The sequence below is a fragment of the Channa argus genome, chromosome 9 (genome assembly GCF_033026475.1).
Source record: "Channa argus isolate prfri chromosome 9, Channa argus male v1.0, whole genome shotgun sequence".
In the NCBI taxonomy this organism is placed as follows: Eukaryota; Metazoa; Chordata; class Actinopteri; order Anabantiformes; family Channidae; genus Channa; species Channa argus.
In genome coordinates, this window is record NC_090205.1 from 5,260,865 (window position 1) to 5,332,120 (window position 71,256).

The 71,256-nt window shown below is 37.4% G+C and overlaps 9 protein-coding genes across 9 annotated transcripts; 5 read left to right on the plus strand and 4 right to left on the minus strand.

Moving 5' to 3' along the window:
• The first annotated feature begins 6,586 nt into the window (after window positions 1–6,586).
• LOC137133398 (olfactory receptor 10A3-like) lies at window positions 6,587–7,519 on the plus strand. The gene has a single exon (XM_067516976.1). The coding sequence runs from the start codon at window positions 6,587–6,589 to the stop codon at window positions 7,517–7,519; it is 933 nt and encodes a 310-aa protein (XP_067373077.1).
• Window positions 7,520–10,095: 2,576 nt separating this feature from the next.
• LOC137132970 (olfactory receptor 10A3-like) lies at window positions 10,096–14,503 on the plus strand. The gene is made up of 2 exons (XM_067516012.1): window positions 10,096–11,004; window positions 14,465–14,503. Exons 1-2 carry the CDS (start codon window positions 10,096–10,098, stop codon window positions 14,501–14,503), a joined length of 948 nt encoding a protein of 315 aa, XP_067372113.1.
• On the plus strand, window positions 13,175–14,281 carry LOC137132801 (trace amine-associated receptor 1-like). The gene is made up of 2 exons (XM_067515789.1): window positions 13,175–13,341; window positions 13,459–14,281. The coding sequence occupies exons 1-2, from the start codon at window positions 13,175–13,177 to the stop codon at window positions 14,279–14,281; spliced, it is 990 nt and encodes a 329-aa protein (XP_067371890.1).
• Window positions 14,504–20,699: 6,196 nt separating the features above from the next.
• Window positions 20,700–22,454, plus strand: LOC137133249 (trace amine-associated receptor 13c-like). Its single transcript, XM_067516687.1, has one exon. It carries the CDS (start codon window positions 21,126–21,128, stop codon window positions 21,870–21,872), a length of 747 nt encoding a protein of 248 aa, XP_067372788.1. The 5' UTR covers window positions 20,700–21,125; the 3' UTR covers window positions 21,873–22,454.
• A 1,737-nt stretch (window positions 22,455–24,191) lies between these two features.
• LOC137132971 (olfactory receptor 4K15-like) lies at window positions 24,192–24,979 on the minus strand. The gene is made up of 2 exons (XM_067516014.1): window positions 24,314–24,979; window positions 24,192–24,212 (listed from the first exon to the last, which is right to left on the minus strand). The coding sequence occupies exons 1-2, from the start codon at window positions 24,977–24,979 to the stop codon at window positions 24,192–24,194; spliced, it is 687 nt and encodes a 228-aa protein (XP_067372115.1).
• A 2,600-nt stretch (window positions 24,980–27,579) lies between these two features.
• LOC137133603 (uncharacterized protein KIAA2012 homolog) lies at window positions 27,580–42,164 on the plus strand. The gene is made up of 25 exons (XM_067517378.1): window positions 27,580–27,807; window positions 28,031–28,162; window positions 28,955–29,101; window positions 29,286–29,475; window positions 29,825–29,976; window positions 30,064–30,196; window positions 30,340–30,399; window positions 30,481–30,551; window positions 31,630–31,783; window positions 31,940–32,077; window positions 32,483–32,641; window positions 33,473–33,595; window positions 33,677–33,751; window positions 33,965–34,023; window positions 34,392–34,466; window positions 34,847–34,904; window positions 34,985–35,207; window positions 36,443–36,544; window positions 36,648–36,825; window positions 37,256–37,415; window positions 38,098–38,477; window positions 38,568–38,773; window positions 39,185–39,357; window positions 40,191–40,398; window positions 40,556–42,164. The coding sequence occupies exons 1-25, from the start codon at window positions 27,694–27,696 to the stop codon at window positions 40,722–40,724; spliced, it is 3,639 nt and encodes a 1,212-aa protein (XP_067373479.1). The 5' UTR covers window positions 27,580–27,693; the 3' UTR covers window positions 40,725–42,164.
• Window positions 42,165–42,919: 755 nt separating this feature from the next.
• LOC137132972 (olfactory receptor 11A1-like) lies at window positions 42,920–43,801 on the minus strand. The gene has a single exon (XM_067516015.1). It carries the CDS (start codon window positions 43,799–43,801, stop codon window positions 42,920–42,922), a length of 882 nt encoding a protein of 293 aa, XP_067372116.1.
• A 3,972-nt stretch (window positions 43,802–47,773) lies between these two features.
• On the minus strand, window positions 47,774–51,435 carry LOC137133280 (olfactory receptor 11A1-like). Its single transcript, XM_067516739.1, has one exon. The coding sequence runs from the start codon at window positions 49,362–49,364 to the stop codon at window positions 48,441–48,443; it is 924 nt and encodes a 307-aa protein (XP_067372840.1). The 5' UTR covers window positions 49,365–51,435; the 3' UTR covers window positions 47,774–48,440.
• Window positions 51,436–65,001: 13,566 nt separating this feature from the next.
• LOC137133173 (olfactory receptor 4P4-like) lies at window positions 65,002–68,713 on the minus strand. Its single transcript, XM_067516466.1, has one exon. The coding sequence runs from the start codon at window positions 67,823–67,825 to the stop codon at window positions 66,905–66,907; it is 921 nt and encodes a 306-aa protein (XP_067372567.1). The 5' UTR covers window positions 67,826–68,713; the 3' UTR covers window positions 65,002–66,904.
• Window positions 68,714–71,256: the final 2,543 nt, after the last annotated feature.

Here is a 71,256-nt window from a genome sequence, read left to right on the forward strand (position 1 = left end):
TATTATCCCCAAATTTATCACAATATTCTTTGAGAATATTTTGAACTTTGCCTCAGAGTTGGAGAGTGACAGAGCATTTGTTGTCAGTGTACTGGTGTTTGACAGTCTGACACGACTTCTTGCCTTGAATCATTCTACACAAGTTCAATACCAAGAACTGTCCAGCAGATGTCACCAAATGTTAAATGAAAAAATGCAAAGAAAGATTTGTTTACTCTGTCACTTACCTTGCTACCCTAGTTATTTCACACTTAACAACTGTGGCAAGAACAGTTGCAGCAGTAGATTATTGTAAAATGTCTGATTTGGCGGAGATAGAAAATAGGGTTTTAACAAGGATGAATAAAATACCATCACATATTAATGGTGATAATCCATAAAATAAAAATATAAATAGATTTACTGTTTAGCTATAAAATGACAGAATACAACCTCTTATTTTGGTCTTTATCTTACAGCTTACAGCCAAAGCACCTTCATGTCTGTGGTGTAGAATCACTAAATTGCAAATGCTATTTTGTGATTTATTGCAGGTTTGCCTGTGGCAGGTGTCCAACACACATTCAGTGAAAACCCACAGCCTATCAATGAAGATGTGGATCAAGCTGATCATGTCATCTACTCTGTTAATGCTCCACAGCATTTGTAATCATGCCCCCTGACAGGGAGACCATGATTACAAATTTCAAAGTGTGAGCTACGAGGTAACTTAATCTGAATATCCAAATCCAAATATGACTGTATCCCTGGTTGCATGTTCTTCCTGTGTTTGAACAAGTTTCCTTCCATAGTCTCAAACCGACTGTGGCAGACAGTCTGATTCAAACGTTGCTGTTTACTGGATCGGGCCTCAGGACCCCCCATGACACATATGGGGCGACTGTGGCACAGGAAGGTAGAGCAGTTGTCCACCAATCTCACAGTTGTTGGTTCAATCCCTGGCTCCTCCAGTCACATGTCAAAGTGTCCTTGAGCAAGACACTGAACCCCAACTTAGTTGCTCCTGGTGAGTGTTGGCCAGCTGCATAGCAGCTCCCCCATCGGTGTATGAGTGTGTGTGATTGTGAGTGTGAATGGGTGAAGAAGAAGCAGTGTAAAGTGCTTTGAGTGTCAGTAGGTAGAAAAGAGCTATATTAGTGAAGAACATTTACATTTACAATTACCATAACAGCATATGTGGTTAAGATCATAGATAGATAGACATTCCATTCTATAAGGTCAAGTTATTTGGCTTTCTGCACAACCCCAGATGTTGGAATTCATGATTAACCCATCATATTGAGTTATTTTAAAGGACAACTTCACTGTTTTTGGGTAACACTTGTGAATAAATGCCGTTAAACGTGCCTTTGACTTCCCTATAAAAACATATCTCTTTACTTATAGCTGAAAATTGCCTCCAGCTGACATCATTTGGAGGAACTTTCAGTTCAGATTATGTAATCTCGTATATCTCACTATGAAATTTGTAATCATGGTCGACCTGTTTTTCCACAGCTCCTCCACATGACATCATCACAGCTCCTAATGATAGGAAACTCCTCCGGTGATGTCATTGTGGGGGTTTCTTCAGCTAGAAGCAGGGAAATATTTTGATATAGAGAAGTCAGAGGAAAGTTTAAAAGCTTTAATGTACATTTACACCCTAAACGTAAGCCATAGAAGGCAAGTTGAAGCCATAGTTACCCTTTAAAATCAGAGTAGCTATTTTCTTGTCTGTTTGTCAGCTGCTTATGTTGTAACGTGTTGGCTTGACTGTACTGACTTACTGTTGGATGCACCATCTCAACATTACCTTTGTTTAACATTGTTTATAATGTTGCCAGTTAGCAACAGTCTACTGATTTGGCCTCGATGTTTAATGATCATCAACATATAAACACAGATCGGATTTTGTTATTTTGCAGCCTGATACTGCAGTTGTTTAAATTATCTACACTCACTCATATCGATAAAGTGAAAACAGAATTTTAAAAATGTCTGTGAATGTATTTACATTTACAGATATACACCATCAGCTCATTAAGGACTCGTTTTAAACCTCCAGCAACAGCACACTCACTGTCACATCCTGGTCAGTACCTGAATCTATTAAGTTGTCCAGTTCAGCTTTTTTACTTAAGCATCTGCTATAGTTAAATTTTTCCCTAACTGCTATATAGTCTGTTATTGTAAATTCAAATGTTATTAGAAAATGGTCAGACAAATATTGTTAAATTATCCGCTTCAATTCCATGTGTAAGGACAAGGTCTAACGTGTGACTAAAACAGTGAGTGGGTTTATTTACATTTTGGGAAAAACCAAATAAATATAGTAATAAATTAAACAGTTTTGAGACAGTTACTGTCAGCATCTACATGAATGTTAAAGTCACCCACTATAATGACTTTATCTGTACTAAGGACTAAATCAGATAGAAAAACAAAACCTCTGAATAAGGGACTGGAGGACGGTACACGATAACAAATAATAGTGGTTTTTGAGTTTTCCAGTTTGGGTGTGAAAGACTAAGAGTAAGGCTCTCAAATGAGTTATAACCATGTTTAGGTGTAGGGTTTATTGATAAGCTAGAATGGAAGATTGCTGCTACTCCTCCACCTCGGCCTGTGCTTCTAGGGACATGATAATTAATATGACTTGGGGGGGTCGACTCATTTAAACTGACATATTACATATTTCCCCTCTGCAAGCTCCTTTCTAGCTTCTAGTTTTCTGTATCATGTTCCCTCTTTTAGTTCTCCTAGTCTTCTTTGTGCTTAGTCATGCTGTATAGCTCGATTGATCCCTCAGTTTGGTTTCTTCAGTTCACAAGCCCTGATCATGTTTATCTCCTAGTTCCTGTACTTTTACTCATGTTTTACTTCCTTGTTCACTAGCTCCGCTCACGTTTGGTTCGCCTTGTTCTAGTGGCCCCTGCATTTTTCTGATTTGGTTTAGTGCTTTGCTGTCCTTTATAGAAAAACTTGTTCTAAGTTCTAAAAGTTGTGTTCACACACTTTGTTCTGCCCTTTTGCACTTCGGTCCACCTCTGTATGTATCTGCTACTGGTATAATTTAACCACTCTAACAGTATCTGCTAATGTAGTTTCAAATCAAATTAAATCCTTATTTAATTACTGCAAATTGCATATAAGTTACAAACATAAAGTAAACTTCAATGTACATAACCTGAAAATAAAAGTTAGACCTCATAACTTAATTTAGGTTTCAGAGGGATCAATAGAAAGGACATCTCCATTGACTCTGTCATAAAGCTTGTTACATAATTAGACACCTGGACACACAGATTTTAGACACTGTAACAGTGAGCCCAGAGGTGATGAAACCTAACGATAATGGGTGTCATTAGGTTTTCTACCGTGACATCCCAGGTGTGCCGCCTCTACAGTGGCGAACAGGCTTTTGGGAACAGTCCTGGCTTCAGCCAGGTTTCACACAGCTAATTAGTGTATGACCCAATGGCCACTGGTCTGATTGTCACAAGGGATGCTCCTCTGAGCAAATACCACATGTAAAATAAATGATAAAATATTTACCAAAAATCATGTTGGAGTGAGTCATTTTATGAGTTGTGATAGGGACAGTTTCATAGTGGTGAAAAGTTATCACTGTTACCATGTTATCATTATATGCTACGTAGTTAAGACGTCAGCTTCACTCTCCCAAAAGACCAATTAAACAATCTAAACCACAGTAGACAAACAGCCTGGGTCCAAGAAAACAAACAGTAGTTTGAGAATAACAAGTTGAAGAAAACCACTGAAAAGTTTTAGAAAGGCTGAGTTATCTCAAAAAACTAGGCTGTTCAGTTTCCAACAAAGGGAGTCAATACCAAAATCGTTTTAGTCATGTGCGTCAAACTTAAGGATAAACAGGCGTAATTGTAAACAATGGCCCTACTGTTATTAATCATAATTAATAGTATTATTGCTAAAAAAAAAAAAAAGCAGAAACTTGAGAAAATGTAAATATGTTTTATGTAGAAACTGTAATCCTCCCCCCAAATATTACAGAAAGATCTTCACGTACAACAGTGCTAGAATCCTCGATAAGGCTCCAATCCCTGTTAGACTGCTTTTTACCCATAGATCTCTCTGAGCTAACTTCAATTATTACCTCATCTAAACCAACAATCTGTCTGCTAGACCCTATTCCAACTAGACTGCTCAAGGAAGGTTTACCCTTATTAGATATCATCAATCTATCTTTAGAAGCAGGCTATGTACCACAGGCCTATAAGGTAGCTGAAGCTCTTCTCATGGCATCAGATAATGGCCTAGCCTCTATACTTGTTCTGTCAGATCTTAGTGCTCCATGCACACAAAGGTTACCTATGGAGTTCCACAAGGCTCTGTGTTAGGACCAATACTTTTTACTTTATATATGTCTCCTTTAGGCAAAATTATTAGCCAGCTCCCAGTTCAGATTCGGGAAGCAGACACCCTCTCTACTTTTAAGTCTAGGCTTAAAACCTTCCTCTTTGATAAAGCTTATAATTAGTTATAGTTATGCTGCTAAAGGCTTAGACTGCTGGGGGACTCACCCCCCCCCCCCCCCAATGCACTGAGCTCCTTTCCTCCTCTTGTCCCTCTCTCCTCTCCTTTCACCCCACATTTCTCACCACTGTATGTCATTAACTCTCATTAACTGTGTGTTCTCTCCCGTAGTTGTCTTTGTCCTCCTCTGTCTCCCTCTCTCTGTCTCTTTCTGCACGTGTCCCCGGGCTTTGAAGCCGTGTGTTTTCCAGCGTTCCAGCGGTCCTACCAACCTGCTCAATGTTTTGTTGTTGCTTTTGTTGCTCTTTTTCTTTTCTCTCTGCACTTTCCATTCACCCCAACCGGTCATGGCAGATGGCCGTCCACCCTGAGCCTGGTTCTGCTGGAGGTTTCTTCCGTTAAAGGGAGATTTTTCCTCTCCTCTGTTGCCTATGGCTTGTTCACGGGGGAATTGTTGGGTTCTCTCTATACATCTTTATAGTCTTGATCCCGAGATACCCTCATTACAACATGTGTGCAGGTAATTGCTCTGATTATGTTTCAATACCTGGACACCAGCACCAGTCTTCCAACAAATCCACACAACAACACATAAAAGCTGTCAATAAACCACAATAAAAACATTATTACTTGCACATTTCCCAGTCAGTGATGTTAGAGGTATTACTGACACCAGATACAGTTATTAGACCGGAACAGAGCAGAGAAATTGTAATGCATGCTTACTCATCAGTTTTTAAAACTTGCTGTAGAAAATGTATTTTATTTTTTGGTCATATCATCCAGTCGTAATATGCCAGTTATATGTTAATGATCCTTTGGCCTGACAGTGGTGTAGGAAACACCCTACAGAGACATAAGAAGAAACAAATCAGACGATATTCAGAATGTTTAAATGGTGCAGAGACATTTATAATTACAATTACAGATTTACAGTTTGTCTTTTTGTAGTAAAGAGCACAAATTATGGGCAACTTGGGGTTCAGTGTTTTGCCCTAGAATGCTTGAAAATATGGCCGGGAGGAGGTGTGGTTCAAACCAATGACCCTGCATTTGGTGGATCACTGGTCTATAAACTGAGTAAGAACCACCACATTTGGGATGTTGCGGTGGTACATCCACAAACTCATAGAAACAGTGCAAACAACAAACTATGCATTATCTTAACCACTACCACTAATCCAGGCTTGCTTTGGTGCTGAAGCGCGTAGCAAGGTGGGATTCGAAGACATTCCCAGGCCATTTTAGATCATCTCTCCAGCATTTTCTGAATCTATCCAACGGTCTCCTACCAGTTGGACATACCTAAAAGATTCCAATGGAAGATGCCTGGAGAACCCCAACTGGCTTGTTCTGTCATCAAGGGTTCTGAGCCTGCACATCCAAAATAGAGCCACTGCTATTTTGGATGTGCAAACTCAGGAACCCTACATTGTGTCCAGGAACCCTAATCTGCATAGGATTTCCACCATCTTATTCTTATAACTACCCAAAGCTTGTGACCATAGGTAAAAGTCAGAGCACACAAACATATGTCTGGATTATATGTGTCGGTCATTTTACCCTCATTCTTGATCAAGACCTTAAAACACATAAACATCTCCATTTGGGGCAGCAACTCACTCCTAGCCTGAGAACAATGCCCTCAGACTGGCTGATGCTGACTCTCTTTTGCCTAAATTCACATTGTTAATATTGCTAAACATTATCAACTCAAATCTCTTTGATAATTGCTAAGCATTAAATAGCCATTCTTCACTCTCTGGGCTCGGGAAAGTTAAAACAGCCAAACTAATGACTACTTCATGATAACATTTACAAGTCTGTAAACTCTCTAGAGTAGAACTACGTGGTGACATCTACAGGGGTTAAGAAAATAAAATAATGGGAACCTCCCCCACAGCCCACAGTTAATGTCTTTCTGTCTTAGGTATCTCAGACTTCTCTGATGAAAACGTTGGGTTAGTAGGTCTAATGTCTGACCAAGGGTAAAGAGCAACATTATTTAGATTTTTTTCCACTGTCTACCTGCATTCATTTATATATGGTTCAGCTGCTCAAAGTCCCTCAGCTTTGGTCTCTAAGTAAAATGGAAAACAGTACTCAGCCCTTTTACTTCAACTTGAGCATTTTTGTGAATATTGGCTTTTACCGTTACCCAGCCTTTGGGCTCTGCCTTCTGTTGTATGGCTTCATTGTCTCTGCTAATCTTGTCATAATCGTGGTTATAGCATGTGAGAGGGTGCTACACGAGTCCATGTATGTTTTCATCGCTCTGCTCTCTGTCAATGCTCTGTATGGCTCTGCAGGCTTTTTCCCCAGATTCCTGATGGACATTCTGTCTGATACCCATTTAATCTCACGTCCGGCTTGTTTCACTCAGATCTATGTCATTTACACGTATGCATTCTGTGAGGTGACAATTTTAGGCGCTATGTCGTATGATAGATACGTCGCTATATGTCAACCTTTACATTATCACAGCAGAATGACGTTTAAAACGGTGCAAATGCTGGCAGCTTTTTCATGGCTCTGTCCAGCTTTGTACCTGTCAGTATCCATTTATGTGACCATAACACTTCCTCTATGTGGCAATAAGATTCAAAAGGTCCACTGTGCCAGCTGGAATGTTTTGAAACTGTCATGTGTTACATCGGCCACCACTGAAATTGTTGCTACAATAGGGGCCATCACTGTCTCTTTTCTGCCTGTTACTTGTATCTTGTACACTTACTTTAGAATTGTGCTTCTTTGTTGGAAAAACTCCTCCGAATTTAGGGGGAAAGTGTTACAAAGCTGCCTCCCTCATGTTATTTCCATTGTGATTTACTGTGTCACATCATTTTCTGATACTGTCCTGAACAGATATAACCTCCAAGGGCTAAATCCATTTGTGGCTATTCTGGTATCACTAGAATTTGTTGTGATTCCCCCAGTTTTGAACCCTCTTGTGTACGGACTGAAGTCACCAGAAATCAGAACACACATTTTGAGGATGGTGTCTTTGAAAACGGTAACTTAGAAAATAGCAATTACACCAAAATAGTGGAAAAGCTAACTATGTGAACAAGGCTGCTGTGGCAAAAGAAATTCACGAGACTAACATTGGCAACAAAAACACTCTGAAGGCCCGGTGAACAGATTTTATAAGTCTGACTCAGTTAATGTGACTATATACAACACGGTCTGTGCGGTAACATGCGTTGTCATGCAAACATTTGCATCCAAATGCTGAACAGATCACTCTTGTTCATTTTATGTATCCAGCATGTTCGACAGTGGGCTTTTTCTGGCGTGATGACTCTTTTGGTTTTTGTGCTTTACATTTTCCCCCCAATAAAATAAACTGTTTCCTCAAATCCACTGCTTCATTACAAAGTCTTGATATTCACATAATGTGTAACTCCACTATTTCAACTTCAAGGCTGAAATGATTTCATGTAAAACCTAATTTAAATATGCAGCTTGTATAGAAACTGTAAAGTTGTAATATAATTGTACTTATATTTACATTGGAGCAGGAAAATAGGGGGGAACTGGTTATATGAGGCTTTATGCAACATTTACCATAATGTTAGAAAATAATAATCATTTTGGAAGCAAAATGATTCTGTATTGTGGGACAGTCTATCATACTGTACCATTCATTTTAACTCATGACCTGATTAAGTAAAGAAAGTTACAAAGGTTTCAAAAAGGTTTATTCTGTGCTTATTTCTCAATTCATTTTTTTTTTGTCTTCTTAAATGTCACATTAGGAAAGAGATGTGTAAATCATAAAAGCGATTACTAAATTATATGCAATTGCTTCACTTTGATTGATTTTATCATTACCAACCTAATTTTTCTCACATTCTTAAACGGGGTTTGTTGACTTCACTAGAAACTGACTTGGAAACCGGTTTTCTTAAACGATTTTACTTTTCACCAGAGTTGGAACTAAACAAATTACGTAGTTTCAACATAGATCTTTATTTGCAGTAAACAAATCCAGTTTACATTAGTAGTCTTTACAGCTGATCTTCTTTCATTTCACATTTCAGACTTTGAAGAGTCAATTTATCATTAAAAATGATGAACTTACAGCTGCAATATCTGGAGCCACTGTGTACCAAAATCACTTAAGAGTCAAAACCTTTGCCTGCTCTTTAACCTTGTTATGTCTGGGGTAGGCACCAAACTCAGCACTAGGCTCTACTATGGTTACCATTCTTATTATTGTGTAAAATTAACAATTTAATTCAGTTTGTACTAGAAACATCCACACTTCCCACCATGTTTTGAACAAAGAGTAGAGTTTTAAGTCTCCAACAAAAGGTCTGAATGAGGCTGAGCAGCCGTTCTTAATTACATCTGCCACAGGAACAGAGATCAGAGATCAATTCGGCCACATTTGACAGAAAGGGAAGAGACCATGGTAAGAACCACCAGCTCATCCAGGTCCTTCATCTGGATAGTGGTCACTTCATGGCTTATTTTATGATGAGTCAGGGTCTAGCAAACTGCTGTCTGCCTCTCAATTCATCTGATTGAACAACTAATTTATAATAAATGCCCCTGACATCTGAAATTTTTATGTTCTGATTTAAAACTTTTTTACAAAAGGACCTCTTCAGGGGGTCCAGCCTTTACTTTTATTAAAAACAATTACAAATAGCCGCTGCAGGCGGCTCAAATATAAAATCCTAATACCTTGTTAAAGCCTGTGGTGCCTCATAGATTCGTGCATAAATTATGGGGCATAGCTGTACAAAAACCAATATTCATAAAAGTAACATACTGTAGCTTAAAGTCTGTTTAATACATCTCCAGCAAAGCTTGATGTTGGAATGAGCTGCCAAACTCTGCACACTCAGCACACTCACACTCTCTTTCCCATTACTCTAAAAGTTGTTGAAGGCTGAACACTTCTGCAACGTAATCAGTTTAAATAAAGAAAAACTTCCCTTGTTATTTGCTTGCTTTTTACCCCACTGGCAAGTCAATTTGGAGAACATGATTTGCTAAATGACTAAATGTAAGGGTAACAACACAGACTGGACGTAATTTCATGCTAATGGCTGAATTATTGAGTTTATAAAATAAAGTGAATGCGTTGAATACAGTACATGTCCTTCACAATATATTTTTGGTAATTAGTAATTAGTAAACTAACTGTAACTAATTCTAACTATGGTTGTGAAATCTACTGGGTATAATTACTGTGGTGACATCAACAAGACCAGACAAAATCAAATAATCTGATTCTGTCCTATGACCCCTTATTGTGGCCTTTCTGCTTGTACATTTCTCACACGGGATAGGTGGGTTATTAGGTATGATTAAATGTCTTACCAAGGCCATAAAGCTTTGTAAAATAATATTGTTATGGTATCTTTCTGTTTTACCTGCTTATTTGTTTTTATTTTGCTAAGTTGCTTAAGTTATCAACATAGACATTATCAACTCTGTCTAATGACACTGGTAATTTTCCACAAGTGAAGAAAAAAGCACTAATTAAATATCTAAATTGTCAAAGTCCCTCTGCCACTGTCTACCTGCATTCATTTATATATGGTTCAGCTGCTCAAAGTCCCTCAGCTTTGGTCTCTAAGTAAAATGGAAAACAGTACTCAGCCCTTTTACTTCAACTTGAGCATTTTTGTGAATATTGGCTTTTACCGTTACCCAGCCTTTGGGCTCTGCCTTCTGTTGTATGGCTTCATTGTCTCTGCTAATCTTGTCATAATCGTGGTTATAGCATGTGAGAGGGTGCTACACGAGTCCATGTATGTTTTCATCGCTCTGCTCTCTGTCAATGCTCTGTATGGCTCTGCAGGCTTTTTCCCCAGATTCCTGATGGACATTCTGTCTGATACCCATTTAATCTCACGTCCGGCTTGTTTCACTCAGATCTATGTCATTTACACGTATGCATTCTGTGAGGTGACAATTTTAGGCGCTATGTCGTATGATAGATACGTCGCTATATGTCAACCTTTACATTATCACAGCAGAATGAGGTTTAAAACGGTGCAAATGCTGGCAGCTTTTTCATGGCTCTGTCCAGCTTTGTACCTGTCAGTATACATTTATGTGACCACGTGGATTCCTCTATGTGGCAATAAGATTCAAAAATTATACTGTGCCAGCTGGAATGTTGTGAAACTGTCATGTGTTGCCTCCCCTGTCACCCAAATTATTTCCACAACGGCGGCCATATTTTTTTCTTTCCTCACCATTTGTTGTATCTTTTATAGTTACTTTAGAATCGTGCTTCTTTGTTGGAAAAACTCCTCCGAATTTAGGGGGAAAGTGTTACAAAGCTGCCTCCCTCATGTTATTTCCATTGTGATTTACTGTGTCACATCATTTTCTGATACTGTCCTCAACATATATAGTGTCCACGAGCTAAATCCATTTGTGGCTATTCTTGTATCACTAGAATTTGTCCTGATTCCCCCAGTTTTGAACCCGCTAATGTACGGACTGAAGTTACCAGAAATCAGAACACACATTATCAGATTAGTTAAATGGTGAGTTACTAAAAATGGTAAAAGAATAACTTGGACATTTTCGGTTAAAGCATTGCAATGAAAAAGCCAATTTTAATCTTGTGAACAGTGCTTTTTTGTGAATAAAGATAGTGAGTAATCCTGATGCTGTAAACAGAGATAATTAATATTTAAACCCTATGAAACATTTTTCTGTTGACCTGTACAGTAAAATGTGTTGTCAAGAGAATCAAAGAGATCATAATTATGTAATGGCCCTTTAATTACTCACATTGATATTATGCGTGGGTGTTTGCTTTTGTTCCATTTACTAATTTCTGTTTTGTTTGTGACTTATCCATTATTCCTCCCTCTAATAATTAATAAAATGTCTTCCCTGGTGTGATGCGATAGCAAAGTATTTTTCTCCACACAATAGAAATATTTAGTTGAATTGATACTATAGTAATTAATTCATAATTGAGCTTATTATCATGGGTTACGCTACACTGGTAAATTCTAGTAAATACCAGTATGTCATTATGCTCCACAACCTTTATAAGTTATGACTTTTAATAAAGCACTGTTGACAGAGGCCTGATGAAGAATGAAAACCTGAATTTGACTAAAAATAAAAAGCACGATTAGAAAAAAAAAGGAATGTGCATTCATTACTGTTTCTTTTTCCTTTTGGCGCAAAAGCACTGATGTAAATGACTAAATTGATGATGGCTGAATTCCATTTAGCTGTTTCAGTGTCAGGGTCCTGATATTGGAATGGTACAGTAACTAACTGGGATAGTCATCTTTGGTGCTACTGGTAACGTCGGAGAATTTCCTACTACGATTTTTATAAATTAACATATGAGTGTGATTAAAACAGAAAAAATACTACAAGCCAGATTCAAGAGACATGCTTTGTCTGACTTGCTTTTTCTTTTCTCTATCCACTTTCCACTTGCCCCAACTGGTCAAGGCAGATGGCCGCCTACCCTGAGTCTGGTTCTGCTTCAGGTTTCTTCCCTTAAAGGGAGTTTTTTCTCTCCATTGTTGTTTAGAGTTTGCTCAAAGGGGAATTGTTGAGTTCTCTGTACATATCTTTATAGTGTCGACTTTATTATGGAAAGTGCCCTTAGATGACTTTGTTGTGAATTGGTGAACTACAGCTTATAATACTACAAAGAGATGGTTCACTCCCTTTAACCTTGTTACTGTCACAATTTGTATTTAGGTGGATCCAAATTCAATCATGGAGAGAGGGAGCATAACGGACAAAGTAAACTTTATTGTACACCAGGAGGGCCCTGTCCTCCGGGTCAGGACATTCACATGTTTTTCAGAATATTCTGATACTTTTGGTGATCACATTACTTTTCATTGAGCACCACCAGGGCTGAATTTCATTCAACACTTCAATTTATGACAACAGTCTTTATAAAATGAGTCCGCTCTCATCAAAAACAGTTTTCTATTTTTTTTTATTTTTTTTTTGTTACTGCTAACTAGCATTGGTTAGCATGCTAATGTGCTAAACAAAGATGGAGAACGTAGGAAACGCCTTTGTTAAAGATCAGCTTGGTAGCATTAGCCTTGTGAGCGTGTTAGCATGCATGAGCTGTCAACCCGAGTCCTCACTCGTCAGAAAAAAGACTAAAATGAGTCAAGTGAATGAGCTACCGGGTAACAATTCCTACACAACAGGAAACACTTGAAATTGACAGTATCACTCGCTGTATTCTCGTCGATATGTCCAATGTGGTGGCCAAACCAAAAGTCACTTGTCTGGGTGACACCGGTGAAAAACCTCAATACATAGGAAATTATATTCAATATTACATTCGATTACCTAGTGAAGCTTAGACTATGCTTTACCAATTCAAAGAATTTTTATAAGTCAGAATGAAAACATTTCTTGAAATTTATTCTGCTGTCATCATTAGAGTTGGTAATTCCGTCCACATCTGTGGTTTGGGAGTTTCTGAAAACATGCTGCACAATTCACAGAACTTTACTTCAAATACCAAGTATTTAATGAGTTTAAGTCAGTTTGTACTTGTCTCCAGAATATGAATCCCACATGGAGTAAATCTTTGCTATGAACTAAAAATAGCAGAGGAGAGGGGAGAGAGAGGACAGGTATAAACCGACAGTAATACAGAGAGCTTTGGGCAATTAGCTCGCTTTCCCTCTCTCTCTCTGTGATGATGGAGGCCTCAGCAGAACTCTGCTTTCCACAACTGCTCAACGCCTCCTGCACAAAACCAAAGCGAACTCACTTTGAGGTTATGATGACATACAGTATACTGTCTTTCATCTCTCTGCTCACCACCACCCTCAACCTTCTGGTCATCATCTCCATCTCGCACTTTAAGTATGAGCAAAATTGTGCGATAGGTTGTAACATCATGCTTGTAGGAGTTAGGTGGAAAATCCTTATATTGTATTTCGGGCCATTGCATCTGATATGTTTTGCTTGTTGTCCCTCCAGGCAGCTCCACACGCCCACCAACCTCTTCCTCCTCTCTCTGGCTGTCTCTGATTTCTTCGTAGGCGTCCTCTTGTTCTTTCAAATTGTGCTCATAGACGGCTGCTGGTTCCTCGGGAACATCATGTGTACTCTGTATCAGTATGTCGCCTACATTGTAACGTCGGCCTCAGTAGGAACCATGGTTCTCATATGTGTTGACCGTTATGTGGCTATTTGTGATCCTCTACATTACTCCACCAAAGTCACTCCAAAAAGAGTTCAGGTCTGTGTCTGTCTGTGTTGGATATGTTCTGTCATCTATCAAAGTTTTCTGTTGAAGGATAATTTGGAACAACCAGGCAGGTATATTTCCTGCTCTGGTGAGTGTGTTGTTGGTGGTGACTACATTGCTGGACTTGCTGATCTGTTTTTTTCCTTTTTTGCTCCTGTCACCATCATCGTAGTCCTGTATATGAGGGTATTTGTGGTGGCTGCATCTCAGGCTCGAGCCATGAGGTCTCACGTTGTTGCAGTCAAACTCCAGGGCTCAGTGAGTGTAACTATTAAGAAATCTGAGATGAAAGCAGCTATAACTCTTGGTGTTGTTGTAGTTGTTTTTCTAATATGTCTCTGTCCATATTACATCTTTATTGTCATTCTTACAGCTGGGAACAGCTTGATGAATGCTTCATCCGCAGCCTTTGTGATTTGTCTTTTCTATTTTAACTCCTGTCTAAACCCTGTGATTTATGCCTTTTTCTACCGCTGGTTCAGAAAATGTCTTAAACTCATTGTTACCCTTCAGATCCTGCAGCCTGACTCCTCTGAGGCCAATATACTGTAGAGACAGAGTTTAAAACATTTTATTCAGTATAAAGTGGGAACACCGTCTTTTCATTAGTTCCATATGAACCATATGTTACAGAAACCTGCAGACATTGTGATCAGTGTCCTGTGTCTATTGATAATTTCTGTAAAAAATGTACAACATATAACATGTGTAACATATAACACATCTGACACCAAGTTTACACGTGGAAACATTCTAATATCGACATTTGTTTAAATCTGTCAGTCTAGTGTTAATTTAACTTAGTTGAGTTGGAGTAGTACTGGCCAGCATTACATTAAAATGTTTGTAATAAATATAAAAGATAAAGTACAATAATATTAAAAACTAACAAATGCTCCACCCAAGTCTAAATATTCTAACCCTTGTGTATCTGAAATTATATTGGATAAATAGTAAAAATGTTTATTCAGGGACACCTGCTGGATTCCATCATAGGTCATTATGTGGGATGTAGAGGAGAGAGCAACTAAGTCAGACTGTGGGTTCAACCTTTTTAAAGTTTGTACTATTCACTTTTGAGTTGATGTAGCTGTCCTGCTAATGCAGAAAGAAGAGATTTGTTTCTGCTGTCAGCTTTAATTGAAAGGATTTTGACAAAAAAACGTTTGAATGAACTGTCTAGAAATCAGATACTTTTCACACACAACAACAAAAACTGGACAAACAAACAAAGTCATAAATAAATTTTAATGCTTGTTTATAGTCTATATGAAGTCTAGATCCTATCAGCCCTCTGATGCCGAGTTTCTGTGATACACTAAGTCTTTAGTGTTTTCGGTTCCTCGTTGTTCTTGCTTCATTTGTCTTCAGTTTATGCTTCAGGAAGTGAAGTAATTGTGGCCACTGCTCAGTTGGATTCATGTTAAGTAATTGACTAGATCATTGGTGAACATTGTAAATCATGTCTTATGTCAAATGTACTGTTCAGTGGCAACTGGACTTGCTCAAAGTAGCAATATTTAAAAATCTTAGAAGCCTTTTTTTTTTTTAACAAACATTGTAGTCACTCAAATTAAGTAAGAAATGCACAGGTGTATGGTGGCAGGCAGTGGTGGATGAAGTACTCAAAAACAGTTTCTCTGGCCTTTTCTCTGGACCATTTCTGCACCTTTTTATGGGGACGTAAACTAATTAATGATTATAGACATAAAAGATGCGTTAGGATCTGACTATTTCTTTCAGTTTCATTTCTAAACTACTCATATTGAGTGAGAAGAACAGTGTGAGCACTGCTAATATGTCAAATAACTATTTTAAATAAAACCATGGAAGGAGAAAATGAAAAAAACTGGTTTGACATTATGAAATATGTAAAGTGACATGATTGTTTCACTTCTTCATGTACTTGCTTAACCCCACATTTCCAAAGGCCATTTTTAAAAGATACGGTAGGATTGAGCCAAGGGCTCGGGGGTAATTATCATGGAATCTGAAATTCATCTTGAGGGTACATGTGCATGCATTGTCTATGAAAACAATTAATTTATAATAGCTATTAAATATGCAATAAATATGTATATATAAATTATAGGGAACTGTTGGAATAGTACTATATAAGTAACCCCAGCAGAAAGGGGTCACATGCAGAGGATGTGGGACCTATGAATACATCAAAAACCCAACAGCTTGATTGACATAAAAACAACTTGTAGATCATGTTACGCAAAAAGTCTCTGCTATCACAAAGAGAGACTGACGAAGCACAACATACATACTATGGCAAGGGGGAACCAGGACAAGGCCGGACAAGCTTAACACAAGAGAGATGTTGGCTAGAGGTTTAACTTAAGCAATAAGGAGCAGTGACGTCCATGGAGAAGGAGGTTGGAGGCTAAGATCAAGGCAACATGGAAAGAAGTTTGCTTATCGGAATTGCAGAAAGGCATGATGAAGAAAGGGGTCCCTAAAGAAGTACAACAAAATGTCCGTACCTGAGCCTTTGACTGCTAAGCAATGGCTCACTGCTCTGGCTATTCGGCTAAAGAAGAACACCAGAGGAGGTAAAACCAGGAGAATAAACCAGATGAGCCCTGCAAAGTGTGCTCTTATTGGCAGGGGAGTAATTTAAGAGCAGACCCACTAAGACAGGAGACTAAATAATACTGGGCATATGGGAAAGAAAGCATCACATAGCAACAATGGAAATTGGCTACAGAGTTTGGGAGCAGACCACAGAAACCTTCCTGAACCTGATCCAGTAACCATAACAATGGCAGACATCCAAGAGAGGGTCTCAAGTATGAAGAGATGGACAGCACCTAATCTGATCTATGCCTACTGGTTAAAGAAACTAACTTCACATCATGAGCACCTGGAGGAAAAAAATAATCTCACCCTTATTAGTTAAGGGAAGGCTGGGCAGTCCTGATCCTAAATGGCCCCCAGAAGGGAACGGTTCCATCCACATGTGGCCCGATAACATGCCTGTGCACAAAATGGAAAATACTGTCAGGTATCATAGCGGCCAAGATGAGCAGGCATGTGGCTGAATATTGTATTGGCCCCCAGAAAGGAATTAGTAGTAACACCAGAAGAGCAAAGCTTCAGCTAGTGGTAGAAAAAGCAGTCACTCAAGACTGCAAAACCAGATCTGCTAACCTGCGCATTGCCTGGAATGACTACAAGAAAGTTATAGGCTTTCATGCCTCACACAAGGACTCTGGAATGCTTTGAAAGATACAACATTAACAGGTCTCTAAGAGCCTTCTTCAGGAACTCAATGGGGATGTGGAAAACAACCGCAGAGGCCAACTTTAACCAAAGTCAACAGCAAGGGAGGTATTTACTATGGAGATGCTATGTGCCTGTTGTTGTTCTACATAGGACTGAACCCCCTCAGCCAGATCATCATCAAGAGTGGTTTCGGATACCGACTATGGAATGGTGCAACCATCAACCATCCCCTCGACATGGATGAAATCCACAGAGATATCACCACCCAAGTGATAGCAACATCAGTAAGAAAGAACACAAGAAGCTCAAGAAATACGAGTGAGTGAAGAAGATGTGGAAGGTGAAGGCACAAGTGGTCCACGTGTTTTGGAACACTGGTGGCTGTAACCCCCAAACCGGGAGAGTAGCTTCAACAGATTCCAGGAACAACTTGTAAGATCTCTGTCCAGAAGAGGGCAGTCCTACAAACAGCTAAAATACTGCAAAGGACTTTTAAGCACCCAGGTCTCTGGTAGAAGATCCAAGCTTGAAGGAAACATGAAGAGACTACCCTGAAGAATTTTATATATGAAAAAAAATCCCCACTCCCCCCTTCTTTGGGCCAGTCCTCTTTCCTTCGAGCTTGGGTTCTCTACCAGAGGACGGGGAGCTCGAACATCAAGAAATATAGTGGAACCGTTTTTGCTTTTGCTGATGGGTTTGTTTGGACTTTTCAATCTAATGAGGACTTCTTCACAGCCAATGACGGCTGGTTAACAACAACAGATCTGAGATGCAAATTTCACTCTACATCTTCTACTTACCTGTAAATGGTTAATGGTGTGCCAGGAATAGAACCCCCAAACTCGAATTGGGGAATGACTGCTCTACCTCTTTACCAGTCACTCAGGAGTGGCTTAGTAAATGAACTACAAAGTGAATAACACACACCGTGCCATGAAAGAGAAGTGCAGACAATTGTCCAGATACTTTTGATCCCCAAAAACTGGGGAAACTTCGGAAACCAAAACAGTCAGAAAGCAAGAAGTCGGAAAGTTGCCCCTTAGAAATACAGAAATCCCACGTGTAGCAGAATGATGAGGATTAAAAAAGAGAGAGTAAGTGTGGAAGAGGAAGATAGGATGAGGGATGTCACTGCTACAGAGGTAAAAGACACAGCAGAGCAGAGGGAGGGAAGACAGCTATAAAATGCCCTTATTAAGGCGAGTTTTGCTCAGAGAGCTGCTGGAGCTCAGCAGCTTATTCTCTCTCTGTGAGATGATGGGTTCTTTGGAAGAAGACGAACTCTGCTTTCCACAACTCTTCAACGCATCCTGCACAAAGCCAAAGCGTTCACAATTTGAGGCAATAATGACTTACATTCTTCTGTCCTCCATCTCTCTGCTCACCACCACCCTCAACCTGCTGGTCATCATCTCCATCTCCCACTTCAAGTTCAGTATGGGAATCACAGTGCACTGATGGGGAAGGATGTTGGTGACAGATAACTAGATTGCATTTCAGTCGTTGCTTCTTTTCTTTGCATATGATGAATCGTGTTTTTGTCTGATGTCTGCTTTGAGTTTGGAGCACAATTATGATGTATTATGAAGTATTATGTCATGGACTTTGTCTTACAGGCTCACATGTAAAGGATCACATTTTTCTGACATGTCTGTTTCTTGTTGTCCCTCCAGGCAGCTCCACACTCCCACCAACCTCTTCCTCCTCTCTCTGGCTGTCTCTGATTTCTTTGTAGGAGTCCTCTTGTTCTTTCAAATTGTGCTCATAGACGGCTGCTGGTTCCTCGGGAACATCATGTGTACTCTGTATCAGTATGTCGCCTACATTATAACGTCGGCCTCAGTAGGAACCATGGTTCTCATATGTGTTGACCGTTATGTGGCTATTTGTGATCCTCTACATTACTCCACTAAAGTCACTCCAAAAAGAGTTCAGGTCTGTGTCTGTCTGTGTTGGATATGTTCTGTCATCTATCAAAGTTTTCTGTTGAAGGATAATTTGGAACAACCAGGCAGGTATATTTCCTGCTCTGGTGAGTGTGTTGTTGGTGGTGACTACATTGCTGGACTTGCTGATCTGTTTTTTTCCTTTTTTGCTCCTGTCACCATCATCGTAGTCCTGTATATGAGGGTATTTGTGGTGGCTGCGTCTCAGGCTCGAGCCATGAGGTCTCACGTTGTTGCAGTCAAACTCCAGGGCTCAGTGAGTGTAACTATTAAGAAATCTGAGATGAAAGCAGCTATAACTCTTGGTGTTGTTGTAGTTGTTTTTCTAATATGTCTCTGTCCATATTACATCTTTATTGTCATTCTTACAGCTGGGAACAGCTTGATAAATGCTTCATCCGCAGCCTTTGTGATTTGTCTTTTCTATTTTAACTCCTGTCTAAACCCTGTGATTTATGCCTTTTTCTACCGCTGGTTCAGAAAATGTCTTAAACTCATTGTTACCCTTCAGATCCTGCAGCCTGACTCCTCTGAGGCCAATATACTGTAGAGACAGAGTGTTTACTGATGCGGTTACTATGTGAAGGAAAGCAAACTTGGCTGTCTTGCAATGTATTACAAATATAACTCAGTATAAAGTCAGAACACCCATCTTTTTTCTTTCATTGTGTATCAACTGCATGTCACCGACACCTGTAGAAATACTGAACAATGTCCCTCGATTGTTTTAGCCTAAAATACAAACTCTATGAAATAGAAGCCAACAATATTTTAGTCATTTAGAGAAGAAAAAGAAGGAAGAAGAACTGTCAAAATTTTATGGTCAAATAAACCCAAAATATTACAGTAGTGAAGCTATAAGCTATAAGCTGCCTAAATAAGCGACAACATTAATACCAGGTGGTTGTTTTTATGTTATATTTAAAATTCCCAGAAGAGGGGTCAGCGTGGCCACTCTGATGAACTGAATAATATGCGCCCATTTTGTTTAACAATTGAAATCATTTTAATTTTTAGCGCTGCGCTGCTTATTTGGTACAACAGATCCTCCACAAAGTCCACATTTAAAAAGCACATGTTAAAATGTTGTTACACTAATAAGTAAGTGCTGAAAACACTGCACAGGCATGAAAACACTAATGTACTTAGATATTAGAGAACCTAGTTATATTAATCTTTTAAAATTATAAATATGTTGAAAGAGGCATACATGTAAATGATTTAGTCGAGAGTACAGATCCAACACATCAAGTAGCCAATCATCAACAAGGAGTCCTCAGCATGTCAGCACTGGCCTGGTCTACATACAGTTATACAGTTGCAAGGGTTTGTGGAACACACCTTTAAATCGTGCAACAGATTTCAGTCTTGTTGCTTGGTCAAAATTAAGCAAATGTTAAGGTATTCATGTTAAATAATAAAACTCAAAATCTAAGAAAGGCTGGATGGATGATCAGAACAAGCATGTATTTAATCAGAGATAAGTCAGATCATTAGTAAAGGACACAATACAAACAGCAGATGCAAGCACATACTGAAAAACCACAAAGACAACAACAGAAAGGCGTCAGTAAGACTGTGGAGTGTCCCTCCCATGACATATCACTGCATCCCCACATGTTACAGACTAAATGTGGCCCTGGATTAAAATAGAGAGAATTGGTGCAAATAACACAATGAGAGATGCCACTTTCTGTTACAGTGGAAAAACTAACAGAGGCAGTGGGGTGGGGGTTGAGGGGGTGGGGGGGATATAAATTAGCTGTAGTACAGAGAGCTTTGGTCAGAGAGCTGCATGAGCTCAGCAGCTTTTTCTCTTGTCCTTCCGCGATGGAGGCCTCGGGCGAAGTCGAACTCTGCTTTCCACAACTCCACAACACCTCCTGCCTGAAGCCAAAGCGTCCTCACTTTGAGGTCATGTTGACGTACATTGTTCTGCCCTTCATCTCTCTGCTCACCACCACCCTCAACCTGCTGGTCATCATCTCCATCTCACACTTCAAGTACAGTATGGGAATCACAGTGCACTGATGGGGAAGGATGTTGGTGACAGATAACTAGATTGTATTTCAGTAGCTGCTTCTGTCCTGTGCAAATGAGGAATCGTGTTTTGTTTTTGTTTTTTTCTTGTCTCTTTTTTCAGGCAGCTCCACACTCCCACCAACCTCCTCCTCCTCTCTCTGGCTGTCTCTGATTTCTTCGTGGGTCTCATCATGTTCTTTCAAATTGTGCTCATAGACGGCTGCTGGTTCCTCGGGAACATCATGTGTACTCTGTATCAGTATGTCGCCTACATTATAACGTCGGCCTCAGTAGGAACCATGGTTCTCATATGTGTCGACCGTTATGTGGCTATTTGTGATCCTCTACATTACTCCACCAAAGTCACTGCAAAAAGAGTTCAAGTCTGTGTCTGTCTGTGTTGGATATGTTCTGTACTCTTTCAAAGTCTGGTGTTGAAGGATAACTTGGAAAAACCAGGTGGGTATATTTCCTGCTCTGGTGAGTGTGTGGTTGCCGGTAACTACTTTGCTGGTCTTGCTGATATGATTTTTTCCTTTTTTGCTCCTGTCACCACCATCGTAGTCCTGTATATGAGGGTATTTGTGGTGGCTGCGTCTCAGGCTCGAGCCATGAGGTCTCACGTTGTTGCAGTCAAACTCCAGGGCTCAGTGAGTGTAACTATTAAGAAATCTGAGATGAAAGCAGCCGTAACTCTTGGTGTTGTTGTAGTTGTGTTTCTTATTTGTCTGTGCCCATATTATATTGTCATCCTTACAGGCCAGGAGACCTTGATAAATGCTTCATCCGCAGCCTTTGTGATTTGTCTTTTCTATTTTAACTCCTGTCTAAACCCTGTGATTTATGCCTTTTTCTACCGCTGGTTCAGAAAATGTCTTAAACTCATTGTTACCCTTCAGATCCTGCAGCCTGACTCCTGTGATGCCAACATATCGTAGAGAGAAAGAGAGAGTGTGTGTGCGGTGTTAAGAACTGCTTTAACATGAAAAGAACTGATTAAAATATGTCTAAAATTACTTGTTTTTAGTCAATATAATTCAACATAAAAACAACTGCACAACTTGAATGTTCCGCTGCACATCATCAGTTTTATTTCCAGAATTTGTGTCTCTGTGTTTTTTATGGGATGAAATCATGAATTATCGTTCACGCTTGTTCATAGACAGAGGAAATAAGATGGAAATGTGCTGGTGCCTCCTTGAGTCAGAAGGTAAAGGCTCAGTTATGTAATAGATTATACAGCAACAATGGCTGACAGGTGTTTATAGATATTGCGTTTAAGTGTGACTTACATTTAATTGTTTTTCCATACAAATATTTTTGGCATGAAACAGAAAATAGAGCTTTGGGCAAAACATGTTGTAAATGTCTTATATAAATATGTAATATTTTACTATTTGACTGGGAAAAGAATTTAAAAAGCAATAAATAAACCCACATAAAGTGTGAATAATTGTGGTTACTATGCAACTTCAAAATCCTCCACTCTTCTGGTTTCAGCCTCTTCATCAGATTTTACAACCTGCAGCTACAGGGATTTTTTTATACAACACCAGTAGTGAGGTCCAGCACTGATGTGGGGTGAAAAAAGTTAGGCTCACATCAGGTCACATTACCATAGTAATCAATGTTGCTACACATTTCACACAGTTGCAAGCAAATAATTAAATAATTATTGGTTAAGGTAATTTTACTGTAATCTGCAAAAATAATAATAATAATAATTTAAAAAACACAAGCACTTGGGGCCATTTACTGCAGCTTTCAGCTCTATCCAACTCCTATGAACATCTCACATGGTTTTAATTTAAGTTTTCCAGAACACACTATGTGAAACTCTTCAGTATTTTACCCAAAAATTAGCAGAAAGCCCAAAACATCAAATTCAATTTATGTAGAATTTTAAGTTTTAAACTGTAAAATGTGTAATTTATCCTGTAAAGGTGTTAACATTAGTACTGCAACCACAACTGCCAGTTATTTTTCCATAAAAACAAGTTCTATTTTTACAGTGTACGGGACATTTCTTTACATGACCCATCACTGGTAGAGTATTGCATCTTTATCAAATAAACAATAAATACATAAATACCACAAAAAGAAACAAATAAACAGTAGTAGGAAAAGTAGGATTTTGAAATAGTACAGAGTGTTTCTTACACTTTTTAGCCAATAAGCCTGATTTGTATCATATAAGATCAGTTTATGGTTTATGGGGAACTTATGTGTGAGCTTAATGTCATATAGTATAAATTGTATAAATCATACATTAAAAATGGATTTCAAACCTCACTGTTGTCTCTTTCATGTAAAATACATCTATATATTGTAGCCCGTTAGATATCCGCTGCCCTGCATGTGTTTGTGATGGATCATTAGTTTGTCAATTCAGTCACAATTTGCATGTTCATGTTGTTACATAAAAAATAGTTAGATGTCGACCAATAAATAAAATTTGTCAGTGCTCTATTCCCTACTACAGACCTTGCGTCTCACAATTTGCACTCTTTGGGGACACACAGTACTGCAACTATCATCCATCGATTTCAGTGCAAAAGTTTGCATCCCCTTATTTTGAAATGGCAGAACATGTAAAACAAAGAATTCTACCTGAAATTTCATGCAAACTTAACCATTAACCTAATATAATAACAATGCGCATTCAGCAGGGACAAAAGTTTTGGTCTTCAAACAGTAACAAAAAATGGTCAAGGAGTGTATAAAAATACATTGGTAAAATACTGAAAATTAAATTAGTGCAAACATTTGTGTCCACCTAAACTAATTTAATAAAAAAAGAACATCTAAGTCTAACATTGCACCAGCTAATTGTGCATTAAATATTGCATTAGAAGTTATAGATGAAAACATTTCAAAAAAGGAATAAAAACCTCTAATCCCAGATGTAACTCAAATTGCATTTGGAACATGGCAAACACGAAACCTTTCTTACTCTGTGAAATCAATATATGTTCTTGCAAAAACTCAAGATGATTCTGTAAATAATGCAAAACTGTTCTGAAATGCTGAAATGATTGAATGAGCTGAAATGGTTTCTTGATTTTTAATATAAATTATCTGCATCATTTAAATAATCCAAGACAATGTAGAGTTGTGAACCTTTTAATGTCAACAAATTATTACAAGCATGTCTGATTTTTGACAGTTTAAGGCCGTAGATGATTGGATTTTGAAGAGGCTGAATAATCATAACATACATAGACAAGACGACGCCGACGTACGGAAGCAAGAACATGTTAAATCTCTGCGCAATCAAACTATAAAAACAGGCAAAAACAAAGCTAATGAGTGAAACTAGATGTGGGGTGCAGGTGTCAAAAGCCTTCATTCTGGTCTCTTTGGAAGCTTTTAAACACACGGACAAAATCTTTATGTAACTGTACGAAATATAACTGACAGGAGCAGCAACGCTAAAAATGAGGCCAAAAATCAGATCATGAATAAGTGACACTGTTCTGTCTGGTGAACAAGAGAGTTCAACTACAAGGTGGTGTGCACAGTAAACATTGTTGATAACAGTCCCACAACGCTCTAAAAGAATAGTGAAGGACAGTAAAACTCCAACCTCTACAAAAGAAACTATCCAGATAACAAGTACGACAATTTGTACTCTGCTTTTAGTAATAATGGAGTTGTAATGTAAAGGTTTACAAATACAGACATATCTGTCATATGCCATTATTGTTAAAGTTCCAAATTCAACCGCAATGTAAGTATGAATGTTAAATATTTGAACGAAGCAGAAAAAAAGAGAAATTTCATGAGTCTCTGATAGAATTTGTGCCATTAAACAGGGCAACAAAGCTGTGCTGCCGTATATTTCATTAACAAACAAATTACACAGGAACAGATACATGGGCTCATGGAGGTTTCTGTTCACATATATAATGACAATAAGAACTGAGTTTGCAAAAATAACTGATACGTAGAATAGCATTGCCAGAGAAAAATATAAGTACTTTAGGTGGCCAATGTTTCCGTACATTGCCAAAACAAAGGACTTGATTTCTGTTGAGTTTTCCATTGTTAGGAAACAAGATGATATTTGATAACTTTTCTTTAAAGGATGTAATGTCATCTGCTAATGTTGAAAAGTAAAACTACATTTTTAAAACCGTGTTACCGACTTAAAAAATTACATTATTTAAATTAGTGGTTATGTATTTTAGCAATAAAAAACTATGGTTGTAACATTATATTTTCCATACAGTTGATCGTATGCTAAAACATGTGGAAAACACCTGTAATTAGAAACATTATACAATCATTAAAAAGCCTTGAAAATTAACACCTTGACAGGAAAAAGATACAATTTGTGCAGCTACAGTTATGACCAGTCGCTTCAACAGTCTGACAGCCTCTCCGCTCTACTGAGATAAACATCAGCAGGTAGTGAACCTTTATACCAGTGTCCCAGCAGACAGATGGATTCAACAAGCAGACTCTGAGTCTAATGAATGTCAAGCTTTAACACAATCTTTTCAAGTCAACGAGGCAAAAGGACCCCATTGTCTCATTTTTAATGTGCTAATGTCTGACCTTTTTCTTCCAAACCAACATGGAAACCAACAAGTTCACCTTAAGAGAAACCTGGAAATGGAGAAGCCCAAGAAATGAGGGAGCTCTTACAAAAGATACGCAGTGCACACAGGTTACTTCTGAACGATCAGTTTGGGATTCAAGGACAAAGGGAAAAAAGAAATATTCCACTCACTCAGTACTCAGTAAACCTACCTGCCTAATGGGTCCTAAAGGAAGATTTAAAATAATTCATGGGGATAAAAAATAAGAAAATATAAAATAATACAACTATTCTTAACTAAATGTGTGATGTTTGTGTAAAATGTCCGGTTTCGTTTTCTGCTGTAAAATGCGATCCTGCAGTACAATGTCCAGTTTGTTTAATTACAGCTTTATTAAAGCATTTTGTGGTTGTGATTATTCAGTTACAGGAGCTGGTTAGGGTCAGAGGAATGTCAAGGGCTGGTTAGAGAAAAATTTTGTATTTTATTCCTTTTACACTGAAGCCAGCAGTTTTCGTGCCTGAACCTAACCAGACATGGGCTGGACTCAGGAACCGAACCAGGTCACTGGCTTGACTGTCTCTTGCACTTTACACCTGTCACCCTCCCTAACTACCTCCTGGCAGCTCCCTTTAACTTAATGAAAGTACAGTTTCATTCATTTGAAAAATGTGTTGCATCGGAACATAATAGGTCTTTACGTTTGCTCTGCCGCTGGTTCGTCATGGCATTAATCCCTGGAAACTGAAAAATAGTAGCTCCATTAATAAGAAATCTTTAAGCAAATATAACAAATAGCAACAATAAAGAAAATTAAGACATTTTAGTTATAATCTCAGCATAAATTATCAACTGGAGCCTTGTCCAGGTGCCAAACTAGAAAAGGGGCCTTAGAGCCAATTACTCAGGGCTGTCAGTTTATGCTCACTGATCCATGATGATGGGCGTAGGTGTCTCAATTTTGCAGCACAAAGAAGTGAGGCCCGAATCGTGCTTAACTGGGACAAATCTGTGAGGACATAGCTGGAGCTTGTGGGGGATGAGTTCTTTCTCCATACTGAGCCCCAAGGTGAATTTATCAGCTCAAGAAAGGACTAAACGCATATAGTTGTATTTTACTGTGAAAGAATAAGGACTAAGGAGTTGATACTTAGAAGTCTCATTTTCGTTTCTTGTGCGTGTGTGTTTGTGTGTGTGCATATGTCACCTAATCTTTGTCACTGCAACCACGGCAACAAAAACACAAAGTACCCAGTCTGGACAACCTAGCAACAGGCATTGAGACCAACACATGCGCAAACACACACACACACACACACACACAGCCTTTGTATGGAACACAGCAGGTATGTCCAGCACTTGGTTTTTGCTTATTTCTGTTAGCAAACACGACGCGAAGCTGACAAAAGCTTAACTAACCACAGATCTGCGTTTACTGCTTCACCAGACAATTTCTTTGAAAGTCTCTGCTTTTTACTTATTCTGTGGAAACTCACTAAAGGTTCCTGTGTCCTTGATTAACAGTAATATGTTCTGGTTCCTGTTCTAGAATAGCACAGTACAACAGTAGAACAAAAGTAAATGTTCTGTCTTAAACATTGTTTGCAACCACTGCAATGTTAAGGGTTATTTCTTATTATTGTCACAGTACATTCATAAAACATGAATGTAATAAATAATAAGAAGTATATAAAAAAGTATAAAAAATAAGTAATATGTAATAAAACACAACGTGTGACAAGACATAATGTGTGACATTCGGTATAATTTGATTTTATATATAACGTGGGAAATACTTGGTTGTAGTTTCTGGAAATGTACTTGTGCTCATCTATTACCTGTTTATGGAAAACAGAATAATGGTGTAAATCGATGACATAACAGATATGGTTACAAAATATGCTGTATGAATAGAAAATAAAACTACTTACATTTATTCTTTATTACTGAAATTATTCTTTTTTTGAACGAAGAGACTCTTATTGTATTGAAGATAAAACACGAGCATAGATTCCACAGATGGAAGACTTTTAAATCTGCCACATAGATAAAACATAATTCAAACATGCAAAGTCATATCTACTGCAAAATCAATTAAGTTAAAGAAAACAAACAAAATCAAGTCAGTGTCATCAGCATAAAGTGGTATCGTGCTTACTGTATAATGAATGGAACATGCTGAGTTACCTTCTTTTACCCAGCAGCTACTCTCATCATGAAGGATTTGTCTCTGTCTTTGCTGAGCCGGGGGTGGGGTCGATCGATCTCATCATCCAACAGAAACACTGGGAGACATGATGGACGACTCGATGTCTGCTATACACCCCGGGTACAGAGTCTTTAAAAAAATACACACAAACATTTTATTTTGACGAGTTACACGTTGTTAACTTGCTTAGTTTGCCTGCTGTCTTTCTGTCTTTGTTATAAAATGAATGGACCTGCATTTGAACTACCAGCCACTCTACGAATTGATTAATCAATTAAAAAAGTCAATCAATCAACCATTCCATTTATAAAACAATGAATGCTATTCTTCGATTTCCCAAAAGGATTACTACATCTGGCAGTCTAAGGAGACACTGCTGCGTCTGTCCAGCAGTGGACATCTGTTTGCAGAGGCAGAGTCAAGCCTCCCAAAGACTTACAGCACTCGTAGGGGGGCCCTTCTACTGTACTCCCAGGTATCTGTGTTTATTACATGTCATTAAATTTCAGTTCAATACAATAATTGAGAGCATTTTTTGAAGATATTTTAGCTGTTAGTCAAAAGCCTTTGTTGGGTAAGGAAGTGATTGTTCACATACAAAAAACCCCCAAAAAAATGAATGAGCTTACGCAATTTATTTCTATCCAGAGTTAACCACTGGGTAAAGTCTTCTCTGGCAACTCCTAAGATTCTCAGTGAGGTTAAAGTATCCAATCTATGTGTGAAAATTATGTCTCATGCTCATACTTTCGCAATTTGAGCACAATGAATCCTAGCAGTACCATCCGAAAATACTGTATGCTTTGTGGCATCTGGGAAGAAAAAACCCTTTGAGGACAAACCTGGTGATTCACTATAGTCAGGTAGTCATGCAGGCAATGTAGGGTGGAAGCATTTTATCACTGCAGTAACTATCTAATGGAAGGCTCTTACCTATATGCTCATTTAAATCTAGGTGGGGACTTGTTTGGCCAGATAGTTTAGAACTAGATCCAGTGTAAGGGCTGGGGCTTTGGCATGTAGTTGTAATGGTTAAGGTTTTCATAAGAGATTAGGTAACGCATAATATCAAGTACGAGCTGAAACCAATGATTGAGTCATGTCAACTGGCCTTCTTCTAAGTAGCGAAACGTTTTCAACCAAGAAGAAAGAAGTCCCGTTGACATGACTCAACCTTCGGATAACCAAACCTGGATGACCTCAGCGACTCAAGCTGAAACCAAGATTCATGCTTTTAAGATGATTTAACACCTTTGTCTGTCTGGAGGACCTGGCCGCTATGGAAATCAATTCTGGGTTACAAACTGGACACAGAAAGAAGCGGGTCGTTCAGCGAGACACTCAACAAGCGCAACAGCAGCTAAGGACACTTAAGGAACTAACGGCAGCCATTTTGAGCTTCAGTAACAATCAGGTAGGTGGTGGGGAAGCTTCACTAGATACAGTACATTCAGGTCTCTACCTATTTTAGTCACTTCTAACTAATTGTTTTGGTTTTATGATATTCTGTCGCAGTGCTTTTATTACCCCAATTTCCAGCACCTGCAGTGTTATTGTAGGTATTATCCTCTGGTGTTACAATGTATTTTTTTCTCCAGTACATTTCTTCCCGACTCGCCGCACCCCTGTTTCGTCCTCTTAACCTCTTTCCGGGTTCAAAACTCCGTTGTCCCAGTCCTCAATCCAGTCACGCCACAAGACCGCAACCCAGTTCAGAGCTGCGTGCACAGTTGAGCCAACAGTGGCTGCCGACAGAGAGGAACCCTGAACTGGAAAAGCAACCAAAAGGTTTATACTGTATATGTGGCGATTCAAACATCAGATCAGAAACCTAAAAATGGAAAATGTCTAAAATAAACTAAAATAACCCAGTGAAATCATTGTATTTTATGTACAATATGTGTAGGTTATTTGAGACACTGGAAACCCTGACTGCACATTTTTGTACGCTATGCTATTATATGGATAAAATGTGATGTAAAAATACCTTTAAAATCCTGCAGTTATTGTTGTGTTCATAAGGTACAGGAATAAAACTAACCACTATCAAGAATACAACCAAGTCAAGTTTTTCAAATCTGCTGAGCTGCTACTGATCTACTGTGTGAATAGATCCTAAAACGAAACTTGTCTGTAGATAAAGAGGAAGAGCAGGACAACAGGAAGAGAGTCAGACTGGATCTTTTCCTCCAGATGCCAGGTACCCCCAGGAACACAACACCACAGGAAGAGCCTCAACCGTGGGTTCACTATGTGGCAATGACCCCCAAAGAACCAGAAGAACCCCAGGTGACTAGTTAATAGCTGAAGTTGTATCAGTTAAAACATGACACTGTTTCCGGAGTTTAATCATAGATCTTTTTCCACAAACTGCAGACTTACATAGACAATAGTCTGCAGCATTCTGGAACAAACAGTGCAGGAGGAGAGATCCATCATCCAAATATGAAAAGTGTCCATGATGCAGCAGAGGATCAGGGCAGTTTCGTCCAAGACAGTGGAACAGTTGGTGAGAAAAATGAGTAACAAACATCTATGGGTGGGAATAGACACGGTACTATAGGTAAATGCAAAATGAATATGCATCAGTGAGACGTCCTGACACTTTTTATTTTATCAACTAACGAGAGCTGTTTCTTGACTTGTCTTCAGGAAGACTGTGTAAAACAGAGCAGCAGTCAAACACAGAGTTGGAAACAAACACAACCTCAGGTACCGTCCACAGTAGAAAAATTGCTGCATGGATGAATCAGGAAATGTGATAAGTGTTTTGATTGTTTTCCCCCTGAACAGGCCTGCTCCCTCATCCCCTGAATGCACATTCTTCAGTCTGTCCTAGACCATACTGGGAGAAGAAAGACAGGGTAAGACAGTAGCTTCCCATCAGGGTCTAAACTCAACTATGGTACAGTACACTGTACATTCCTGCTATCATAGAAGTCATAGCTCTGGCTTTCTGCAACCAGTGATACCAGTTTTACCAGTAAACTGGTACTACCCCTGTTGACTTGAAATGATAAGTTGATTGGATGAATTTGAGTTCACTCAACTCATTAATGTAAGTTGATAAAAAACAAAACTAACATATTGGTAAAATTCCCAGCATGCACTGGTAGAGAGAGAAATCTCTTCAACATCGCCAACGCTCACTTAACGCGATGACTTTGTACTGACTCACGTACGTGGCTTCAACAGAAGTCAGGTCATCATGTTAGCCGCAGACATATGGGTTTGATCTACAGTAGGGACAGAATTTTATCAAGAATCTTCAATAATCTAATCATCTAATGAGACTAAGGTTTACACAGAATGAGACGGACATTACTACCAAACGTGTCTAAATGACCTAGCTAACACTTTTCGTCTAAAGTCAGCTGCTATCAGCTGCAGACCCCCACAATGGGCCTTTACAGAATAAAGTTGGAGCTTGAGCACCTTCACTTGTGGCTCTTGAATCATAAACATGAATAAGTAATAATTCTGCAGCTCCTCCAGACTTTCTAAGCAATATTACACCAAATTATTCAAATTCTAAAAAACAAATCAGTTTTAGGGGTATGTGATGTTCTGAAAATGTGTTCATAATTATATAGCCACTCGTCACATCTAATAATAAAATTTTTTTTGTTTTGTCTAATTGTCGAGACCCTCACAGAGTTAAGAAGTGATGTTAAATTATGAAGTGAATGAACATGAGGTATGAACTGGCCTAAAGAAATATACCAGACTTATGGACAAACTTTTTCCTGTGGTCACCAAGTGATAAAAGATTCAAAATAAAAATGGGTTATTTTTTATGAAATATAAAGTTTTACATACATTTACGTACAACAGTCTAGATCAGTGCTGGTTTTAGTTAAAATACTATTCTCAGAAAGTCTCTTGGCTCTTTAGTCTCTTGGCCCGTGGCTGAGACTAAATTGCAAATATGTAACTTTTTAGCGAAGGCGTGAGAGCCCCAGCAGAGATACACAGCGACTACCTCCCATCGCAGAAACGCACAATGCCCCCCCGAGGCAGCCAATCCATGTTCACACCCAGCAGGATGTCCACCAGCAGCCTCTGATTCTTCCTCCACTGTTTCCTGAGAAAGAAGGTAATAAAATCTAAACTTTTAGCACATACTGACTTATTACACCAAACCTATTCAGTGTTAAGATGTGAAAACCACTGTGTAAATGTGTGTAAAAGTGGTTCCTAAGCCAACTTGTTGTTCTGACTCTGCCTTCACTATCATTCTGTCTTTTGAAAGAGGTGAAAGAGAAGCAGAGCGCAGGTAGAGAAAAAACAAAGAGACAATACTCAACGCGAGATTCAGTGGGTCAGAGAGGTGGAAAAGGAAGTAAACTCTCTGAGAAAAGCTCTGCGATTCTGCTGGAGCCAGAAGAAGGTACAGCACAAACAAAAACTTTATGATCTCACATTCATGTAGATAACGTCAGTAACATGAAATAGACAACCAGATCAATGCACTTAAATTGTTTATGTTTCTTTGTTTTGTGATTGGCCTTTCTGATCTTGCTATTTCAAACTTTTTTAAATAAATGGCTGTAGGTGTTAATATGAAATTTTGTTTTTATGAAAAGACACTTGTGCCTGTACCTAAAATCTGCAAAACAGTGCAAGACAAATGTTGAAATGTCTAATATGAGGAGTTGTCATGTGATCTGGTGACATCATGGGAAAAACCTCTATAAATGAGGTTTGAACCCACTTTGTTTGCTCCAGAAACTGTGTTAATCACTGGTAAGATGACCACAAGGTTCCTCACTAAACTTTTTATCATGTCCTCCAGAGGCTCCTCCTCCTGTAGGATTGTTGGGTTGTGTTGCCGGATGGAAAGGCCCAGGCAAACAGAGCTCTTTGGCCTTCTTACACAACCTACAGGATCCTTGTGAATCCACTGACACTAACAGAGGTTTGGTTAGGGGAGTTCTACCACTGGAGCTCAGAGGTAAGGGGAGCTAACATGGTACCCAAAATATAGTATTTTCAGAAAATGCTCTTCCATTCTCAGCAAGAATGAAAGAAAAGGTGGTCAAGACAGTGGTGATACCAGAGATGTTGTTCGGCTTAGAGACAGTGGCACTGAAGAAAAGACAGGAGGCAGAGCTGGAGGTAGCAGAGCTTAAGATGTTGAGGTTCTCTTTGGGAGTGACGAGGATGGACAGGATCAGGAATGAGGACATCAGAGGGACAGCTCATGTTAGATGTGTTGGAGATAAAGTTAAGGAGGCCAGATTGAGGTGGTTTGGACATGTCCAGAGAGACTGTGAATATAGGAAGACCAAAGAGGAGATTTATGGATGTAGTGAGAGAGGACATGAAGTTAATTGGTGTGAGAGAAGACGATGCAGAGGACAGAGTTAGATGGAGGCACATGATTCGCTGTGGCGACTCCTGAAAGGAAAAGAAGCCCTTTCATTTGCTGCCTTCTTAGCTTTCCCTCCTCCCTGTCCCACTGTGTTCTTGTGTTTTCACACCTCACCTCTACAACCAGTCGCCCCCTTTTTCCTCATCACCATCAAATTGTCACATGATTAACTTTAGCAGCCGTTGTTCCTGCCCTTGTTGTGTTATGTCTGTTATGTCAAAGTTTTATTTTAAACATTAATAAATTAATTAAGCATAAAGCATTTTTTGTTAAATAAATGACTAGAATAGCGATTCCAACACTTTTTTTTTTACACTTTAAAAAATAAAAATTCTTACATTTAGTGTCACTAACCAGTTCATCTCCTTTATGACTTCATCAAATGCTCCATGTGTTGCTATGCGTTGTCAGATTTGCAGAATAAAAAATCAGCAGGCAGCCTGATCCTGGGCCCTGATGGGGAGATCATTCAACTGTCGCTGTACGACAGCAGTCAGGACCCGTCGCAGGGCGATGGCGACACACAGCAGAAAGGTACAGACAAACACAGTGACTGATATAACTGGGGACCAAATACAAATGAAAACATTAAAACTCACAGTGTCCGTCCCTAAGCTCTCCAGGTGCTGTCCACAGAAGGAGAGGAGCTGCCCTGGGTCATTGTCCTTCAGCCTGAGCATACAAATACAGGTCTGCACACAGACATTTTGTACAGACACACTATGTTGTATTTATTGTAGGAGTTAACTGGGGAATGTGTGTGTCAGTGTGTGTGTGTGTGTGTGTCGAGTTTCCAGATCGACACCTTCTTTCGTATAGTGTCTTTGTTTCTTATGTCTAGAATTACCCTCTGCTGTTTGTTCCTTTCCCTCTAACCACTGTGTTAATTGCAAATGTGTGCAGAGGGAGGGGTGGAGCTGAACACTGGTGCTCCTGCAGATGACACCCAACACCATCAGAAGGTGAGCTGGTATTTCAGACGAAGAATAACCTTTATTCAGCAGATGGATGTTACAATGGCATTTTTTCCTCTGCGTTTAACCCATCGCCCTGGGGGGAGCAGTGGGCAGCCACAGTGTGGCGCCCGGGGAGCTTAGGGACACACCTGGTGGGCAGGCTGGGATTTGTTCTGCGACTTCTGTTTCCCATCCTGCTGCTCTACTCATTGAGCTTTTGCAAAGGTTTAAAAAGTTGGACGAGCCAGGAAGAAGAGGGAAACTTCGGGGCCTAACACCATCACAAATGAACCCATGTGTTTGTTCCGATTGGCTCTTCTCTAACATGAATGCTTGTTTTCAGCTGGTTTTGTGTGGTTTTCTGGTTTTTGAAGGTCTTTCAGGGAGCAGAAGGCCACATGCCTGTACGGCAGGTTGCAGCTGAGGAGCTGAGCTTCAGCCCCAAACAAGTCAGTTACAGCAAAATATGCTTCTGTCAGTTCAGGTTAAATGACTTGTTTCTAAAAAATATATAGTGTTTCTTTCTTTCAAAGCACTAACAAGGAAGAAAAACACATTTGGGAGCAAAGTTAAAAATGACCTTCAGCATGTATCCAGGCCATGTTGATATTATTGCACTGTATCTCAAAGCTTGGTTGATTTTAACTTTATACTGTTAATTCTGATCACACTTTACATCTCAGTTACGATACATGGCTGTATTTATAGTTGCAGATTGTGCTGCTTTGCAGTAATCTGATGTTGAGGATTGTGTCTATTACATCCATTTAGATTTTAACTGAATTTCAACAAATGAACTCACATGTTGAATTTGTTCTCCTCCAACCAGCACGTAGATCTTCATAGATCCACTGAGACTAACGCACGCAGTCTTCACACAGGCCCAAGTAAAATGTCTTCATTCAAAATCGTTAATCTCAGTGAGATTCCGTTTTTACAACTGCTTAAAACGTGTTTGTTCATGCAGTGACCAAGAAGAAAAGGAAGAGCACAGCGGCAGTGACCGAGACATGGAAGGAAGTTAAAAAGGGGGCTAAAAACAAAGTTAGGATGCCTCCACTTAAGGAGCGAGTTGGAAAAGGGAAATTGAGAAAAGTCAACACAGAGGAGGAGGAAGATGAAGAGGAGGAAGGGGAAGAACTTGGTAGCACAGAAGAGAATGGCTATTTGTATGGATCCCACGGATCAAGGTTGGTGTAATTCTCTTTTATCCCGATCTTCCCATGAGTTGTTATGAAATTTCTCAGCAAATCAACGAGGGGACGTATTTGCAAAGCTTCCTAAGCCACAAAAGCTGCTCCTAGTAATGAAACTCAAAGTTCAAAGATTTACAGTGTTTCCTATGAAGAACATTCTGGTAGAGAAAAAACAAAGAGACAATACTCAACGCGAGATTCAGTGGGTCAGAGAGGTGGAAAAGGAAGTAAACTCTCTGAGAAAAGCTCTGCGATTCTGCTGGAGCCAGAAGAAGGTACAGCACAAACAAAAACTTTATGATCTCACATTCATGTAGATAACGTCAGTAACATGAAATAGACAACCAGATCAACGCACTTAAATTGTTTATGTTTCCGATCTTCCCATGAGTTGTTATGAAATTTCTCAGCAAATCAACGAGGGGACGTATTTGCAAAGCTTCCTAAGCCACAAAAGCTGCTCCTAGTAATGAAACTCAAAGTTCAAAGATTTACAGTGTTTCCTATGAAGAACATTCTGGTAGAGAAAAAACAAAGAGACAATACTCAACGCGAGATTCAGTGGGTCAGAGAGGTGGAAAAGGAAGTAAACTCTCTGAGAAAAGCTCTGCGATTCTGCTGGAGCCAGAAGAAGGTACAGCACAAACAAAAACTTTATGATCTCACATTCATGTAGATAACGTCAGTAACATGAAATAGACAACCAGATCAACGCACTTAAATTGTTTATGTTTCCGATCTTCCCATGAGTTGTTATGAAATTTCTCAGCAAATCAACGAGGGGACGTATTTGCAAAGCTTCCTAAGCCACAAAAGCTGCTCCTAGTAATGAAACTCAAAGTTCAAAGATTTACAGTGTTTCCTGTGAAGAACATTCTCTTTAAATTAACATTAGATACAAGTAAGGATAAAGCTTGTTCACAAACATCAGACAACTTTTTTTGAGCAGAGGGAGACTCCTACATCTTCCCTGCTTTTGTTTTGCTTGATAAAAGATGTTGTAGAAGGACTTCAATTGAATCCCACTGGTATTCATAGATGTCAATCTGCAATGTGTTTCACCGCAGCTTTTGTGTACGGATTGTGGAGTCTCTCCGTTTGGACCAGTCTTCAATTGAAAAACTGGTCTTCACGCACCATAAGTCTAAAATGATTTAACTTGCTTAACAAAGACATGCTGACACAACATCAAAAAAATGTAAAGTTGAAAAGTTTGTTTGTTTGTCCAGTGAGATCATCAGCCCGACTGACTCCACAAGAAGAGACACTGTGGACAAAAAGAGGAAAGACACTAAGAGGAAAGCTGCAGAGCAAGCTGTGATAACTGCAGGGTGAACTCTCAATGCTTACACACTTTCTCAGCCCTTTCAGTTTTTTTAATCATAGACCTAAAAAGCAGCCAACTTAAACCACCCACTTCTTTTATTCATTTAGGAAAAGAGATGTGAGAGGTGCAGAATCAGATGGACAGAACACAGTGAGGAGGACAGAAAAAGGGCAAAGACAAAAGCCAAGAAGTGGTGATGCTCAGTCAATCGGGAGTGAGACAGGGGAGGAGCAGACGACCGGGGAAGCAGCAGAGACTCAGGACCAGACTGCTCTGTCCTCTGTGGTGAGGACTGAGCTACTACTGACATAAGTCTCCAATCAGGCTGAGGAGAGCGAATCAATCATATCGATTACAGTTCCTGAGACCATCTTTAAAGTGTACGAAATAAAAATGTACCCAGAAACATATTCAATATTCAAGTACACAAAATACCACAAAAGTGAAAGTCTCTAACTGAAGAAATGCTCAGCTCAGTTAAAACAAGGTAATAGTGTGATAATATCTCAGTAATAACAAAGTAATTAGGGCATAATATGTTGTTATTAAGACGCTAATAGAATTTATTTCAACTGCAAAAGTGTAACAGGGTATCAGGTCGGAAAATAATGTGGAAATCAAACATCATTTGGAGACACAAAGAGTAGTTTCTGTGTTGTCTATGTTGTTTAGTGGCTTCTTAAACGAGTGTTGTCTCACTATCACCGACTTTCAGAAGAAGAAGAAGAAGAAAGTCAAGGACAGGGAAGGAGGGAGAGGAGAAGTGAGTGCGAATGAGGACAGAGAAGAACCAGGAGGAGAAACGGCCGAACAGGAGGAGGCGTCTTCAAGGAGGAAGAGGAGAAGAAGACAGAAACACAAAGAGTTATTAGCTGGTAAGACGAACACAACATATACAGTATTATTCCAAATAATAGCAGTACAATGTGACTAACCAGAATAATCCAGGTTTTTAGTATATTTTTTATTGCTACATGGCAAACAAGTTACCAGTAGGTGCAGTAGATTCTCAGGAAACAAACAAGACCCAGCATTCATGATGTGCAGCTCGTAAGACTGTGGAATTGGGCAATTAGTTGAAAGGAGTGTGTTCAAAAAAATAGCAGCGTGGCATTCAATCAATGAGGTCATCAATTTAGTGAAAAACCAGGTGTGAATCAGGTGGCTCCCTATTTAAGGAGGAAGCCAGCACTTGTTGAACATTCATTTGAAAGCCTGAGGAAAATGGGTCGTTCAAGACATTATTCAGAAGAACAGCGTACATTGATTAAAAAGAACTGTAAGTCCTGCTTGGCTTGTTATTTGGAAAACTTGGTTTAAATTTCTTTGAAATGGTGAAGATAGTATAAATGAACAGTACATGCATGTAAGGCGAAAGCAAATTAAGAAAGGCAAAAATCATGACTCATACAAATAGTAGAATATATACATATCTATAAAACTATACATACGCAATGTGCAATTTGGACACATATGGCTGCTGATACAAACATATAGTTGTATTTTACATGAAGGTAGTCTTTTCTTTCATTTTCCTTTGCTATCATCCCATCTTAGGAAGCCCTGAGGATCCCATCGAAAAAGACGGGTTAGAGAACAACCCAGGAATGCAACAAGAGCCTCACCAAAAATCCACCCGAAGGCCCTCGGCAACACAAAAATACAGTGACAACACAACAGCAAAGGACGACACAGACACAGATGGTGTTTCCACCAGTGATAAATACAGCAGCATCAGGTCACTGAGTTCACACAGGTCCACAGTTTCTTCGTCTCACTTCAATCCAAGGAACTCGAGGAGGTCTGCCACTTCTTCCTGTGAGGGGGCAGTGTCAGCCGGTGTCGTGAGCCTCGCTGCATCACGTGGACGTCTGTCGTCTTGTTCAACTGTCATGATAACAGAGGAGCAGCTGATGTTGAACCCAGTGAAGCCAGAGGTTGGAAGGAAGCAGACAGAAGACAAAAACTGACTGCATTCAATAATAGTCATGTGTGTTTTAGTGTGTGTGTGTGTGTGTGTGTTTTAGTTTTCAAGGCCCACAAAGAGTCAGGAGGAAGAAGAGGCTGAGGCTCTGCGTCGGGCTCAGCGAGCAGAGAGACGGAGGCTGGAGGAGGAGAGGAAGAAGAGGGAGCAGGAGGAAGAAGAGCGGATGAAGCAGGAGAGGGAGCAGACAGAAGACAGGATGAAGAGTGAGCTTGAGGAAGAGAGGAGGAAGAGAGCCGAGAAGCTCAGGTTAATAGCTCATTTATTTTCTCAAGGTATTGAGGGGCTTGGTGGATCAGTGGTAGAGTATTGGGTTGGGATGCAGAAGGCAGCAGGTTCGAATCCCACCCTTCCAGGGGTGGCCAAGGGCAACCTTGGTGCCGGTCCCGAGCCCGGACAAAAATGGGAGGGTTGAATCAGGACATTTAGCCTCCAACTTGCAGATCTTAATCCACACATTATATTTTAAAGCTGAGGGTAGCAGCATATTCCGATAATAATTCTCTGCAGGTTCATTCTTTTTCATTTAAGTTACATTTTTTGGAGCTCATCTCCTTGCTGGTCACTAACGGGACAGTTTAACTACTATTGTGCAGCCTTTAAATCCCTGCATAAAACCTATTATTTGCCACCACATTAACATCCCTCCTTCGACTCCAGACTGAAGAAGCTGGCAGAAGAGGAGGAGAGGAGGAGGCGTGAGGAAAAGGAGCAGGAGCGAGCGAGACAGGAACAGGCACAAAGGGAAAGAGAGAGGAGAAGGCAGGAGGAGAGAAGAAGGCAGATGGAGCAACTCCGTAAGATGATGGAGGAGGAGGAACAGAGGAGGAAAGGTGAGAGCAGAGCCCAGGTCACAACCACAATCACAAAGTACACAAACATTTATCACTATCATTGTGTTGAACTGAGTTTGTGTATGTGATAAAAAGCAATTGAGATATGTTGGATTTGTTTTATATTATTTTCTCAGAAAAACGAACATGCATTATACAGTATATACAGTAATTATACAGTAATAACAGGCTAATTTATCTTTAAGACTTGTTTTCTTACAATAACGGGTTAATTTATCTCGATATTTATCCTTAAATTTTGTGAAAAATAAACACACACTCACACATCTACACATGTAAGACTTGTCTGTAGGAACTGGTTGTGCTGCCTGTTACAGCACAAACATCAGATTACGGATCAGATCAGATTTATTTAGATTTATCCTGAGGAGGGATTGGAACCAATGTAGGTGCACAGAGCTTTTCAAGAAATACTAAACAGAATTCAAAGCTGTAACTGCTGAATTTAGTTTATCTGAATTTACAAAAGGCTTTGAAAAAACGTGTTTTCACTTTTTGTGAACGTGGATCTGTTCTGTCGAGACACCGTCTGCTCATCTCCACTATGAACACGACACTGAAGTCTAACAACAGAAATCTGAGAAATGTCACAATGTTTTCACAAGATCCAACAAAGGTTGGCATTAAAGCCTGGACTACTTTGCTTCTTGTTTAATGCGCCGTATTGACCTTTTGAAACAGTTTGTGACAGTGCAATTCTGGTTTAATACAATGTCACTTTGTACTTTTATTGCATCAACCCTTAAAAAAAAGAGGAACTTATTTGCTGCTCATAAATTCATTTCCTGAAGACTTTGTTTCGTTCCCTGCAGATGAATTGGAGCGTTTGCGACTGGAGCAGGAGAAGCAGCAGGAGGAAGAGAGCAGGATGCTACAGGAGATGGATGAGAGTGAGAGGATAGAGTACGTCTGCAGAAAGAAGCAGGAGCAAGAGGAAAGGAGGCTTAAGGACGAGGAGCAGAACAAGAGAGAAGAAGAGGCTGCTGTGGAGGCCAGGCTGCAGGCGGAGCTGCTCAACAGGTGGGGCTTTTATAAATAGCCTAGATTCCCTCACAGAACTAACACAATACTCACAATACACAATAATTACCTCCAACTGTCATCTCTGGAGGAAGGAAGATGGTAACGTCATTGTGCATTACACTGTACATTGAGTTGTCCTCTTTACTCCCCGCAGGCAGATGGTGCTATTGCAGCAGCAGTTGGCCTTTAAAAGGGGTCTTGTGTTGGAAGCTGGAGGCCTGGAGAAAACGCAGGGTATCTCTAGACCTTGGGTCTACTCGTATTTTCCTTTGTTACAGCTACTGGGTCTAAATCCATCAAAAGCTGAGACCGTTACCCCCTGACCTTTACTCATAATTGATGTATTTACCCATGATTTATTAATTTATTCATTGGGTTTAGCATTTATGTCTTGATTAAGAATGAAACTAAATATGATTTATTAAATGGGGGTAACTTCTCTGCTCATGGACAGAGTGTTGGGCACAGTTACAAAGCAACGATTACATTAAATTATGTTTGAAGTAATTAAGATGCCCTTCCATGAATTTGAGTTCATTATTTCATTCTCATTATTCATTATTACAACCAATCCCTCGTTAAATCTGCACAACCTTGCAATTTAAAACATCGTAAAAAACACAAAATGTATCACAATTGCTTCAGAAAAGCAAAAAAAACGGTAATTGAAGCAACAACAAACATTGAAAACTCTGTAAAAACTGACTTGACTGACGCCACAGTGTGCAGCATTTGTCAATTATGTATTTAATTTCAAACTTTTAGTCATTATTCATGGCTTATCTGCTATAAAGCATTTATGAGTCTCTAATATCAGAGAAGCATAAATCTCTGATAAGATTTGTACCATCAAACAGGGCAACAAAGCTGTGCTGCCGTATATGTCATTAACAAACAAACTGCACAGGAACAGATACATGGGCTCATGGAGGTTTTGTTTCAGATATATAATGACAATAAGAGCTGTGTTGGCAAAAATGACCGATACATATAATATCAGTGCCAGTATGAAATACAGGTACTTTAAGGTTCCTATGTCACCATACATAGTTAATACAAAAGACACAATCTCTAATCTCTCACTTTGAAATTATGTCACAGAATATTTTGAAAATGGCTAAAAATTGCTGTTAAAACACAAGATATTTTGCTAGAGGTTTTATACTGAAAGAAAACGCAAGCTTGAATTTTTTAAAAAATGAACAATAAAACCTTGAAAAGCTATGATTTTGAGATAAGTAGGTAGAAGTGCAAAGGTGGTTAATGAAGCCAGAGATTAGTTAGTTGATACTTAGTTATGATATGAGTGTGGACATGGACAGTTCTCCCTCCTCCCCACTAAGACAAACTACTGTAGCTGCTGAGCAGCAGCTAGTTGCCCTTTCAGCCCATTCCAGTGATAAATAAGCCAACTGCATTTTATTAAATTAGGGCTGTAAAAAAGGTTATTTAACTTTATTTATTCAGGGTTTATTCACCGACAGGCCTGATCACATTCACACAGTTACACACACTCAAACGTGTCCTGTCCCTCCTATAAAAAGAGGGATTTCTTAGCTGCCATCTATCCACAAAAACCTTTGTGATAAAGCTTCTACGGACTGTGGAAGGTTCATTTGGCATCCAGGCGAACTGGCCAGATGAGTTGAGCCAGATCTTTGCTGGAGTTATTCCAGTCTGTCAGATGTTGAGTCTTTTAATGATTCCACTCCTGTTTTTGGCCTCAGAGAGTTCAATACATGCTGAATGCAAAGACAGGTTAAACCGAGTACTAGTTATTTTAGTCTACAGAAGACAATATAAGGTTGTTCTGTTTTTTTTTTTTATAATTCTAATTATTATTATTCTAATAATAATATAATAATATTGTGCACAAAATATGTACATTTGTACATGTTGTATTTGTTCTATTATCTGAAAGAGACTTTAAAATGAATATGTCGGCTCATCATACATAACATTTCTAAAACACCAAACTAAGACTTTTGTAAAAATTTTGTTGAAAATCATGTTGCTCCTATAATCTTTGTCTTATTTTCTTTTTATTTTTTTTATTTTACCATTGCTTGAATTTGTCTTCAGAATTTTGAACTATAGAACTCACACTTTTATCAGTACGACTTTCTTAAGGTCACTGTCCCGATTTAAAAACTAAAAGCCATTAATAAGTTAAGAGTCACGTCAGCTGAAATACAAAGCCTTAAAACAACATACAGGTGGTTATGGTGCTAAATTCATTTAGTAATTCAGGAATTAGTCTTCTTTTCCTTTGGGCTGTTCCCTGTCAGGGGTCACCACAGTGAATCATATGCCTCCATCTAACCCTGTCCTCTGCATCTTGTTCTCTCACAGTAATTAGTAATTTTTAATCTCCAGAAAAACAAACTAAAAGTTTACATAAATAAAGCTTAAGATATGAAGTTAATGGACCTTTAAAGTACTTTATATAAACAAAATTACATGGTTTCATATATGTATTTCTTTATAAAGTATATTATTTAGAGATGGAATATTTTTATTAACACAACTTTTTCAAAGCTTGTCTAATTTTTGACAACTTCAGACCATATATCAGTGGATTTAGCAGAGGCTGTATGAGAAATGCGTACAATGTTAAAATAACTTGCAGTTCAAGTGGAACAAACAACATATCAAATCTCTGACTCATAATGTTATAAAAACAGAAAAAAACAAAACTTATGATTGATACTAAATGTGGGGTGCAGGTATCAAAAGCCTTTGTTTTTGTCTCTTTGGAAGCTTTTAAACACACAGACAAAATCTTTACATATGTGAATGAAATAAAAACAAGAGGAGCAAAAACACCAAAAACGAGACCAAAAACCACATCATTAAGAAATGACAATAATGTGTTTAGTGAACAAGAAAGTTGAAGTACAAGATGATATACACAACCCTCTTTGTCAATAACTGTCCCACAAAATCTAAGACGAATAGTAAAAGACAACAAAACTCCAATCTGTACAAAAGAAACTATCCAGATAACAAGTACGACAATTTGTACTCTCCTTGTAGTAATAATGGAGTTGTAATGTAAAGGTTTACAAATACAGACATATCTGTCATATGCCATTATTGCTAAAGATCGAAATTCAACATCTATGTATGTCTGAATGTTAAATATTTGAATGAAGCAGAAAAAGAGAGAAATGTCATGAGTCTCTGATAAGATTTGTACCATCAAACAGGGCAACAAAGCTGTGCTGCCGTATATGTCATTAACAAACAAACTGCACAGGAACAGATACATGGGCTCATGGAGGTTTTGTTTCAGATATATAATGACAATAAGAGCTGTGTTGGCAAAAATGACTGATACATATAATATCAGTGCCAGTATGAAATACAGGTACTTTAAGTTTCCTATGTCACCATACATAGTTAATACAAAAGACACAATCTCTGACGAGTTTTCCATAATCAAACTTTGAGGAAAAGTGGCTGATGATTATAGAAATTACTGAAAAACAACTTTGAAAATGCAATATTATTTCTATACTTAAACATTTTTAGGAGCATGTACTGAGAAACATGAACAGTCTAAAACATTTCAAACAGTACTGAAGTTGCAAGTAGTGAATTATGACTCAGATTTGATTTGATATTCATAATCATAATAAAGGATTTACTCTGCCCCTCCCTACTAAGGCCATCAGATCCAGCTGCTGAGCTTTATACTCCTCTTCCTGCAGGTAAACACACACATCAAACAGGTCAAGTAACCAACGAATCAGAATCATATCATTTGCATTAACTGTCAATTGGAAATAATTGCAGACTTCAGTATGACTGAGTCGTCCAATGTGGACACATTGGACCAGTCAAACCATGTTGTTTCAATTGTTTTATTTCAGTTCTAGCTCAGCCTCATTTGGGATGCAATGGTTGGCCATGAGTGATGCATATAGAATTTACTATATGAGTGTGAGTGCCTGTGTGTGGATGGTGGTGATTTGGTGTGTGTGGTCTGTAAACAGAGAATACAGAAGAACATATCAACAAGGTGAACAATAAACAATAATGATTATAAAAACATAACTAACATAATAATTGAGATCAATCTTTATAAACACACAGTGAATTGTCCACTTAATTATCCATGTGCTGCCTTTGAAAGTGGCTGCAGTACATGTGACGGCAGTATTAGTCAGGCTGCAGTCTCTGGGTATCATTGTTAGTTCTGTCCACCATAGGATACTGCTGAGCCTTCCAACAATACAGGTAAAAACTGTGAGCCAGGTTTCCAGCAATAAGTGAGAAGGAAAAATCAGGTTACTCTCTGCTGCATGTTTACGCAGATTTCTCGTAACCAGGTTTCTAAACACCTTTCCTCGTTTATCTGAGAAAGCTGATTTCTCTAAGTGCCCCGGTTATTTAGGTGCATGTAGGTGCAGTCATTGATGACCCTTAATAAATCACAAAGTATCATCTAGGATTTTAATCCAGTGATCACACACTGAGATTACGAGCCCCCTCGTCACCAGGATCATTAATCACTGTCTCTAAAGTGGCCAAGTCCCAACAACATTAAAAACCACAATAATCAGACCAAATCTTAAAAAAACCTCCTTGGATCCTGAAGTTATGACAATCTATAATCCAATCTCCAACCTATTATTAAAGTCAACGGTTGTCTCAACCCAGCTTCAGGATCATCTCATAAAATACAATCTTTTTGAAACCTTTCAATCTGCCTTCCGGCCCTCCCACAGCACAGAGACGGCCCTGGTCAGAGTCACCAATGACCTCGTAATGGCTGCTGACCAGGGCTCCCCATCACTTCTCATCCTTCTGGATCTCACAGCCGCATCTGATACAGTTGACCACAAAAATTCTCCTTCACCTTCTACGGCATATAGCTGGATTTTCTGCCACTGCTCTGGAGTGGTTCTATCTAGGTCCTACCTCACAAATAGAGCTGAGTATGTGGCCCCAGGTGGATGCCAAATCGCAGTCCCATTCAATCATCAGTGGGGATGTTGAAAAGGGACAAACCTTTTCAACATCTACGTGTTTCCACTAGGCCACGTCATTGGCAAGCATGGAGTCTTATTCCACTGCTATGCCGATGATACTCAGACCTTTGTGAGGTTGAACCCTGACCTCCCTGACACTTCCAACAGCTCTCACCTGCTGCCTGGAAGGGATTAAGGTGTGGATGTCAGAGCATTTCGGTCAATTAAACAGCACAAAAAACAAAGCTCTTGTAATTGGTTCCCCCCATCAGCTCTGTTTCCCCCTCAATAACTGTATTTCGTTTTCTGGCCAAACCATTACCTTCTCCTACTTTATTAACAACCTGGGGGTCAAGTTTGCCCCCCCTCCTTTCCCCGCAGCTGTTATTTGAAAAACATGTTCACTACATTCTTCCACCCCAGAAACACAGCCAAACTCCACCCCTCTGTCTCCCTCTGTGATGCTTAAAGGCCTTTGTCTCCTCCAGGCTGGACTATTGTAATGCACTGCTCATTAGAATCTCTGGCAAGAGCCTTCAAAAGCTCTGACACATTCAAAACAGTTCCACCAGGATCCTTATGATTTTGTGGAAATATGAGCACATCACTCCTATCCTCTCGACACTTCCCTGACTCCCCATCTCCATCCATGTGGAATATAAGCTTTATTTATTTACCGACCAGTGTATCCATGGAGACTCCCCACAATCTCTTAAAGAACTCCTCACACCAAAATCTACAACAAGATACTAATAACAAAAACATATTAATGGGACAGCTACGTTCTTTTGTTTCTTTTATTTTAGTTTATCTTTTACATTTTTTTTTAAGTTTTATTCTTGCTTTTAATCTCCTTGTGTAGAACTTAGAGATTTCCCCAAATGTAAAGTGCTTTATAAATAAAATTAATTATTATTTTTTCACAGTGCTTAACAAAGGTTAAGAACATTTAAGTTAAAAATCTTGTTGCTCTCGTAATCCTTGCTTTGCTTTTAGGTCGGATTTCACCAGTGTTTAAAACTGGCTTCATAATTGGGACATCACTTACACCTGACAAACATCAAGATAAAGCTAAAACTATCATTTGCACTATGAACCTAGAAGCCACGATTAGGAACATTTCACGGCCAATATCCTGAGCAAAAAGTTATAAATTACAGACCAACATTAATTTACAGTGAACTACAAAGACTTGAGGCAACATACAAATGGTTATTTTAACATTTGCATGTTAAAAACCTTTAAGTTCAAAAAAATAAACCACTGCTTGGAACCACTTCATAAATGTAGCTTCAAAAATAAAGCACAAATTGAATGTGAACATTTACTAGACCACTGAAATACTACTAATGGTTTATATAAGCAAAAGCCCAATATATATGTATTTCTTTATACAATATATTTTTAAAATCAATATAAAGAAATTTAGTTACATTCACAGTGTGATAAATTACTATTTTAATAACTAAAACTTTTTCAAAGCTTGTCTAATTTTTGACAACTTAATACCATATATTACAGGATTTAGCAGAGGTTGTATGAGAAATGGATATGTTAATAAAATAACTCGCACTTCAAGTGGAATAAATGTCATATCAAATCTTGGACTTATAATGTTATAAAAACATGCAAAAACAAAACTCATGATTGAAACCAAATGTGGGGTGCAGGTATCAAGAGCCTTTGTTTTTGTCTCTTTGGAAGCTTTTAAACACACAGACAAAATCTTTACATATGTGAATGAGATAAAAACAAGAGGAGCAGTAACAGCGAAAACAAGACCAAAAACCACATCATTAACATACGACAATAATCTGGTTAGTGAACAAGAAAGTTGAAGTACAAGATCATTTAAACAACACACTTTGTCAATAACTGTACCACAAAATCTAAGACGAATAGTAAAAGACAACAAAACTCCAACCTGTACAAAAGCAACTATCCAGATAACAAGTATGACAATTTGTACTCTCCTTGTAGTAATAATGGAGTTGTAATGTAAAGGTTTACAAATACAGACATATCTGTCATATGCCATTATTGTTAAAGTTTTAAATTCAACATCTATGTATGTCTGAATGTTAAATATTTGAATGAAGCAGAAAAAGAGAGAAATGTCATGAGTCTCTGATAAGATTTGTACCATCAAACAGGGCAACAAAGCTGTGCTGCCGTATATGTCATTAACAAACAAACTGCACAGGAACAGATACATGGGCTCATGGAGGTTTTGTTTCAGATATATAATGACAATAAGAGCTGTGTTGGCAAAAATGACTGATACATATAATATCAGTGCCAGTATGAAATACAGGTACTTTAAGTTTCCTATGTCACCATACATAGTTAATACAAAAGACACAATCTCTGATGAGTTTTCCATAATCAAACTTTGAGGAAAAGTGGCTGATGATTATAGAAATTACTGAAAAACCACTTTGAAAATGCAATATTATTTCTATACCTAAACATTTTTAGGAGCATGTAGTGAGAAACATGAACAGTCTAAAACATCTCAAACAGTATTGAAGTTGTAAGTAGTGAATTATGACTCAGATTTGATTTGATATTCATAATCATAATAAAGGATTTACTCTGCCCCTCCCTACTAAGGCCATCAGATCCAGCTGCTGAGCTTTATACTCCTCTTTCTGCAGGTAAACACACACATCAAACAGGTCAAGTAACCAACGAATCAGAATTATATAATTTGCATTAACTCTCAATTAGCTCGTCTCATTGAAGGACTTCATCTGGGTGATGTGGTGCAAAATTAGTTGTTTTATACAATTAAGAAATTAAAAAATCCAGAAACAAAAAGCCTGTAAATATTGAGAACTACAAATGAGCACACTACGTACAAATGCTCATAAAATGGGCTGAATTTAGCTATGATGAGGAACATCTCATGGCCAGTATCCATAGCAAAAATTGTAAAATTATATACCATTCATTTACATTCACATCTGCTGAACTACAAAGACTTAAGGCCACATGAAAGTGGTTAATGTAACATATTCAATTAGTAATTTCAGAACCGTATGATATATTACAGTATTTTTATTAACACAACTTTTTCAAAGCTTGTCTAATTTGTGACAACTTCAGACCATATATCAGTGGGTTTAGCAGAGGCTGTATGAGAAATGCATACAATGATAAAATAACTTGCAACTCAAGTGGAACAAACGTCATATCAAATCTCTGACTGATGAAGTTATAAAAACATGCAAAAACAAAACTCATGATTGAAATCAAATGTGGGGTGCAGGTATCAAAAGCCTTTGTTTTTGTCTCTTTGGAAGCTTTTAAACACACAGACAAAATCTTTACATATGTGAATAGAATAAAAACAAGAGGAGCAGTAACAGCGAAAACAAGACCAAAAATCACATCATTAACATATGACAACATTCTGGTTGGTGAACAAGAAAGTTCAAGTACAAGATGATATACACAACATACTTTGTCAATAACTGTCCCACAAAATCTAAGAATAATAGTAAAAGACAGTAAAACTCCAATCTGTACAAAAGCAACTATCCAGATAACAAGTACGACAATTTGTACTCTCCTTGTAGTAATAATGGAGTTGTAATGTAAAGGTTTACAAATACAGACATATCTGTCATATGCCATTATTTCTAAAGATCGAAATTCAACATCTATGTATGTCTGAATGTTAAATATTTGAATGAAGCAGAAAAAGAGAGAAATGTCATGAGTCTCTGATAAGATTTGTACCATCAAACAGGGCAACAAAGCTGTGCTGCCGTATATGTCATTAACAAACAAACTGCACAGGAACAGATACATGGGCTCATGGAGGTTTTGTTTCAGATATATAATGACAATAAGAGCTGTGTTGGCAAAAATGACTGATACATATAATATCAGTGCCAGTATGAAATACAGGTACTTTAAGTTTCCTATGTCACCATACATAGTTAATACAAAAGACACAATCTCTGATGAGTTTTCCATCATCAAATTTCAGAATGTGTCACAGGTTTTATACTGAAATAAATGCAAGCTTGAATTTTGAAAAAGGAACAATATAATCTTAAATTTTCGAGTTCAGCAGGTAGAAGTACAAAGGTAGTTAATGAAGTCTCTCTCTCCTCCCCACTAAGACAAACTACTGTAGCTGCTGAGCTTTATACTCCAAGCAGGTAAATACACGTGACAGGTGTCAAGGAGCCTTTTCATCAGAATCACAAATTTGTTTATTGCCAAATATAGTTTCTACACAACAGCTAGTTGCCATTTCAGTCCATTCCAGAGATAAATAATCCTGCATCTTATTAAATAAAGAAAAGAACAGTAATAGAAAGTGTAACCATGAGTCTAACCATGCTATTGTGGGCTGTTACTACAGAAGTGTACAGGTCTTCCATTGTCATTTTAGTCTCTTTTACACCAACCATGTTTGTTGAGCTGTACATTTAGCTTTTCAGTTGAATAACATTTCAGATTTGAAGAACTGCATTTTGACTAGTCATATTTATAATACAAGATATCTATAACCTATCGTATTCTTATTGGTAAGGATGAACATTTAAGATATCTACAATTACATTGCGACTGGTCACAATTCCTTTGTGGATTTCGGAAATGTCGGCATTGCCCCGTTTTAGCATTTATTGGAGCAATAAAGTTCAAATTTACTTATAACTGGTCAAAAATATAATTTAAGGCCAAATGACAACAGTGACTGTCATCACGAAGCTTCTTTCAGATGTCTACATCACGTGACTAACATCCCTGATATCATTTCCAGTATCCGCAAAGAAATTGGGAGTAGTCACAGTATAATTTTAGATATCTTTAAAGGTAAATCTTTCTATTCAGAATGCACGTTTAGATATCTCAAATTAGACTTTTAACTAGTTAAATTGTAGTTTTAAATATATAAAATGTTATCTGAGATATCTAAAATGCAATTATTGATAGTCACTCTTCATATTTTATGTTAAAACAGCGTCGGTAAAAACTTTCGTAAGGTATCTGTAATGTGTTTGTAGAAATCTTAACGAGGCAGAATTTCTACTAGGCAGTACATAAACTTAATATATCTTTAATACAGTTTTAAATAGTTAAAACTCAAATCAAAAATATCTATTGATTTCGACTAGCGATATCTTAGTTTGAGACATCCAAAAACCTAATAAAGGTATTTTTTAAATGTGCCAAATTAAAGATATCTTTAAATGAAATTGTGACTAGTCAAAATGCCATTTAAGATACTGTATCTGTCACTTAAATGTTCACTAGTCAACTTACTAGTAGAGTGGAAGGCTGAGCTCTATAGTAAATCTTAAAACATCCGGTTTGTTTAAACAGAGCAAAAAGCAACATATGTCTGTAAGTATAATGGAAATGATCATTTACACTATTAAGACCTGTTAAGTTAGTTTAAAGTGAGGTAGAGCCGAGAAATAATTATACTATCATCACAATGCTACTTTATATACTTTATATAAATTCAATTCATAAAATAATACAATTTGTGTATATATATTTCCTATATATCCATTTTATTTTCTAAATGTATTCTAAAGAAGAGAATGTGGAATACAGGGAATAAATATTTGGTCATCATTGCATTGCTAAAGCAAGTCTAAGACTTTTGCACTGTTGCACTTAACCTGTGCAAAGGTTAAGAGAAGGTAAAAATCAGGTTTGCTTTGCATTAAGTTTGGATTTTACCAGCGTTTAAATCTGGCATCATAATTGAGAACAACATTTTACAAAGATCAATGTTAAAGCTGAAACTATCATTTGCACAAACAACTTACAAACCTATGATTAGCAGCATCACAAGCTCAATACCCAACAATTTTAAACGTAGACATCCTTATTAATTTACTGTCACGCCACCTGAACTACAAACACTTGAAGCAACATAAAAGTGGTTATTGTAACATATTAAAGTTATTTCAAAATCAAAAGTTAGAATCACTGCAACCCTGGCATAAAAATAGATTTGAAAATAAAGCACAACATGCATGTGAACATTTACTAGATCACTGAAATACTACTAATGCTTTATATAAACACATCCACAACACACGTGTATTTCTTTTTACAATATATTTATGAATCTATCTAAGGATATTAGTTACTTTTACAGTGTGACAACTTACTGTGTTTTCAATAACTAAAACTTTTTCAAAGCTTCTCTAATTTTTGACAACTTAAGACCATATATCAGTGGATTTAGCAGAGGTTGTATGAGTAATGGATATGTTAATAAAATATCTCGCAGTACAGGTGGAATAAATGTCATATCAAATCTTTGACTTATAATGTTATAAAAACATGCAAAAACAAAACTCATGATTGAAATCAAATGTGGGGTGCAGGTATCAAAAGCCTTTGTTTTTGTCTCTTTGGAAGCTTTTAAACACACAGACAAAATCTTTACATATGTGAATGAAATAAAAACAAGAGGAGCTGCAATAGCGAAAACGAGGCCAAAAATCACATCATTAACATACGACAATACACTGGTTGGTGAACAAGAAAGTTCAAGTACAACATGATTTACACAACATACTTTTTCAATAACTGTCCCACAAAATCTAAGACGAATAGTAAAAGACAACACAACTCCAATCTCTACAAAAGAAACTATCCAGATAACAAGTACGACAATTTGTACTCTCCTTGTAGTAATAATGGAGTTGTAATGTAAAGGTTTACAAATACATACATATCTGTCATATGCCATTATTGCTAAAGTTTTAAATTCAACATCTATGTATGTCTGAATGTTAAATATTTGAATGAAGCAGAAAAAGAGAGAAATGTCATGAGTCTCTGATAAGATTTGTACCATCAAACAGGGCAACAAAGCTGTGCTGCCGTATATTTCATTAACAAACAAACTACACAGGAACAGATACATGGGCTCATGGAGGTTTTGTTTCAGATATATAATGACAATAAGAGCTGTGTTGGCAAAAATGACTGATACATATAATATCAGTGCCAGTATGAAATACAGGTACTTTAAGTTTCCTATGTCACTATACATAGTTAATACAAAAGACAAAATCTCTGATGAGTTTTCCATAATCAAACTTTAAGCAAAAGTGGCTGATGATGATAGAAATTACTGAAAAACAACTTTGAAAATACAATATTATTTCTATACTTAAACATTTTTAGGAGCATGTACTGAGAAACATGAACAGTCTAAAACATTTCAAACAGTATTGAAGTTGCAAGTAGTGAATTATGACTCAGATTTGATTTGATATTCATAATCATAATAAAGGATTTACTCTGCCCCTCCCTACTAAGGCCATCAGATCCAGCTGCTGAGCTTTATACTCCTCTTCCTGCAGGTAAACACACACATCAAACAGGTCAAGTAACCAACGAATCAGAATCATATCATTTGCATTAACTGTCAATTGGAAATAATTGCAGACTTCAGTATGACTGAGTCGTCCAATGTGGACACATTGGACCAGTCAAACCATGTTGTTTCAATTGTTTTATTTCAGTTCTAGCTCAGCCTCATTTGGGATGCAATGGTTGGCCATGAGTGATGCATATAGAATTTACTATATGAGTGTGAGTGCCTGTGTGTGGATGGTGGTGATTTGGTGTGTGTGGTCTGTAAACAGAGAATACAGAAGAACATATCAACAAGGTGAACAATAAACAATAATGATTATAAAAACATAACTAACATAATAATTGAGATCAATCTTTATAAACACACAGTGAATTGTCCACTTAATTATCCATGTGCTGCCTTTGAAAGTGGCTGCAGTACATGTGACGGCAGTATTAGTCAGGCTGCAGTCTCTGGGTATCATTGTTAGTTCTGTCCACCATAGGATACTGCTGAGCCTTCCAACAATACAGGTAAAAACTGTGAGCCAGGTTTCCAGCAATAAGTGAGAAGGAAAAATCAGGTTACTCTCTGCTGCATGTTTACGCAGATTTCTCGTAACCAGGTTTCTAAACACCTTTCCTCGTTTATCTGAGAAAGCTGATTTCTCTAAGTGCCCCGGTTATTTAGGTGCATGTAGGTGCAGTCATTGATGACCCTTAATAAATCACAAAGTATCATCTAGGATTTTAATCCAGTGATCACACACTGAGATTACGAGCCCCCTCGTCACCAGGATCATTAATCACTGTCTCTAAAGTGGCCAAGTCCCAACAACATTAAAAACCACAATAATCAGACCAAATCTTAAAAAAACCTCCTTGGATCCTGAAGTTATGACAATCTATAATCCAATCTCCAACCTATTATTAAAGTCAACGGTTGTCTCAACCCAGCTTCAGGATCATCTCATAAAATACAATCTTTTTGAAACCTTTCAATCTGCCTTCCGGCCCTCCCACAGCACAGAGACGGCCCTGGTCAGAGTCACCAATGACCTCGTAATGGCTGCTGACCAGGGCTCCCCATCACTTCTCATCCTTCTGGATCTCACAGCCGCATCTGATACAGTTGACCACAAAAATTCTCCTTCACCTTCTACGGCATATAGCTGGATTTTCTGCCACTGCTCTGGAGTGGTTCTATCTAGGTCCTACCTCACAAATAGAGCTGAGTATGTGGCCCCAGGTGGATGCCAAATCGCAGTCCCATTCAATCATCAGTGGGGATGTTGAAAAGGGACAAACCTTTTCAACATCTACGTGTTTCCACTAGGCCACGTCATTGGCAAGCATGGAGTCTTATTCCACTGCTATGCCGATGATACTCAGACCTTTGTGAGGTTGAACCCTGACCTCCCTGACACTTCCAACAGCTCTCACCTGCTGCCTGGAAGGGATTAAGGTGTGGATGTCAGAGCATTTCGGTCAATTAAACAGCACAAAAAACAAAGCTCTTGTAATTGGTTCCCCCCATCAGCTCTGTTTCCCCCTCAATAACTGTATTTCGTTTTCTGGCCAAACCATTACCTTCTCCTACTTTATTAACAACCTGGGGGTCAAGTTTGCCCCCCCTCCTTTCCCCGCAGCTGTTATTTGAAAAACATGTTCACTACATTCTTCCACCCCAGAAACACAGCCAAACTCCACCCCTCTGTCTCCCTCTGTGATGCTTAAAGGCCTTTGTCTCCTCCAGGCTGGACTATTGTAATGCACTGCTCATTAGAATCTCTGGCAAGAGCCTTCAAAAGCTCTGACACATTCAAAACAGTTCCACCAGGATCCTTATGATTTTGTGGAAATATGAGCACATCACTCCTATCCTCTCGACACTTCCCTGACTCCCCATCTCCATCCATGTGGAATATAAGCTTTATTTATTTACCGACCAGTGTATCCATGGAGACTCCCCACAATCTCTTAAAGAACTCCTCACACCAAAATCTACAACAAGATACTAATAACAAAAACATATTAATGGGACAGCTACGTTCTTTTGTTTCTTTTATTTTAGTTTATCTTTTACATTTTTTTTTAAGTTTTATTCTTGCTTTTAATCTCCTTGTGTAGAACTTAGAGATTTCCCCAAATGTAAAGTGCTTTATAAATAAAATTAATTATTATTTTTTCACAGTGCTTAACAAAGGTTAAGAACATTTAAGTTAAAAATCTTGTTGCTCTCGTAATCCTTGCTTTGCTTTTAGGTCGGATTTCACCAGTGTTTAAAACTGGCTTCATAATTGGGACATCACTTACACCTGACAAACATCAAGATAAAGCTAAAACTATCATTTGCACTATGAACCTAGAAGCCACGATTAGGAACATTTCACGGCCAATATCCTGAGCAAAAAGTTATAAATTACAGACCAACATTAATTTACAGTGAACTACAAAGACTTGAGGCAACATACAAATGGTTATTTTAACATTTGCATGTTAAAAACCTTTAAGTTCAAAAAAATAAACCACTGCTTGGAACCACTTCATAAATGTAGCTTCAAAAATAAAGCACAAATTGAATGTGAACATTTACTAGACCACTGAAATACTACTAATGGTTTATATAAGCAAAAGCCCAATATATATGTATTTCTTTATACAATATATTTTTAAAATCAATATAAAGAAATTTAGTTACATTCACAGTGTGATAAATTACTATTTTAATAACTAAAACTTTTTCAAAGCTTGTCTAATTTTTGACAACTTAATACCATATATTACAGGATTTAGCAGAGGTTGTATGAGAAATGGATATGTTAATAAAATAACTCGCACTTCAAGTGGAATAAATGTCATATCAAATCTTGGACTTATAATGTTATAAAAACATGCAAAAACAAAACTCATGATTGAAACCAAATGTGGGGTGCAGGTATCAAGAGCCTTTGTTTTTGTCTCTTTGGAAGCTTTTAAACACACAGACAAAATCTTTACATATGTGAATGAGATAAAAACAAGAGGAGCAGTAACAGCGAAAACAAGACCAAAAACCACATCATTAACATACGACAATAATCTGGTTAGTGAACAAGAAAGTTGAAGTACAAGATCATTTAAACAACACACTTTGTCAATAACTGTACCACAAAATCTAAGACGAATAGTAAAAGACAACAAAACTCCAACCTGTACAAAAGCAACTATCCAGATAACAAGTATGACAATTTGTACTCTCCTTGTAGTAATAATGGAGTTGTAATGTAAAGGTTTACAAATACAGACATATCTGTCATATGCCATTATTGTTAAAGTTTTAAATTCAACATCTATGTATGTCTGAATGTTAAATATTTGAATGAAGCAGAAAAAGAGAGAAATGTCATGAGTCTCTGATAAGATTTGTACCATCAAACAGGGCAACAAAGCTGTGCTGCCGTATATGTCATTAACAAACAAACTGCACAGGAACAGATACATGGGCTCATGGAGGTTTTGTTTCAGATATATAATGACAATAAGAGCTGTGTTGGCAAAAATGACTGATACATATAATATCAGTGCCAGTATGAAATACAGGTACTTTAAGTTTCCTATGTCACCATACATAGTTAATACAAAAGACACAATCTCTGATGAGTTTTCCATAATCAAACTTTGAGGAAAAGTGGCTGATGATTATAGAAATTACTGAAAAACCACTTTGAAAATGCAATATTATTTCTATACCTAAACATTTTTAGGAGCATGTAGTGAGAAACATGAACAGTCTAAAACATCTCAAACAGTATTGAAGTTGTAAGTAGTGAATTATGACTCAGATTTGATTTGATATTCATAATCATAATAAAGGATTTACTCTGCCCCTCCCTACTAAGGCCATCAGATCCAGCTGCTGAGCTTTATACTCCTCTTTCTGCAGGTAAACACACACATCAAACAGGTCAAGTAACCAACGAATCAGAATTATATAATTTGCATTAACTCTCAATTAGCTCGTCTCATTGAAGGACTTCATCTGGGTGATGTGGTGCAAAATTAGTTGTTTTATACAATTAAGAAATTAAAAAATCCAGAAACAAAAAGCCTGTAAATATTGAGAACTACAAATGAGCACACTACGTACAAATGCTCATAAAATGGGCTGAATTTAGCTATGATGAGGAACATCTCATGGCCAGTATCCATAGCAAAAATTGTAAAATTATATACCATTCATTTACATTCACATCTGCTGAACTACAAAGACTTAAGGCCACATGAAAGTGGTTAATGTAACATATTCAATTAGTAATTTCAGAACCGTATGATATATTACAGTATTTTTATTAACACAACTTTTTCAAAGCTTGTCTAATTTGTGACAACTTCAGACCATATATCAGTGGGTTTAGCAGAGGCTGTATGAGAAATGCATACAATGATAAAATAACTTGCAACTCAAGTGGAACAAACGTCATATCAAATCTCTGACTGATGAAGTTATAAAAACATGCAAAAACAAAACTCATGATTGAAATCAAATGTGGGGTGCAGGTATCAAAAGCCTTTGTTTTTGTCTCTTTGGAAGCTTTTAAACACACAGACAAAATCTTTACATATGTGAATAGAATAAAAACAAGAGGAGCAGTAACAGCGAAAACAAGACCAAAAATCACATCATTAACATATGACAACATTCTGGTTGGTGAACAAGAAAGTTCAAGTACAAGATGATATACACAACATACTTTGTCAATAACTGTCCCACAAAATCTAAGAATAATAGTAAAAGACAGTAAAACTCCAATCTGTACAAAAGCAACTATCCAGATAACAAGTACGACAATTTGTACTCTCCTTGTAGTAATAATGGAGTTGTAATGTAAAGGTTTACAAATACAGACATATCTGTCATATGCCATTATTTCTAAAGATCGAAATTCAACATCTATGTATGTCTGAATGTTAAATATTTGAATGAAGCAGAAAAAGAGAGAAATGTCATGAGTCTCTGATAAGATTTGTACCATCAAACAGGGCAACAAAGCTGTGCTGCCGTATATGTCATTAACAAACAAACTGCACAGGAACAGATACATGGGCTCATGGAGGTTTTGTTTCAGATATATAATGACAATAAGAGCTGTGTTGGCAAAAATGACTGATACATATAATATCAGTGCCAGTATGAAATACAGGTACTTTAAGTTTCCTATGTCACCATACATAGTTAATACAAAAGACACAATCTCTGATGAGTTTTCCATCATCAAATTTCAGAATGTGTCACAGGTTTTATACTGAAATAAATGCAAGCTTGAATTTTGAAAAAGGAACAATATAATCTTAAATTTTCGAGTTCAGCAGGTAGAAGTACAAAGGTAGTTAATGAAGTCTCTCTCTCCTCCCCACTAAGACAAACTACTGTAGCTGCTGAGCTTTATACTCCAAGCAGGTAAATACACGTGACAGGTGTCAAGGAGCCTTTTCATCAGAATCACAAATTTGTTTATTGCCAAATATAGTTTCTACACAACAGCTAGTTGCCATTTCAGTCCATTCCAGAGATAAATAATCCTGCATCTTATTAAATAAAGAAAAGAACAGTAATAGAAAGTGTAACCATGAGTCTAACCATGCTATTGTGGGCTGTTACTACAGAAGTGTACAGGTCTTCCATTGTCATTTTAGTCTCTTTTACACCAACCATGTTTGTTGAGCTGTACATTTAGCTTTTCAGTTGAATAACATTTCAGATTTGAAGAACTGCATTTTGACTAGTCATATTTATAATACAAGATATCTATAACCTATCGTATTCTTATTGGTAAGGATGAACATTTAAGATATCTACAATTACATTGCGACTGGTCACAATTCCTTTGTGGATTTCGGAAATGTCGGCATTGCCCCGTTTTAGCATTTATTGGAGCAATAAAGTTCAAATTTACTTATAACTGGTCAAAAATATAATTTAAGGCCAAATGACAACAGTGACTGTCATCACGAAGCTTCTTTCAGATGTCTACATCACGTGACTAACATCCCTGATATCATTTCCAGTATCCGCAAAGAAATTGGGAGTAGTCACAGTATAATTTTAGATATCTTTAAAGGTAAATCTTTCTATTCAGAATGCACGTTTAGATATCTCAAATTAGACTTTTAACTAGTTAAATTGTAGTTTTAAATATATAAAATGTTATCTGAGATATCTAAAATGCAATTATTGATAGTCACTCTTCATATTTTATGTTAAAACAGCGTCGGTAAAAACTTTCGTAAGGTATCTGTAATGTGTTTGTAGAAATCTTAACGAGGCAGAATTTCTACTAGGCAGTACATAAACTTAATATATCTTTAATACAGTTTTAAATAGTTAAAACTCAAATCAAAAATATCTATTGATTTCGACTAGCGATATCTTAGTTTGAGACATCCAAAAACCTAATAAAGGTATTTTTTAAATGTGCCAAATTAAAGATATCTTTAAATGAAATTGTGACTAGTCAAAATGCCATTTAAGATACTGTATCTGTCACTTAAATGTTCACTAGTCAACTTACTAGTAGAGTGGAAGGCTGAGCTCTATAGTAAATCTTAAAACATCCGGTTTGTTTAAACAGAGCAAAAAGCAACATATGTCTGTAAGTATAATGGAAATGATCATTTACACTATTAAGACCTGTTAAGTTAGTTTAAAGTGAGGTAGAGCCGAGAAATAATTATACTATCATCACAATGCTACTTTATATACTTTATATAAATTCAATTCATAAAATAATACAATTTGTGTATATATATTTCCTATATATCCATTTTATTTTCTAAATGTATTCTAAAGAAGAGAATGTGGAATACAGGGAATAAATATTTGGTCATCATTGCATTGCTAAAGCAAGTCTAAGACTTTTGCACTGTTGCACTTAACCTGTGCAAAGGTTAAGAGAAGGTAAAAATCAGGTTTGCTTTGCATTAAGTTTGGATTTTACCAGCGTTTAAATCTGGCATCATAATTGAGAACAACATTTTACAAAGATCAATGTTAAAGCTGAAACTATCATTTGCACAAACAACTTACAAACCTATGATTAGCAGCATCACAAGCTCAATACCCAACAATTTTAAACGTAGACATCCTTATTAATTTACTGTCACGCCACCTGAACTACAAACACTTGAAGCAACATAAAAGTGGTTATTGTAACATATTAAAGTTATTTCAAAATCAAAAGTTAGAATCACTGCAACCCTGGCATAAAAATAGATTTGAAAATAAAGCACAACATGCATGTGAACATTTACTAGATCACTGAAATACTACTAATGCTTTATATAAACACATCCACAACACACGTGTATTTCTTTTTACAATATATTTATGAATCTATCTAAGGATATTAGTTACTTTTACAGTGTGACAACTTACTGTGTTTTCAATAACTAAAACTTTTTCAAAGCTTCTCTAATTTTTGACAACTTAAGACCATATATCAGTGGATTTAGCAGAGGTTGTATGAGTAATGGATATGTTAATAAAATATCTCGCAGTACAGGTGGAATAAATGTCATATCAAATCTTTGACTTATAATGTTATAAAAACATGCAAAAACAAAACTCATGATTGAAATCAAATGTGGGGTGCAGGTATCAAAAGCCTTTGTTTTTGTCTCTTTGGAAGCTTTTAAACACACAGACAAAATCTTTACATATGTGAATGAAATAAAAACAAGAGGAGCTGCAATAGCGAAAACGAGGCCAAAAATCACATCATTAACATACGACAATACACTGGTTGGTGAACAAGAAAGTTCAAGTACAACATGATTTACACAACATACTTTTTCAATAACTGTCCCACAAAATCTAAGACGAATAGTAAAAGACAACACAACTCCAATCTCTACAAAAGAAACTATCCAGATAACAAGTACGACAATTTGTACTCTCCTTGTAGTAATAATGGAGTTGTAATGTAAAGGTGTACAAATACATACATATCTGTCATATGCCATTATTGCTAAAGTTTTAAATTCAACATCTATGTATGTCTGAATGTTAAATATTTGAATGAAGCAGAAAAAGAGAGAAATGTCATGAGTCTCTGATAAGATTTGTACCATCAAACAGGGCAACAAAGCTGTGCTGCCGTATATTTCATTAACAAACAAACTACACAGGAACAGATACATGGGCTCATGGAGGTTTTGTTTCAGATATATAATGACAATAAGAGCTGTGTTGGCAAAAATGACTGATACATATAATATCAGTGCCAGTATGAAATACAGGTACTTTAAGTTTCCTATGTCACTATACATAGTTAATACAAAAGACAAAATCTCTGATGAGTTTTCCATAATCAAACTTTAAGCAAAAGTGGCTGATGATGATAGAAATTACTGAAAAACAACTTTGAAAATACAATATTATTTCTATACTTAAACATTTTTAGGAGCATGTACTGAGAAACATGAACAGTCTAAAACATTTCAAACAGTATTGAAGTTGCAAGTAGTGAATTATGACTCAGATTTGATTTGATATTCATAATCATAATAAAGGATTTACTCTGCCCCTCCCTACTAAGGCCATCAGATCCAGCTGCTGAGCTTTATACTCCTCTTCCTGCAGGTAAACACACACATCAAACAGGTCAAGTAACCAACGAATCAGAATCATATCATTTGCATTAACTGTCAATTGGAAATAATTGCAGACTTCAGTATGACTGAGTCGTCCAATGTGGACACATTGGACCAGTCAAACCATGTTGTTTCAATTGTTTTATTTCAGTTCTAGCTCAGCCTCATTTGGGATGCAATGGTTGGCCATGAGTGATGCATATAGAATTTACTATATGAGTGTGAGTGCCTGTGTGTGGATGGTGGTGATTTGGTGTGTGTGGTCTGTAAACAGAGAATACAGAAGAACATATCAACAAGGTGAACAATAAACAATAATGATTATAAAAACATAACTAACATAATAATTGAGATCAATCTTTATAAACACACAGTGAATTGTCCACTTAATTATCCATGTGCTGCCTTTGAAAGTGGCTGCAGTACATGTGACGGCAGTATTAGTCAGGCTGCAGTCTCTGGGTATCATTGTTAGTTCTGTCCACCATAGGATACTGCTGAGCCTTCCAACAATACAGGTAAAAACTGTGAGCCAGGTTTCCAGCAATAAGTGAGAAGGAAAAATCAGGTTACTCTCTGCTGCATGTTTACGCAGATTTCTCGTAACCAGGTTTCTAAACACCTTTCCTCGTTTATCTGAGAAAGCTGATTTCTCTAAGTGCCCCGGTTATTTAGGTGCATGTAGGTGCAGTCATTGATGACCCTTAATAAATCACAAAGTATCATCTAGGATTTTAATCCAGTGATCACACACTGAGATTACGAGCCCCCTCGTCACCAGGATCATTAATCACTGTCTCTAAAGTGGCCAAGTCCCAACAACATTAAAAACCACAATAATCAGACCAAATCTTAAAAAAACCTCCTTGGATCCTGAAGTTATGACAATCTATAATCCAATCTCCAACCTATTATTAAAGTCAACGGTTGTCTCAACCCAGCTTCAGGATCATCTCATAAAATACAATCTTTTTGAAACCTTTCAATCTGCCTTCCGGCCCTCCCACAGCACAGAGACGGCCCTGGTCAGAGTCACCAATGACCTCGTAATGGCTGCTGACCAGGGCTCCCCATCACTTCTCATCCTTCTGGATCTCACAGCCGCATCTGATACAGTTGACCACAAAAATTCTCCTTCACCTTCTACGGCATATAGCTGGATTTTCTGCCACTGCTCTGGAGTGGTTCTATCTAGGTCCTACCTCACAAATAGAGCTGAGTATGTGGCCCCAGGTGGATGCCAAATCGCAGTCCCATTCAATCATCAGTGGGGATGTTGAAAAGGGACAAACCTTTTCAACATCTACGTGTTTCCACTAGGCCACGTCATTGGCAAGCATGGAGTCTTATTCCACTGCTATGCCGATGATACTCAGACCTTTGTGAGGTTGAACCCTGACCTCCCTGACACTTCCAACAGCTCTCACCTGCTGCCTGGAAGGGATTAAGGTGTGGATGTCAGAGCATTTCGGTCAATTAAACAGCACAAAAAACAAAGCTCTTGTAATTGGTTCCCCCCATCAGCTCTGTTTCCCCCTCAATAACTGTATTTCGTTTTCTGGCCAAACCATTACCTTCTCCTACTTTGTTAACAACCTGGGGGTCAAGTTTGACTCTTAAACAACTCCTCACTCCAAAATCTACAACAAGATACTAATCAGAAAAGCATATTAATGGGACAGCTACTTTCTTTGTTTCTTTTATTTTAATTTATCTTTATATGTTTTTTAAGTTTTATTCTTGCTTTTAATCTGCTGGTGTAGAATTTAGAGATTTCCCCAAATGTAAAGTGCTTTAGAAATAAAATTAATTCTTATTTTTTCACACTACTTAACAAAGGTTAAGAACATTTAAGTTAAAAATCTTGTTGCTCTTGTAATCCTTGCTTTGCTTTTAGGTCGGATTTCACCAGTGTTTAAAACTGGCTTCATAATTGAGAACATCACTTACACCTGACAAACATCAAGATAAAGCTAAGGCCTACTAAGGCCATCAGATCCACCTGATGAGCTTGATACTCCTTTTCCTGCAGGTAAACACACATGTCAAACAGATCAAGTAACCAACGAATCAGAAACATACAATTTGCATTAACTGTCAATTAGTTCGTCTCATTGAAGGACTTCAGCTGGGTGATGTGGTGCAAAATTAGTTGTTATATACAATTAAGAAATTAAAAAATCCAGAAACAAAAAGCCTGTAAATATTAAAAACTATAAATAAGTACACTACCTACAAATGCTCATAAAATGTGCCGAATTTAGCTTTGATGAGGAACATCTCATGGCCAGTATCCATAGCAAAAATTGTAAAAATATATACCATTCATTTACATTCACATCTGCTGAACTACAAAGACTTAAGGCCACATGAAAGTGGTTAATGTAACATATTCAATTAGTAATTTCAGAACCGTATGATATATTACAGTATTTTTATTAACACAACTTTTTCAAAGCTTGTCTAATTTGTGACAACTTCAGACCATATATCAGTGGGTTTAGCAGAGGCTGTATGAGAAATGCATACATTGATAAAATAACTTGCAACTCAAGTGGAACAAACGTCATATCAAATCTCTGACTGATGAAGTTATAAAAACAGAAAAAAACTAAACTCATGATTGAAATCAAATGTGGGGTGCAGGTATCAAAAGCCTTTGTTTTTGTCTCTTTGGAAGCTTTTAAACACACAGACAAAATCCTTACATATGTGAAAGAAATAAAAACAAGAGGAGCAGTAACACAGACAACAAGACCAAAAACCACATCATTAAGAAATGACAATAATGTGTTTAGTGAACAAGAAAGTTCAAGTACAAGATGATTTACACAACCCACTTTGTCAATAACTTTCCCACAAAATCTAAGACGAATAGTAAAAGTCAACAAAACTCCAACCTGTACAAAAGCAACTATCCAGATAACAAGTACGACAATTTGTACTCTCCTTGTAGTAATAATGGAGTTGTAATGTAAAGGTTTACAAATACAGACATATCTGTCATATGCCATTATTGCTAAAGATCGAAATTCAACATCTATGTATGTCTGAATGTTAAATATTTGAATGAAGCAGAAAAAGAGAGAAATGTCATGAGTCTCTGATAAGATTTGTACCATCAAACAGGGCAACAAAGCTGTGCTGCCGTATATGTCATTAACAAACAAACTGCACAGGAACAGATACATGGGCTCATGGAGGTTTTGTTTCAGATATATAATGACAATAAGAGCTGTGTTGGCAAAAATGACTGATACATATAATATCAGTGCCAGTATGAAATACAGGTACTTTAAGTTTCCTATGTCACCATACATAGTTAATACAAAAGACACAATCTCTGATGAGTTTTCCATCATCAAATTTCAGAATGTGTCACAGGTTTTATACTGAAATAAATGCAAGCTTGAATTTTGAAAAAGGAACAATATAATCTTAAATTTTCGAGTTCAGCAGGTAGAAGTACAAAGGTAGTTAATGAAGTCTCTCTCTCCTCCCCACTAAGACAAACTACTGTAGCTGCTGAGCTTTATACTCCAAGCAGGTAAATACACGTGACAGGTGTCAAGGAGCCTTTTCATCAGAATCACAAATTTGTTTATTCCCAAATATAGTTTCTACACAACAGCTAGTTGCCATTTCAGTCCATTCCAGAGATAAATAATCCTGCATCTTATTAAATAAAGAAAAGAACAGTAATAGAAAGTGTAACCATGAGTCTAACCATGCTATTGTGGGCTGTTACTACAGAAGTGTACAGGTCTTCCATTGTCATTTTAGTCTCTTTTACACCAACCATGTTTGTTGAGCTGTACATTTAGCTTTTCAGTTGAATAACATTTCAGATTTGAAGAACTGCATTTTGACTAGTCATATTTATAATACAAGATATCTATAACCTATCGTATTCTTATTGGTAAGGATGAACATTTAAGATATCTACAATTACATTGCGACTGGTCACAATTCCTTTGTGGATTTCGGAAATGTCGGCATTGCCCCGTTTTAGCATTTATTGGAGCAATAAAGTTCAAATTTACTTATAACTGGTCAAAAATATAATTTAAGGCCAAATGACAACAGTGACTGTCATCACAAAGCTTCTTTCAGATGTCTACATCACGTGACTAACATCCCTGATATCATTTCCAGTATCCGCAAAGAAATTGGGAGTAGTCACAGTATAATTTTAGATATCTTTAAAGGTAAATCTTTCTATTCAGAATGCACGTTTAGATATCTCAAATTAGACTTTTAACTAGTTAAATTGTAGTTTTAAATATATAAAATGTTATCTGAGATATCTAAAATGCAATTATTGATAGTCACTCTTCATATTTTATGTTAAAACAGCGTCGGTAAAAACTTTCGTAAGGTATCTGTAATGTGTTTGTAGAAATCTTAACGAGGCAGAATTTCTACTAGGCAGTACATAAACTTAATATATCTTTAATACAGTTTTAAATAGTTAAAACTCAAATCAAAAATATCTATTGATTTCGACTAGCGATATCTTAGTTTGAGACATCCAAAAACCTAATAAAGGTATTTTTTAAATGTGCCAAATTAAAGATATCTTTAAATGAAATTGTGACTAGTCAAAATGCCATTTAAGATACTGTATCTGTCACTTAAATGTTCACTAGTCAACTTACTAGTAGAGTGGAAGGCTGAGCTCTATAGTAAATCTTAAAACATCCGGTTTGTTTAAACAGAGCAAAAAGCAACATATGTCTGTAAGTATAATGGAAATGATCATTTACACTATTAAGACCTGTTAAGTTAGTTTAAAGTGAGGTAGAGCCGAGAAATAATTATACTATCATCACAATGCTACTTTATATACTTTATATAAATTCAATTCATAAAATAATACAATTTGTGTATATATATTTCCTATATATCCATTTTATTTTCTAAATGTATTCTAAAGAAGAGAATGTGGAATACAGGGAATAAATATTTGGTCATCATTGCATTGCTAAAGCAAGTCTAAGACTTTTGCACTGTTGCACTTAACCTGTGCAAAGGTTAAGAGAAGGTAAAAATCAGGTTTGCTTTGCATTAAGTTTGGATTTTACCAGCGTTTAAATCTGGCATCATAATTGAGAACAACATTTTACAAAGATCAATGTTAAAGCTGAAACTATCATTTGCACAAACAACTTACAAACCTATGATTAGCAGCATCACAAGCTCAATACCCAACAATTTTAAACGTATACATCCTTATTAATTTACTGTCACGCCACCTGAACTACAAACACTTAAAGCAACATAAAAGTGGTTATTGTAACATATTAAAGTCATTTAAAAATGCTTACAGAAAAATCAAAAGTTAGAATCACTGCAACCCTGGCATAAATATCGATTTGAAAATAAAGCACAAATTGCATGTGAACATTTACTAGATCACTGAAATACTACTAATGCTTCAAATAAACACATGCACAACACACGTGTATTTCTTTTTACAATATACTTATGAATCTATCTAAGGATATTAGTTACTTTTACAGTGTGACAAATTACTCTGTTTTCAATGACTAAAACTTTTTCAAAGCTTCTCTAATTTTTGACAACTTAAGACCATATATCAGTGGATTTAGCAGAGGTTGTATGAGTAATGGATATGTTAATAAAATATCTCGCAGTAAAGGTGGAATAAATGTCATATCAAATCTTTGACTGATCAGGTTATAAAAACATGCAAAAACAAAACTCATGATTGAAATCAAATGTGGGGTGCAGGTATCAAAAGCCTTTGTTTTTGTCTCTTTGGAAGCTTTTAAACACACTGTCAAAATCTTTACATATGTGAATAGAATAAAAACAAGAGGAGCAGTAACAATCAAAACTAGTCCAAAAATCACATCATTAACATACGACAACATTCTGGTTGTTGAACAAGAAAGTTCAAGTACAAGATGATTTACACAACACACTTTGTCAATAACTGTCCCACAAAATCTAAGACGAATAGTAAAAGACAACAAAACTCCAACCTGTACAAAAGCAACTATCCAGATAATAAGTATGACAATTTGTACTCTCCTTGTAGTAATAATGGAGTTGTAATGTAAAGGTTTACAAATACATACATATCTGTCATATGCCATTATTGTTAAAGTTTTAAATTCAACATCTATGTATGTCTGAATGTTAAATATTTGAATGAAGCAGAAAAAGAGAGAAATGTCATGAGTCTCTGATAAGATTTGTACCATCAAACAGGGCAACAAAGCTGTGCTGCCGTATATGTCATTAACAAACAAACTGCACAGGAACAGATACATGGGCTCATGGAGGTTTTGTTTCAGATATATAATGACAATAAGAGCTGTGTTGGCAAAAATGACTGATACATATAATATCAGTGCCAGTATGAAATACAGGTACTTTAAGTTTCCTATGTCACCATACATAGTTAATACAAAAGACACAATCTCTGATGAGTTTTCCATCATCAAACTTTGAGATTGTGTCACAGAATATTTTGAAACTGCTGTTTAAACATAAAATATTTGGTAGGGGTTTTATACTGAAATAAATGCAAGTTTGAATTTTGAAAAAGGAACAATATTATCTTTTGAGTTAAGTAGGTAGAAGTACAAAAGTAGTTAATGAAGCCAGAGATTTGTTAGTTGATACTTAGTTGTAATATGAGTGTGGACATACAGTTCTCCCTCCTCCCCTCCTCAGCAGGTAGAAGTACAAAGGTAGTTAATGAAGTCTCTCTCTCCTCCCCACTGAGAGAAACTACTGTAGCTGCTGAGCTTTTAACTCCAAGCAGGTAAATACACGTGACACATGTCAAGGAGCCTTTTCATCAGAATCACAAATTGGTTTATTGCCAAATATGGTTTTCACACATCAGCTCGTTGCCATTTGAGCCCATTTCAGTGATAAATAATCATCCTGTTTCCTATTAAATTAATGTGATTAATCAAGCCTGTGAACAAATTTTCAAAATTCAGTTACTTTTTATTCTGACTATATTTATTCACTAAGAGGCCTCCTCTTTAATATCTATGTTATAACAGTTTAGTGATGACTAGAGGGTGCAGTGTGTATCTCCCTGTGGGTACTTTCGAACTTATTTGCTTTTAGAGTTTGTTCCTTTGAGATGGCCTGTTATGGTAGCTAGTAGAGTAGAAGGGTGAGTGCTGGTTTGTTAATAATAGGGGTCTCCAACCTTTATTCCCTGGAGAGCTACTCTTACAAAATGAAAACAACAGAGAGCTGCTCATGTTCTGTAACATTTATTCTCATAGCTTATTTCAACCCAAACAAAATGATAAGCTGCTTTCCTGAACCTTTAGAAAATGTTGGTGTCCACAACTTACATTTTGCAATAAAAGATCACCAAAAAAATGTTAGTATGTATCTTTATGAATTTCTTTCTATTGTAATCTCTTACTTGTATGGGTACCAGCAGCGTCTTTGTGGGAGGGGCCTATCGCAGCACCCGCTGCTTGCTGAGAAGAAAGAGAACTACTAGATCTGAACTGAAGAAAGATTTCAAAGATGCAAAGAAGGCCTAGAACGAAAAAGTGTGAGGACAACCTCACACACAGTGACTCATGGAGATTGTGGCCAGGTGTAATGTGTCACAAACTACAAAGCCCCTACAGATACAGAACCACTTCCCTGGTCTAGGAAAGTAAGTCACCTGCAACAGTCCGTGATCCCAAACCCACTGTCAACACCCACTTATTGCACTGGAGGAAGATGAGGTGTGGAACATGTACAGGTCAATGACTCCAAGGAAGGCAGCCAGCCTGGACTGGGTTCCCAGTAAAGCACTTTAGGCATGTGCTCACCAGCTGTCAGGGGTCTTCACACACATCTTTATCACTTTCCTGACACATTCAATTTGGGTATTGGGTCAATAGGTCTACTGAAGATGCCATAGTCCACAGCACTGAGCCACTTGGAACAACAAGACAGCTACACAAGGATTCTCATCATTGATTCTCATCATTGATTTTAGTTCCACCTTCAATAAAATCATCCTGAACATTCTAGTTGACAACTGCTAGACTTAGGCCTCTCTTTTCCAACCGGCTCCAGGATAGAAGATTTCCTCATAAATCTCCCACAGAGAGTTAAAACTGGGTCTCATATCTCTTCCTCACTCCAACCAAACCCCGAGGGTTGTGTGCTATGCCCCTCAAGGTTGTGTAAGTCCACTTCTCTACGTTCTATCCACCAACGACTGTAGAACGGACGACTTTTTTAAATACGTCTCCAAGTTTCGAAGACAATATAACTGTAGCTAGACCCACCTCGGCTGAATATGAGACAGCATACAAGGATGAGGTGCAGAGGATGTAGGAGTTCTGTTTGGTGCATAAGTAGTTAATGCTAGACTTTATATAAAACGCAGCACAGAGTGAGTGTTAAGAGTTTTAAGAGTTGTTTTCAACTTAGGCAGTGGCTGTTGCTTAGTTGGTAGAGTGGTCACCCCCAAACCATAAGGTCAGTGGCTCAACTCCCAGTCCTCCTGGCTACAAGTCAAAGTGTCCCTGGGCAAGACGCTGAACTGCCAAGCTGTCCCTAGTGTCCTCAAACATATTTTCCTTTTATTGGTCCATTCTCATGTTACCCCTACACAGATTAAGTACAAGCAATAAAAGTTAAAGTAAGTAAATCCCTGAATGTGAACAAGCTAAGGCAACTTGTAGTGGAGTATGTGCACATTACTGGCAAAAGTCAGTTTTAAGTTTGACCCTTTGTACTTGAATTATTTTGCAGAGACTGTGTTGAGGTTTTCCTGAGTGACCCTCTGGTATATTATACCAGGCTTCCTTAAACACTTCAGCAAAGATATTCTTTAAACTTATGCTGTCTTTCATATCTTTCTCTGTCCAGATTACCTCATACTGCCTCTATGATCTTCAAATGTGGACTCTGTGGAGGCAAGTCCATGACTTAGTGTTTTATCTGAAAAATTAATCTGTTCCCGATCAGAGGTTTTGTACAATGAATGATGAGAAGAGATAAAACCTGTCTATGCTCTCACAGTTCACATTCCCATCGATTTGGACAATATTATGTTTAACCGCAGGTTGCAAGAACTCATTACTGCAACCTCTATCCAACTCTTCTTTTAATCTATTATTGGCGATTGACCCAACAATTTCAATCTTTGATTTATCACTAATTATGTAATTACTGTCAGTATGCCCTTCCCCATAGGCCAATGCTGATGAAGCTTCTTTGGACTGCAGAAGGACCAACTTGGCATCCAGACGATGGTGCCAGATCCTGAGCTAGGTCCTTGCTGGACCTTCTTTGGTCTTTCAAAGAAAAAGCTCTGAGAACCTTTTCTTCTATGCTTGATCTTTTATTCCTATTACTGTCCAAAGAGAGTTCAAGACATGTTAATTGAAACGGGAGGACATACTATGTACTTGTCACTTTAGCCTTTTGTTTTTGTTTTTTTTTTGCATTTTCTTGTATGTTTATAATCTGTGTAATTTGTGCTAATTTGTGAGTCATTATAACATTGGTAAAGCAACAATTCTAAGACTTTTAAACAGTGCTATGTAAAGTTTAAGAACATTTAAGTTAAAACTCATTTTCCTCTTGTAATCTTTGCTTTGCTTTTAGCTTAGTTCACCAGTGTTTAAATCTGGCAAACAACAAGATAAAGCTGAAATTATCATTTGCACAAACAACCTAGAAGCTGTGAATAGGGACATATTACGGCGAATATCCTGATCAAAGATTAAAAATGTATATATCATTATTAATTTACAGTCACATCAGCTGAACTACAGAGACTTGAAATAATATACAAGTGGTATTGTAACATATTCAATTATTCATATTCATTGTTATTATTATTATTCACCTTAGAACCACTCCTTAAATATAACTTCAAATATAAAGC

What these genes read in the sequence shown, in the direction of transcription:
- LOC137132801 (XM_067515789.1), top strand. Translation starts at nt 13,175, where the DNA reads ATGGAGGCCTCAGCAGAACTCTGCTTTCCACAACTGCTCAACGCCTCC. An exon ending in ATCTCCATCTCGCACTTTAA is followed by an intron (nt 13,342 to 13,458) that starts GTATGAGCAAAA and finishes TTGTCCCTCCAG; the next exon opens with GCAGCTCCACACGCCCACCA.
- LOC137133280 (XM_067516739.1), bottom strand. Translation starts at nt 49,364, where the DNA reads ATGATGGAAAACTCATCAGAGATTGTGTCTTTTGTATTAACTATGTAT.
- LOC137132970 (XM_067516012.1), top strand. Translation starts at nt 10,096, where the DNA reads ATGGAAAACAGTACTCAGCCCTTTTACTTCAACTTGAGCATTTTTGTG. An exon ending in GAACACACATTATCAGATTA is followed by an intron (nt 11,005 to 14,464) that starts GTTAAATGGTGA and finishes TCTGACACCAAG; the next exon opens with TTTACACGTGGAAACATTCT.
- LOC137132971 (XM_067516014.1), bottom strand. Translation starts at nt 24,979, where the DNA reads ATGGAAAACTCAACAGAAATCAAGTCCTTTGTTTTGGCAATGTACGGA. An exon ending in GTTACATAAAGATTTTGTCC is followed by an intron (nt 24,213 to 24,313) that starts GTGTGTTTAAAA and finishes CTGTTTTTATAG; the next exon opens with TTTGATTGCGCAGAGATTTA.
- LOC137132972 (XM_067516015.1), bottom strand. Translation starts at nt 43,801, where the DNA reads ATGTATGGTGACATAGGAAACTTAAAGTACCTGTATTTCATACTGGCA.
- LOC137133398 (XM_067516976.1), top strand. Translation starts at nt 6,587, where the DNA reads ATGGAAAACAGTACTCAGCCCTTTTACTTCAACTTGAGCATTTTTGTG.
- LOC137133603 (XM_067517378.1), top strand. Translation starts at nt 27,694, where the DNA reads ATGAAGGATTTGTCTCTGTCTTTGCTGAGCCGGGGGTGGGGTCGATCG. An exon ending in GGAAACAAACACAACCTCAG is followed by an intron (nt 30,400 to 30,480) that starts GTACCGTCCACA and finishes CCCCCTGAACAG; the next exon opens with GCCTGCTCCCTCATCCCCTG. An exon ending in CAGTCTTCACACAGGCCCAA is followed by an intron (nt 34,905 to 34,984) that starts GTAAAATGTCTT and finishes TTGTTCATGCAG; the next exon opens with TGACCAAGAAGAAAAGGAAG.
- LOC137133173 (XM_067516466.1), bottom strand. Translation starts at nt 67,825, where the DNA reads ATGATGGAAAACTCATCAGAGATTGTGTCTTTTGTATTAACTATGTAT.
- LOC137133249 (XM_067516687.1), top strand. Translation starts at nt 21,126, where the DNA reads ATGTTCTTTCAAATTGTGCTCATAGACGGCTGCTGGTTCCTCGGGAAC.